Source organism: Dendrobium catenatum, unplaced genomic scaffold, assembly GCF_001605985.2.
Source record: "Dendrobium catenatum unplaced genomic scaffold, ASM160598v2 original_scaffold_71536, whole genome shotgun sequence".
NCBI lineage: Eukaryota > Viridiplantae > Streptophyta > Magnoliopsida > Asparagales > Orchidaceae > Dendrobium > Dendrobium catenatum.
The window spans coordinates 108,491-180,448 of NW_021389983.1; the positions used below are offsets into that span (position 1 = coordinate 108,491).

Here is a 71,958-nt window from a genome sequence, read left to right on the forward strand (position 1 = left end):
TTGTGTTATTATGTAAGATCTCACCACTTAAATCCAAAATTTTCAAATTAGGATCCAAATCACCCTCATTTTATTATGATATTTCTATATCATCTTCATAAAAATATAAACAATAGTATGAATTTTCATAAAATTCCTCTAAATTTTAGACAGAGAAAAATACATAACATCTTCGTGAAAGATAATATCCATCATGATAAACATACATTTAGTAGGGGTATTAAAGCACCAATCTCATTTTTATGAATACTATATCCAAGAAAGATGCATTTCAAGGCTCGGGGTATTAGCTTACTATGTTGGTGTTTTGAACGATGATATAGGCTCATCACATTTGAAGGCCTGAGATATGTTTAGATATATGCAACACTCTTAGAATATAATCAATCATAAGTGTTTACTTTTATAGATAATATATACCTTATAATATAATGTAATTTTTTTAAAGCTCTATTTTCTTAATATATTATAGAATATTATTATTGTCCTTCAAAAGGTATAGTATTTTCTAGTTGGTTCCTCCCTCCCAACCTCCCCACTCCCCTAACCTCTATTATCTCTTATGTTCCTATCTCTGATACTAGAATGACTTGCCTGTGGCTCAATTCTGATAAGCTCTATTTCAGCACCTTCAAGATGCAATTCTACTCTGATTCCTCTTTTGTGAATTGGCATAATTTTATGTGGCACAAAGGCTATGCTTTGTGTTTTTCTGATTTTACTTGGATGACTTTCAAACATGAGTTGAAAACTGCATATGCTTAGATTTTGAGGGGAATTTCTGCTTCTACAAATTGCGGTTTCTGCTTTAATGCTTGGGAACTCACTTGCACTTTTTTTTTTAATGCGACTACACCTTTGCTATTCTAAAGAAACTTTTCCCTCTCATGGAATGTATGCTTTTACACCCCAACCTTTCACAAGCCTTTAACATGATTGAGGAGTGGGATAGTAGTAAACATATGAAAATGTACAATTATGTGCCACTATTTACTATATTTGGAGAGCTATAAATGATATATTATTTTGGCAATGCTTTTGATTGCCATGTTAGCACTGCTACTAAAATCAACAGGGATGTTTATTATAAAACTTCAAAATGGAAAAGCTTTCATCTTTTTCAACATTTGCTTATTTGAGCTTCTTGGGTGGTCTTGAATTCTCTGGATCTACGATTATGATGATAGTTCGACTGGCTAGAGGTTTATTTTAAGATCATTTGGAGTGGTTTTTGGTTGGAGGATTATTTCAAGATCAATTGGGCTGGTTTTTAAACCCTGGATGGTCTCTATTGGCAACCAGAGGAATGGATGTTTTGAAGGATGATGATGAATGCTAGTTAATGTTTTGCTCCCCTTGGACAGTCGGCTCTTGCAACTAGGGGATTTTGATGCCTGGGTGTTCATAATCTGCTATGCATCCCGAGTGCTTTTGTTCTTTGCCAATTTTGTTATTTTCTTTTCTTTTTCATAGCTTTAGTAGGTTTTTATTTTTAGCAACATCTACTGCTTTGATTCTTTCCTTTGCTGCACGTTTTGTTGTGTCTAGCTCTTGAGAATTTACATTTATTTTTTACACAATGTAATTTTACTTTTCTTAATAGATATGGGCTTCGGCCCCAAATTTTCATAGCAAAAATAAATAAACAAAATTTTCAATTATGTAGTTTTATTTTCTTACATGTAGTTTTATTTTTAGGTTTTTATAAGCCAGAAAGATTATCCCTTATAAAAGTTTTGTCATTTGAAAAAATTTCATTGAATAAAAAAATAGATTGCACATGTATTCAATACGTCGAATATAACGGATATAAGTTTGAATTTTCTAAGAAGTTGAGATAAAATTAAAAAATCTTTTCAGATTAAAAAAAGTAAAAAACCATGAAAAATCATGTTTTTTTTTTCATGGTTTAGGTGAGGAAAAAAAAAAATTCGAGAAAGCGGCCCAAAATTGAAGGAGGTTCCGATCCCAGTACCAGCGAGTATACTGTTTCAGCATTGGACCTAAATCCTGACCTCACGGTCTCTTAAAAATAGCAAGCAAAGTAAAATCGGCCAAAACAGAAGAGCGAACCAGAAAAGCTAAACAGAGTAGAGGATCCCTCCAATCCTTCTTCCCCATGGCCGCATGGTCACGGCAGAGCCATAATCTCTCATCCATGGAACCCTCTTCTTGAAGAGAAATTTGGATTCTTCGTACTTGCTCATCTTCCCAACTGCTTTGATAAAAGAATAAGCAGAAGAAGAACAAGAAGACGTGCAGAAGAGTGCAGTAGCATTGAAGAAAGAACAAAAGAAAACGGGAAGACAGGTTTGTGAAGGTACTCCGTATAGGAACCTTTTTAAAATACCTCTTTCTCTTTATTATATTGGTAGCCATGTGAGAAAGAATTCTGATTTCTCTGACTCGCCACTCGGGTTTGGGTAAGCTTTATATTTATGGCTTCCCATGTTTTCTTCCTCTCTGTTCTTCTTTTGGCTTCCATTAGGAGCAGATCAATATGATGGCTTGGCTTCTTGGTAAAAGGAGAAGGAGATCTATTTCGTTGGTAGGTGGTGGTCAATAATAGTATTCGTCTTCTCCTCTTGGTTTATCTTGAGGGTGAGTTTCAAAGCTTTGGCTTGCAGGGAGCTAACAAGATTCTCACAGATTGGGCTTCAGGGCATCACAATCTTTTTTTTTTTTCTTCTCCTCTTGATGTCTACTTGTTTGATATTTATGACAAAAAACCCTTCGTGGATCTGTCCTTCTCTTGTTCTTCAGTCCATCATGAATCATTATGGCGCATTTAGTAAAGCAATAAAGTGCTTTATCATTTAATGCTTTTATCATTTACTGCCTTTGTAATTCTAGATCCATCCATGGCTTCAAGTTTTAAACGAGTTCCCTCATCCCTTCATTTTCTTAGAGGGCAAAGACCAAGTTCATTCATAACCATTTTGTATTAAAAAGCCTCGCATCTCATAACTGGTTTTATTCATTTCGCCATCGAATCCAGGTGCTTTCTCACATTAATGAACGCACTTTCTTCATAGAATCAAGAAGCCCTCTTTTTCATGGTAACCCTAAGCTTGCTTCACCTTTGATAAAATATATCGGCCACTTTCACTGTCTCTGGTGTTCAAAATCCCATTTTGATCTGCTTGATCTGTTGTTCTGAATCTTCCTTCTTATATTTACAGGTGTAATGGCTAAGGACTACCCCGGATCTCCCAAGATCCATCAGTCGGAATCAAGGAAGCTGCGTCTCACTTGGATTTTAGGAGTGAGCGGCCTCTGTGTCATCTTCTATATCCTCGGCGCATGGCAGAACTCATCCGTACTTAAACCAACCCTATCTGATGTCTCCAAAGTAGAATGCGACGACCCCAGCCGCGTTTCCTTGCCGGAAAATAACCGCCATGGCGAGCAAATCTCCTCACCTTCTAATGCCAAACTTGATTTCGAAGCTCACCACCACCTTGACATCAAGAATACTTCGCCGTTAATGGAAAAGTTTCCATCTTGTTCCATGAACTTCAGCGAATACACTCCTTGCCAGGACGCAACCAGAGGGAGGAGATTCCCGAGACAAATGCTTGTTTACAGAGAGCGTCATTGCCCAGCCAACGATGAGCTTGTTCGGTGCTTGATTCCAGCTCCTCCAGGGTATCGAACGCCTTTCAAATGGCCTCAGAGCAGAGACTTTGCTTGGTACCACAATATTCCTCACAAGGAACTGAGCATTGAGAAGGCAGTTCAAAATTGGATTCAGGTTGAGGGAGACCGCTTCCGATTTCCTGGCGGCGGTACAATGTTTCCTCGAGGGGCTGATGCTTATATTGATGATATCAATGAACTCATTCCATTGACTGATGGGAGCATTAGAACTGCTATTGATACTGGTTGTGGAGTAAGTTTGTAAAGATCTGGCCTTTTTGAGTTGTGAGAAAATTCTCTGTGAACGGATTTCTGAATTTCTTCTTCTTTTTTTTTTTGAATTTTTGTAGGTCGCAAGCTGGGGTGCTTATCTCCTGAAGAGGAACATCTTAGCTATGTCATTTGCTCCGAGGGATACACACGAGGCCCAGGTGCAGTTTGCATTAGAACGGGGAGTTCCGGCCATGATCGGTGTAATGGCATCGATGAGGATTCCATATCCTGCAAGATCTTTTGACATGGCTCACTGTTCTCGCTGCTTGATTCCTTGGAAAGCTCTTGGTGAGTAAATCCATTGCCATCTATGTTGAAATAAGTTCAGTTTTATATAGATGATGCTAATGTTTTTTTTTTACAATTTTTTCAAAAGTTTCTGAGGTTGCTGTTTGAATTGCAAGTTTCCTTGCAAATTTACATTTATTATTTGAAAACTTGGAAGAAATGTTTCTTTTTCAATTATTATTTAATATAGATATGCTAGGGTTTCTATATTGTATGGATTCTACTATAATAGAAAGTCCTTGATAGCTAAGCTGAGAATGACATATATGATAATTAAGATGAACATATGACTAAGCCAGTAAGAATAGATTAAACCAGTAAGATCTGTTGAAGATATGGTAGTGAAATATAATTTATTTGTTTTGGAAATATACAGTGAAAGGTAGAAAATGCTCCCATAAATGTCTACATAAACATTACTGTTGAAAAGTAAGGGAAAACGGTAGATTAAGGCTTTGTTTGGGACGTCTTTCTCACTGCTTATCAAAGCAGCTTTCTAGTACAAAAATTTTTGTACTAGAAAGCTGCTTTGAGAAGCATTAAAAAAGCTGTCCCAAATGAAGCCTAAATATAACATGGATATATGTTATGTTGTGGGATTTTACAATTTTTTTTCTTTGCTACAGATGGTCTGTATCTAATTGAGGTAGACAGAGTTCTGCGGCCAGGAGGATACTGGATTCTTTCTGGTCCTCCTATTCATTGGAAGAAGTACTACAAAGGCTGGGAAAGAACTCAAGAAGATCTTAAGCAAGAGCAGGATGCAATCGAGGAGGTTGCAAAGCGTATATGCTGGAAGAAGGTGATTGAGAAAGAAGATCTTTCTGTTTGGCAGAAACCCATTAACCATAATGAATGTATCAAGTCAAGAGAGATTTATAAAACACCCCACATCTGCAAGAATGACAATGCTGATGTTGCCTGGTAAGCAAACTTTTCTTATGCATTTCATGTTTATTTCAAATTGACATGACAAGTAATCTCCTCAACAGGTACAAGAAAATGGAGACATGCATAACTCCATTGCCTGAAGTGAACAATGATGATGGAGTGGCTGGGGGAGAGTTGCGGAAGTGGCCGGATAGGGCATTTGCTGTGCCGCCAAGAGTAAGCAGGGAAACAATCCCTGGTATCACTCCAGAGAAATTTGAGGAGGACAACAAACTGTGGAAGGAGAGGGTGACATATTATAAGAAAATTATCCCAACTCTAAGCCATGGACGATATCGAAATGTGATGGACATGAATGCCAACCTTGGAGGCTTTGCTGCAGCAATGGAGAAGTTCCAAGTTTGGGTGATGAATGTTGTTCCTGTGAATTCTGATCACGATACACTTGGTGTAATCTATGAGCGAGGATTTATCGGCACATATCAGGATTGGTGTGAGGCATTTTCAACATATCCAAGAACTTACGATTTCATCCATGCTGATGGTGTCTTCAGCATATACCAGGACAGGTGAGCTAGGAAATTACATTTTTAACACTTTTATTTTGTATTTGCATCATAGCTACTTAAAAAAAAAAAAAAATCATCTTATAATGTCGTGGTACCATGCACTTCCTTGAAGATGGAGATAGAGAGCAATATTATCAAATCCCGTTAAAAGTACCAAGTGCTTTATACTTTTGTAGAGTTTAGTAAAAATTTGGTCATTCTCTTCGAATCCAAAATTCATTTTCAAATGATACGAACAAGGGAAAACAAGGAAATTCAAGCAATACTTCCTTTGTTGAATATCCTGTAGTGCTCTCCTTCTCATTGCATAATGCAGCATAACAGCTATGTGGTAGCTTAAACATACTGGATTATTAAGAAAGTGCATGAAACATGGCCACAATGTGTGGGAAAATTGAAATATTTATTCAGAGGCCTCTTTTGCTTAATTTCAATAGTTTAATTAACTCGTGTGTCAAGAGAAAATATAGAGTTCGATGAGAGTTTACTTGTTATGAGGAGAGCATATGATTTGATGATTCTAATTACATTATCCTAATACAACTCTTTCCTTACAAGCATCATATCCTAACACTCCCCCTTAAGCTGGATACCCTTGATTGATGACCATGGAGATCATAATTTATAGGGAGTTAACATTAGCGACAGGATAGAAAGTATCAAAATAATTTATCTTATAGGCCTGAGTAAAATCTTTATCAATCAACCGAGCTTTATATCGATTAATGGAGTTATTAGGTCAAATATGATAGTGAAAACCTATGTTCAAGCAATAGGCTTGAACCCAGAGGAAGGGGAAACCAATTCCCGTGTAGGTCAACTAAGAAGAACATTCATCTCTGCATGCATAATCCATTTTGCAAAAGTGTTTTATAGTGCTTCTAAATATGTTCTATCAAAGCTCGATCACATATCTCCAATGAAAATATTTTGATCTGAACACTCAATCTTATAAGAATGCTCAACCAAAGTCGACAATGGCTTAACTATTCTAGAAGGTGATTTTCAAGGCCTTATTGAGTACAGCTATAAAGAAGCAAAGGTAGGGATGACTAAGGGGGAAGAGGAATAGATGGTAGTGAAATAGGATCATGTTAAGAAGGCTCTTTAGAAAAGGTAATGTCTACGGAAGTATACCTAGGTTTGGTAAGAGGACCATTTTGATCACGGGAGTATCCAAGAAAGGAGAATTTATTACGTGCGGAGTTTGGACTATCCGGATTTATGAGGATACACAATAAATACGTTGTTTTATAAAACTATGTATTTGTTGTGTACTCTCACAAAATCCAGACGCATCTTGCATCCAGACTCTGTACGTAATAATCTCTCTCAAGGAAGACACAACAAGTGGCCTACGAAGATAAATTTATTGTGCGTGCGAAAGAAATAAACTTAAAAATTCTTAAGTAAAGTGTTGACAAGATCCAAGTTAAGATGTGAGAGAAATGCACCTATCTCACTTCATACCTGACCTATTGTGATAACTAAGATTTCTTCATAACATCGTGCATCATTGTTTAGGATAAAATTACAGGCATAGCGGGGGTTGATTTATGTAATCTGATTATTTGATCTACATATCAGAGTGGTGTCAACTTAAATTTTATTTATGTTTAACATTCATGAAAGGATTAGTCTCACTTTAAGAACTTGCAGGTGTGATATAACATACATTCTCCTGGAGATGGACAGAATACTAAGGCCAGAAGGCACAGTAGTGTTCAGAGACACTGTGGAGGTCTTGGTGAAGGTACAGGATATCATAAAAGGGATGAGGTGGAACAGTAAGATCATGGATCATGAAACTGGGCCCTTCAATCCTGAGAAGATCCTGATTGCAGTCAAGAGCTACTGGACTGGTGAACCCTCCAAAGACTCGCTGGTAAACAGAAAGAATTTTTAGCTTGTGTGTAGGGGTTAATTGCTTTGTGGCTGTGAAAAATTAATATTTTTGGAGGTTGCTCTATGCTATTCCTTTTTGCAACTCTAGGAGATTTGAGTGCCTTAGTTTGGGACGGCTTTTTCGTTGCTTCTTAAAATAGCCAATAAAGCCTTGACGGCTTTCTCTTTGCTTTCTAAAATAATTTTTTAGTACAAAAATTTAAAAAACTGTTTTAAAAAACGATAAGAAAGTCATCCCAAATGAAGCCTTAGACTGGAAATATGTCTTGTTTGTTTATCCATTCATTTGATTATGGAGCTATTAATGGACAATATTAGAACAGTGGAGTGGCCAAGGTGCTTTTATAATGATCGAGCTTTTAAGAATAAAGCTAGGCTTCTTTAATAGGAGCTTTAAATGGTGAAAGTTCCATGAAAGGATAATGATGTAATCAGAACTGCAGTGGTTGTCTTCATCATTGTCATGGCTATTATGATCAGTACCATTGGAGGTTTAAATAATCATTGTTTGAATTTTGAAAATATTTTAAAATTTTGAATATTGCATTTGGATTGTATATTATTTGTTTTTGGCAGTGTAACAAGCTTTTTTATTTTTATTTTTTTTATTTCAAGTAATAGACATTCACTTTTATATGATTTTCAAATATATTTACATGGTGAAATGTGTACTTGTTTTCTTGTTGTTTCACAGGCCTATTATATTCAAACAATTATTACGTCATCCGACCGGACGTAGAGGAACGTTTGATCGGAGGCCAAATTGCGTCAAAAAATGAGAAATACCGAGCAATACCAAACAATAACGAGGAATACCATCATGTGAAGACCCAATACCGAGTTATACCGAGCTATACCGAGTTATACAAAAGTTGTACCGAGTTTTTCCTAGAAAAAACTCGGTACAACTCGATATTGCTCGGTATAACTCGGTATTGGTCTTCACAGAGTAGTATTCCTCGTTATTATCAAATAATACCTAGCAATACCGAGCAAATACCGAGTTTTTTGGCGGGATTTTGCCTCCGACCGGACGTTCCTCTACGTCCTTACACCGGACCTAATAAAAGTTCATTATATTCAGGCAAATTAGTCTATCTATAGTGAAATTTCATATAGAATTTGGCCTGTAATTATTTATTAGGATTCTCTAATTGCTTTTCATTTAGAACTCAATTTAGGCTTCATTTGAGATGATTTTTGTTTCTGCTTCTTAAAGCGGCTTTGTAATACAAATTTTTTTAAAATTTTGTATTAAAATGTTACTTTAAAAAGGAAAAAGAAAGCCTTTCCAAACGAAGCCTTAGATTTCATTCTGGATAATTTTTTCTATTGTTTTTACTATTATTTTTTATTATAAAGTTGTTTTAGAAAGCATAAAAAAATTGATGTAAATCTTTCACTTCATTTGAGATAATTTTTTTATAGCGTTTTTTTTTTTTTGGGACATTTAGGCCATTTAAGGCAAACTCACACACACAACGCATATACAAAGACTCGAACTATGACCTCTTAGTTGAAAGCATAAACTCTCAACCAACAGACCAAGATGAGCTATGTTTTTATAGCGTTTTAAAGAAGTTTTTTTTGAAAAAGAATTTTTTATATGAAAAAACTGTTTCAGAAAAAGCAGTAGAAAAAAGATCTCATATGAAATCTTAGTCTTCATTGTTATCAATTAAAAATTACAACTTACATCAAAGGTTTAGAAAACCGAGAAATGTGTCCCTCATGCATGTGAAGACCTCTTTTATAGATTATGAACCTCCTTTCCTATTTAAAAGCAGTAAACTGATTGGTTCATTTCTTATAATAGAAAGCGAACTCTGTACCATTATTGCAGATCTGGTTCTGCACAAGTTGCACTAAATCTTGTTAAATATTAATTATATTATTTAACAAAATCCCACTTGACATGATGTGAAATAAACTTGCTTTTTCTATTTACACTTTTTAAACCATGAAAGTACAGGCTTAGGCTTTCTTTAGTATGGCTTTTTTATTTTTTCTTAAAACTAAGTTTTAGTATAAAAATTTTATTGTTTTTTGAATTAATTTTTTAATATTAAAATTAAAATTTTTGTACAAGAAAGTTGCTTGAAAAAATAGTAAAAAAGTCATCCCAAATAAAGCCTTAGATTTTATTTACTGCTTTTTAAAAATGATTTTTGGTATAAAAAAATTTATTTTAAGATATTTTTGAATTAAAAAATTATTTAGAAAGCATTAAGAAAGTTGTCATAAATCAAGCCTTAGGCCTCGTTTACAATAGCTTTCTTATTATTTTTTAAAGGAAATTTTTAGCACAAAATTTTTTTAACTAAAAAATTACTTCAAAAAGTGATAAATAAGTAGTCCAAAATGAAGAAAGCTGCTTTAAAAAGTATTAAAAAATTATTTCAAATGAAACCTTTGCAACTTTATCAAGAGCATTAATGAGAGATCTCTTAGTCAAGAGCATTAATGAGAGATCTCTTAGTACAACTTTTTCCTTCATAGTGAAAATGCATATGCTATTGAATTTTTCTCTTGTTACATATAAAGTCCACTAAACTAAAGGAAATTGATCAAATGTTTCAAGAAAAAAAAAAATCTTGAATTCCTTCCTTCTCTTTGTCCCCTCATCTAAATCCAATAACTCCTTCCCCCAAAAAAGTTATAAAAAGATCACAAATTTTCTCCCCAAAATTTTATTTCTTCTGTTAAAAGATGTTAAGATTATCTTATAAGAGCAATAATTGTGAGCAATGATTGAGCTTTATCATTTTTATTCAATGACATATTTGAACCAAGGTGGTGTGTTTTTTGCTCCATTATGAAACTAGGAAATTTCTTTTGAAAATAAGTTTATCACTTCCAATTTTGGCATTTGATGAGAAGCAGATTTAGATTTTGTTTGGGATAGTTTTTTTCTTACTTTTTGTTTTTCGTTTTTCACTATCACAATCTATATTTAGCTACTGTTTTTTCGATTCTTTCAAAATTTTTTTTACCTAGGAAAGCTATTTTTTACAATAGTTTTAAACAGTTACTTTATCTACAATAACTTTATAAAGTAGTAAGAAAGTCATTCCAAATAAAACCTTAGGGTGGTGTTGTGTTTGTAATCCACGAGTTGGTGCAAAAGTGATGGAAAAAAGGTTCCTTTCAAGTTTTAACAATTTTGATGATTCTTTTTCCCTATTTATTATTATTTTTGCTGGAATTTTTTGGGGGCATTTTGACCAACTAAGACAAACTCACAAACACATTATATACGCAAGATTTGAACTCAAGATTTTTTAGTTGATAGCTAAAGCTCCCAACCATTAGATCAAGGAGGGCTACGTTTTGCTGGACTTTTTTTTTTTACACATCACGAGCTGCCTCTATGAAATTTTCATGCAAAAATATTATCATTTGATAAAAAAATTTTAAAACCATAACTTTATAAAAAATGTCTATTTGCTGACTATAGACTTTGAGATTTTTTAATGATTTATATTCATCAAAATTGATCAAAAAAATGTTTTGCATGCTCTCTTTAATGTGAAGGTTCTTTTTAAAAATTTTAGAATTTTTTTTCTCAAAATACGTTTTTTAAAAAATTTCTAGACTAACTATTGATCAACAATTCTTTAGTGGCATTGTCTTTGTAAAATAATCCATTAAGGGGTCAAAGAGTGGAACAATTATTACGTCCTCCGATCGGACGCAGAGGAACGTCCGGTCAGAGACCAAATCCCTCTAAAAAATGAGTTTTACCGAGCAAATACCGAGCAATACCAAACAATAACGAGGAATACCATCATTTTGAAGACTCAATACCGAGTTATACCGATCTAAATCGAGAAATACCGAGTTATACAAAAGTTGTACCGAGTTTTTCCTAGAAAAACTCGATACAACTCGGTATTTCTCGGTACAGCTCGGTATAACTCGGTATTGGTCTTCAAAGAGCGGTATTTCTCGTTAATATCAAATAATACCTAGTTGTACCAAATCATATCAATCTAATAAAATCTTATAATAATGTACACATTCTATCCAATTATTCTATATCAATATCTTAATTACATGCTCAGTATATCACATGCTTAGTATGTCACATGCTTAGTATTAGTACAATGAATCAATCACAGTAACAGTAATAATGAATCAATAGTAATATAAAACAATATCGATGTCTATGTCTTGAGTAAAACTAATAATAGTAACAATAAATATGTATAGTGATAGTAAATAAATACAATATCAATAAAGCTATACAATAATAATGAATTAAAGCTAGTAAAACAATATATATAGTGGGGGAATCAGTAAATCAATACTGGTCTCGAATCGATAAAATAGTCATCATATTAGCACTATTATCTAGTAAAAAATCATATAAAGTTGTGAAATTAAAGCATCGATAAAAACTATCGGAATCATATCAATCTAATAAAATCTTATAATAATGTACACATTCTATCCAATTATTCTATATCAATATCTTAATTACATGCTCAGTATATCACATGCTTAGTATGTCACATGCTTAGTATTAGTACAATGAATCAATCACAGTAACAGTAATAATGAATCAATAGTAATATAAAACAATATCGATGTCTATGTCTTGAGTAAAACTAATAACAGTAACAATAAATATGTATAGTGATAGTAAATAAATACAATATCAATAAAGCTATACAATAATAATGAATTTATAAGATGTATTTTTGTGATCATACTTAAACAAGTATGAAGTTTTGTCTTAAGCAATGATTTTCATGAGTATCAATAATATGTAGTCGGGAACTGTTGGCTCAGTAAACAGAGTCATCACACTTTGCTCGTTAGCACAATAATAATTCATTATAACTCTCAATCATTGTATTGTTGTATCACATGAAGTAGTAGATGATAACACTCAACCACAATATTTAAAAGAAAGTCCGTCGACCTACTATCCTGTACTGGTCAATCAATCTTGAACCAATGGGTCAACTAGTCTTTACTTATCTTTTACATACATTAAAATAAAAACAATAACAGCTAGCTATTAACCAATCACATATACATTTCTATTCTCAATGTTTGTATTAACATTATACTTAAATAAAATACACAATTTATATACAGTGTAAATCATACAAAATTTAATAACTTTTATTTTATTCGGTGAAATTCATAAATGTTGAATCAATTTTTACATTTCATTTTCCCCTTTTTTAATGTTTATTTTTTTAGATCAAAAGAACGAATACCAAGGGACCTTACAAGCTATTTTTTCATTTAGATTAATTAGTCATTAATGGATACTCAATTATGTACTATTACAAACAATTTGTTCTTTCTTAAGCCAAAAATTTTCAATCATTATTTTGAATGAATCATTTTAATCTGCTTTAACTTTTTAGTCTCTTTAACATTTTTCCTTTATAGAATGTACTGTTAGCTCATTCTTAATTAAACACTCTATCATGATGTCATAGCAAACAATTTAGCAACTTCCCCTTCTTTTACTTCTCGAGTTCTGCCTATCCTGACCTATTTGCACATCTGGCCTCATGAAATTGAGAGATAGTACCATCCCTTCACTTCTCAAAACTTTGATATCAAACATCAAATGTATAGTTAAAATTTAGTTTATCAGAAGAAATTATTCCATATGGAGATCACGAATACTTAAAATTATTAAAGGTTTTCTCAATGGCCACATCAGTTGTTTGACAAAGTAGATCATGAATGTTGAAGGCAAAGTTTCCCCAAATCCTAAGTACAATATGTGATAATCCACATTACTACATCAATTCTACCTTATATTCTTTATCTCAATTTTTCTGAGATGAATAACTATTGAAAAATTCGTACAATTTACAAATTGATCAGAAGTTATCCAACTCAATGATGAACATCTTAATATTTCTATGAAGAATCAAACTATTACACAATACCTCTGCTATATCAAATCCTTAGTTGATAGCATAACTACTATTAGATCCTACATAAATAATATAACTATTATCCTTTACATTCTTGATGGGTTGTCTTTCACCTATCAAGCTATTAAACTACTAGATGCATAGAACTTACCTTAATAAGTCATACAAAACGTACCCAATGATTTGTATTCCTTGCTGTGCAAAAAAAAAGATTAACATAGCAAGTGATCAAGCCAAAGATTTCCTTGTTATTGAATCCCGAAGTTCTTCATTCATAATTGTAGCCAAGGAACTCATTTTGCAAGGGGTATGGTTGAAATGCATCCTCCTACAATCATTAAGGAGGTGCCTCTTTCACTAGAGGAGGTCAAACTTCTTCTTCACATATTATATTGCAAATTCATAGCAAAATCGAATACTTTTCTATCACATGTTAGCATTGTTGTAACGTTAAATTTAGCTCGTTGCAATTCACTACTTCTTCTACTGCATTTTTCACATAGGCACAATGCCACTACAAATTGGTGTGTAGAAATTGAAGCAACTGTCCACTTAATTGGAAATCTTGATCAAGTTCAACATTCAGTGTACCTCATCTTGATTTGTTGATTTGGCATTTTGGCTATCAACCAAGAGATCTTGGGGTTGAAGTTTGCATATGTGATGTGTGTATGTATATGCCTTAATTTGCTTAAAAGTCCAAAAAAGTTCAGCATTCCATCCTTTATCATGGAATATAACAAGTTTTGGTAGGGAATGATGCCTTTCCACCCATAGCTATTAGCAGAATATTCTACCCACTCAAAATTATAAGTTTCTTTTTTCTCATTTTCAACATGTTCCTACTCTCTCCAATAATAAACTTATAGTTTTTAATAATTGTGCTGTATATTTTGATGTCATCAAATCTTGAATCAAGGACAAGCTAACCAATCAAGTTCTTCTCATGAGTGGCAATAATAATAGACTCTACCTACTTTCTTTCAATCGATCTACTTCTCCCCATTGAACTCTTCTTATTCGAACCCTTCAACCTTGCTATAGAACAATCGACTCGAATGTCCTCACAATTCCCATTTTTCTAATCTAGCCAAGTAACATAAATCCTTGTATGCACATCTGATTAGCTAGCCAAACAAGTTGATTAATGGACAACATTATCAAGTATTTTGTTAGTTGACTAAAAATGCTTACTAAACCTATTAATAGATAGCCTATTGAACCTAAAAAATGAGATTTTAATCGAATGAACTACTAAACAAACGAATATTTTAAGTAACAAAAATAAGAAGCTTATTGTCATGAACAAAAAAAATTATAAAATTCTTACATACACACATATTAAATAAATTTATAATCAAATATTGAATGAGCATGCTATTGAACCTTAATCGAGATTATTAACGAGTTTATTTCCAAGCTTTAAATGATATTATTCATATGAACAAATAAAAAAACAAACCATTCAAACTAATTCATTTATCACTCAAATATTATAAATTATTCAAAATTTAAAATTAATTAACTAAACAGTTATAAATAAAATATAATTTAGCTAGTCATGAATAATTTATCAAGCGTCCTAATTCATTTGCAATGCTAACATGTCCAACTAACTATAATTAGAACAATATGAAGCACGGCTGCTGCCCCTTGTTTTTTCTTCTGACCAAGAAAACGAGCTTTTTGCACCATTGTTTTTTTGTTGTTTTTGTTCCGATTTGTTCTTTTCGCGAAATTATTACGTGCGGTCACCGTACATAGTCTAGAGGCCAATCAAGACGCGCCACGTAACTAATACGTTGTGTATTGTTATTATGTACCGCTGTGTATCAGCTGATGTGACGCATTCTGATTGGCCTCTAAACGATCAGATGACCGCAATTATATGATAAATAAAGGAGTCGGATCCAACAAGAACAGCTAGAGAAGCAAACCTAGGACCTAATCCTTTATTTACATCAGAGAAGAGAGAGGATCGACTAATTAAATAGAAAGTGCAAATATGATAAATAAGGCCATCAACTTTGGCCTTTAAAAACCTAGAAAGAAATCAGATGAAGACTTACTCCTACTAAATTAGGCTTCATATAGTAATTCAAACACCATCATATTTGTACTACCACCGTGCAATTCTCATAGCATATTGCAAATGATCTTTTATTTTCTTGATCAATTTGGGGTGATGGAACGCTAAATTTTAGAAAAGAACCGCAAAAATTGGTTAACATCCTAGCGATCCCAAATAAAAACAATAGGGGCTATTTGATTGGCTAAAAACGAATTGCAACGTAAAAGGAATACTTTGAGTTGTTTGAAAGATTGTAAAGTAAATGCAAGTGTTTTTTTTTTTTTTCTTTTTTTTGAGGTAATAAATGCTAAGTAAAAAAATTGGTAGCGGCTTGTGGGGAGATTTGCGGTGGTGGTGATGGTTGGTGGTGAGTGATGATGTCGGGTGGCAGTGGCGGTGACCATCAGAGATGGTGGTCGGCACTAGCCAGGATGGCGACGATTGGAGGCAGACAACAACTGGCAATGGTCAAATAAACTTCATTGCGGTGTAAACCGTTCTAACTCAAAATTGGACAAATTTGATTTACATAAAAAATGAACTAGAATGATTTACACTATATTTATTTACTTTGAATTTCTTTTTTATCCAACCAAACACCAAATTGTTAAAAATCCTTCATTTGAAATACTTTACATCATAAAGTATTCCAACCAAACAGTCCCATAAAAAAAATTAATATCTTAAAAAATATACTTAGGCACATAGTTGTGGATGACCACTGATGATGATGACAAGCAAAGGTAGCGGTTACAACCATTAATGGTGGAGCTAGTAGGACTGCAAATTATCCGAGTGTTTGACTAGTTATTCTTGGCTCGACTCAATAAGAGATAGTTTATGATTATTTGATAAGGTAAATGAGCAAGTTTGAACACAATTGATAAATACTCAATAGCTAAATAAACAAGTTTGAACAACCTAGCATTCAACTCATTTATGTTTATGAACAATATCATTTAGAGCTCGTGAGCATGTTCATTAAGAAACCCAATTATACCTTATTTAATTAAAAATAAAATGTATATCTTTTTGACTAATAAGATAATTAAGTCTCACATTATTTAACTAATCTTAAAAAATACATAAAAATTACTATATTTAAACTCCCAAACCCACTCGCCCCTCTCCTTTATTTCTCTTTTTTATTATCAATATACTTTTTACAGTTTCTATCTATTTTCCTGAAAGTTTAGTGTCTCTCCTTTTTTTTTTTCTGAGACATTTAGGCCATTTAAGGCAAACTCACACACACAACGCATACACATGGACTCGAACCTTGGACCTCTTAGTTGGAAAAGCCTAAGCTCTCAACCAATAGGCCAAGGGGAGTTGTGTGTGTCTCTCCTTTCCTTCGGTTCTTTCAAGTTCATATTTTTTTTGATAAGATAAATAAATAAGTTTGAACACATTTGATAAATACTCGATAGCTAAATAAAAAAGTTTGAACCTAGCATTCGAATAATTTATGTTTACGAACAATATCATTTAGAGCTCGTAAGTCTGCTCATTAAGAAACCCAATTATACCTTATTTAATTAAAAAAAAAATATTTTTTTTAACTAATAAGATAATTAAGTCTCACGTTATCTAACTAATCTTAAAAAATACATATAAAAATTTACTATATTTAAACTCCCAAACCCACTCGCCCCTCTCTCTCTCTCTCCTTTGTTTCTCTTTTTTAATTATCACCCACCTCTCTCTTCTAAATTCCTGGCTATCTCCCTCTCTCTCTCTCATCCGTGGCATCAACAAAAAAAAACTATTGATGATTTAGTTCCACACCACCACCTAGACTAGAGAGATTTTGCTCTACATAAAAAAAAAAAGATGTTATGGGCATTTGCTAAACAACGGGCAGCTAAGTCTTTGGTATATTGATTGGCTTAGTTTATGATTTCATTTTATCTGGACAAGCCGAACCACCAGCTTGTCAACGAGAGGCTCGATGAGGCTTGTTATCAAGCGGCTCGATAAGCATAAATAATTGAGCTCTAAATTGAACACGAGCCAAGCTTGAGCATGAGTTTTTAAACGAGCTCAAACTTGAACAAATGCCATAAAGGCTAGATTTTTAATGAGCCAAGCTCGAACAGGATGCTGTCAAATGAGCTTGAGCTTGAACATGCTAAAAGTTGGCTCAACTCAATTCATTTGTAGTCCTAGTGGCCAGTTGTCATGGCTGGCATGACCATTAGTGAGAGTTATTTCAAAAGATACTCAAAAAAAGCTAAAATTTTAAAAATAACTTAATTTATTTTTAAAAATACAAAACAGCCAAAAATAAATAAATTAAACAAACATATTTAAAATATAAAAAATAATAAAAAAAAACCTTTAATGTTTCTGTACAATAAGAAATCAAAATGAATAAAATATGCCAACAGCAGCATCCTGAACTGAAAAAAACAGGCACATAGTAAGAACAATGCTTCTGCTAAGGGTTTGATAGTAATAAAGGACTCCATTCCTACTCGGATAGCTGAGGAGAATATGAAAAAGCACTATAGTATGTATCAAGTTCAAGCTGTTCTAGGATTTTGGGAACGGTAGACAAATATGAAGAGTGACCATCAATAAGTCCAGTAACATCAACCTGCAATGAGAATCAATCAGTCATAGTAGAAAATGCACAAAGAGAGATAACAAGAGAAAATAAGAGAATTTGCACTTTTAGCATATAATTCAACAAAGTATGATGTAATAAGAAGAATATTGACATTACATTCTCAATTCCAGGAAGATCAACAGCTTGAATGCCAGCCAAACCTTGGGTGAGCAGGCTGCACAATAGAAAATAGGAATCTTCGATAAGCCTCAACACTTTCAGTTTGGAAATAAGTGTTACTTTGGCTTCGTTTGGGATGGCATTCTTATTGCTTCTTAAAGCGGCGTTTTAGTATAAAAGTTTTATTTGTTGTACTAGAAAGCTGCTTTAAGAAGTAGTAAGAAAGTTGTCCCAAACGAAATTTTAGCTGTTCAAAAAATGAAGAATACCTTGCACGAAAAGTCACTCCAAGTATCCAGTCATTTGTGGAATATATATTTATGAATCTCCCAGCAACCATCTACAGGATGATAAAGAAATAAATTGATCGCTCCAATAGATTAAATCAACATCATAACAATATCAAGGGCTTGTTTCTTACATAATAGGTATAAGGTCAAACTTTGGCGCAGTTAATAAGGAATGCTTTGACAAAATTATCATAAAAAACATTAGTTTGATTCTACTTGAATGAGCAATAAAAGTTACAAGTTTCAAGGCACCTTAGAGTATTGGTTGGGAGCTTAGGCTTCCAACTAAGGGGTCTTGGATTCGAGTCTTTGTGTATGCGTTCTATGTGTGAATTTGACTTAAATGGCCTAAATGTCCCAAAAAAAAACTATTAGTGTGCATGGTTGAATTAAGCGAGAAAGGAGAGAGCCTCGAGGCACTCGTTGTGCTTTAGAAAAAGAACAAAGAAACAAATTTATCGGTGGTATCTTTTCCTGCCAGCTGAAAATATAGCTGGACAATACGCTTTTTGCTGATTTTTTAAACTGGGGAAACATGCAAATAAATTTTCTAATCAATTACCTTAAGAGACTTGGGCTTTATTTGGGACAGCTTTTGACTATTATTTTTTGTTGTTTTCAAAAAAAATTTGAACTATAAAATTAAAGAAAAAAAAATATGAAGAAAATTGTCCCAAACAAAACTTTCGTGTTGCTCTAAATCTGAATTTAACAAAGCGTTTGGACAATATGAGCCATATGTTATCATAAGAAAGTTCAGGCAACTGACAAGGCAAAGATTTCAAGCTATGTAATCAATACCAAATTTGAAGAAACTTCAATGCCATCAATTTAGGAATGATAACGAGTCAAGTTAAAGCTGGCTAGTCTCAATTCCAATTAGACCAATTATAATTCAGCTCACTTCAAGTTTTATTCAGATAAAAAATAGTCAATTTTGATTCTAGATTCGAGCTGATTCAAGACAATCCTACAATGTTAAAAAGCATTTTTCTAAATTTCAAATCTATGAGTTTCAAGCTGATTGATCGTTAAATGTCTAAACACCACAATGAATAGCTTATCTCCACTAATTTTCATTAAATAAGTTTATAGTATGAGCAAATTGATTCCAATTTTATGAATTGAGGAATTAAATTAAACATCTGAAAAAAATCTACCTAAAATTGACACAATTAAAAAAAGACTAGGGACCATTTTGATTATTTACACTATTGCAACTAGGTGTAGAATAGGAATTCTTCTCCTTTGTGTCAATTTTTATCAAACTGATGAATACACATTGAGTCAATTTTAATTAAAAATTGACTCAATGTGTATTCATTTATGCATTAATGAATCAATAAAATTGACACACCTTAGAAATTTTTAATTGAATCAAACTGATTTCAAGAAATTTTTATCTGAGAGTCAAAATGATTTCAAGCAAAGCATGTCTTGAGTTGAAGTAAATCAATTTTAATTTTATGTTGACCAATGAGTTTCAAGTTTCAAGCATCATCATCTTCCCTGGTTATCCTACAGAGTGATTTAAAGATAGTCAATTCAAATATTTTCATATCATGTAGTAAATATATCAATTGTTTGTTATTGTCAAAGTATGCTTGGGCAATTGAGTTTAGGTACAAGATGAAAAAGTTGAACAAAAACCTATAGATACCTTTCTAGCAGTAACCCATTCTTCATCTTTTAGTTCGATCGGCGCCCCGAGGAGAACGACTCTTTCTACTAGTCCTTCTGATGTACGCAACAAGCATTTTTATTTTTCACATTTAAAACAACTTGAATGATTGAGATTATGAAATATCAATAATTACCATTGTCTCCAGATTTAGCCAGATGTTGTAAACACTTAAATATAACCCTTGCTCCTAATGAAAAACCAAGGAGAGTCACTGGCCTGAAAGTTACATGCAAGACAGGGAAATTGCTTCAAAGAAAATCACTCATGTATGAAACCTAACCAAATAATAACCGTGTTTTAATTTACCTATTTCCCTGTAGTCCCTTAATCAATGTTTCAGCAAGAAGCTTTCCAGCCTTGTCTGATCTGGGAAAGGGCAGTCAAAATTTGACATTAATTAAGCAGTTTATTTGAGCAAAAATTCAATGTTAACTGGGAGAATGAATCCGCAAATTCAAAGCCCCAAGCATCAGAGGAAAAAAAAAATAAGTACCAAAAGATGTTGCAAACAACTTTACAACAATTTCTGCGCGTTTGGATAGGGTGAGGGATGGGGGCATTTTTAGTTTTCATTTGGGACAGTGATGTAGAACGAAAAGGGCTTTGCTAGGGACAAATCTCCTCTCCGAATTTTGAGAACACTTTCAGCTTTTGTTCCCCAAAACCTGAGAGAATTCAGGTTTCTTTCTTGAAAGAGGAGGGAGAACAAGCACCAACTCCTCTTGTAGAACCTGAAAACAGTTTCAAATTCCAAACATCTCTTGCACTTAGAAGAGACAATAAACTCCACGTCTCTTGACCAAAGTCTGAAAATAGCTTCAAATTTTGGGATCCCAAAATCTAAGAAAATTTCAGATTTTTCTGAAAGAGGGTGGGAATTGGAGGCAGGAAACTTAGTTGATGATTCCTTTTGAAACAGTTAAGAGGGAGAGAGGATCGGAGAGAGGGAGAACTGAGGCAGCGGGATGTAGAGAGGGGTCAAGGAATTATTTCCTTGAATCCGTGAAATGAGTTAAGGAAATAAAATAGGAAATAAAGTCCAGGGTCTGAAAAATTCCAATGGCACTCTCAGATTTTGGGAAAGCAAAGAATGGCGGGCTGAATTGTGGGAACAGAAATTTGAGCTGGGCCTTGGAAATTCCGGTCAAGTGAAGGGGGAAAGAATTGGAATTTTTTCCATTAGAAGAGATGGGTTTTAGGAAACAAATCCAATTCAATTCTTTAGAGGGGAATCTGTGGGATTTTCTATTCCTAAATCACTGAGTTGATTTGGGAATTAGATTAGGAAATAATTTATTGAAACTTGAATTGCTATTGAAGGGGGGGCCGACAGCTTTTAGAAGGGAAATAGAGATTAAATTCCAACGGGGAGAATATGAGTAGGGAAGGAATTAAATGAGGTGGGGACGTGGGGTGTTCAACCAAGCAAGAATTAAGGAGCAACTAATGTGGAGATTTAAGGCTCATTGATTTGAATTAAAGTTAGATTAAAATAAAAACTTTCCCAAAACAGGAGAATTATTTTAGGAAATAATTTTGAAATTCAAATTCAACGAAATTTGAATTTCCGGAATTATCCCTTAATCAATTCATACCCAAAGAGGAGATTTATGAGATGGTAGAGAGCTCAATTAAACTCAATTTGAATTTGAAATTCAAATTGAGTTAATTAAGAAACTTTCCTAAAATAGACTATTTAAATTAGGAAAGATTTTGAAAATTCGCAATGATAAATTTTGAATTTCAAAACTTTCCCACATTCAATTTAATCTAAAATAGGAAATAAAATTGGATGGGGGAAAAGGAGAGGAGTGGTCGGCGGCTAAGAAGATTAGGGGGTCGGCGGTTGTGGTCTTGGCCGGCGGCCAATTGAGGACGGATGGAGGTGGCCGAGGCTATGGGGAATTTTTAGTAGAGCTTGGTGTATGGAGGAAGTTGGGGGAAATTTGGTGGAGTTGGATGTGACGAGGACGAATGATGGAAGGTGGCGAGGGAAGACGGAATAAAGAAAACAAAAACCAAAGATAGAAGATAAAACGAAAGAGAGAAAACAAAAATCGCGAGCCTCGGACTCTTCCGAAGACTAACGGATGATCTGTTGCCCTTCTCCGAGGGACTTCAAATCACGAGCCCGGACCCATCCTGGGCTGGTGACAACTCTGATTCCTCTCATAGAAATCTCACTACGTTCTCTCCAAAGAACAAAAGTGTGGAATACAAAATTTTTAATATCAATCAACCATCCTTATTACAATAGCTTAAGGCCCTATATATAAGCCACATCATGAGAAAAACAAAAATTACAAAAATGCCCCTTGGGCCACCACACTCAAATAAACTAACCTAGGGGTAAAACAGGAAATAACATAAAATAAAAGCTAAACTTCATAAAATAAATCATAAATGACAACGTAAATTAGAGCCGTCGATTTACGACGCCTCCTGTGATAGATGCGCCAAATCTTCGTGCCGATGTCCGCATCAGACAGCTTTCTTATTGCTTCTTAAAGAAGCTTTCTAGTACAAAAATTAAAAAGCTGTCCCAAATTTTTGTACTAGGAAGTTGTTTTAAGAAGAAAAAAAAACCGTCTCAAACGAAGCCTTAGTTTTGATAGAAAAGTAGTTAGTAGCATTACTGCTAAATAATGCCCCCAAATAAAAATGCCAACATAAACAGGGTGGACCAGCAGGGTAGCATAAACAGGGAGTGTCAGCATGCCTACATATTAGAAAATCAAAGCCAAAAGTGCACTCGAATCATAAAGAAGCTGTTATTGCACCTATCAATGGCAATTGTCCATTTGCTGTCTATAAAATCAGTAGCTGAAAGTAATGCAGCTGGCCATGCTAAGGCAATAACAAGAGAATTTAGAACTGTCAACATGGCACCTCCTTTCATCAGCTCCCTTGTCAAGGCTGCACAAGGAGACATAAGGTCAAGGAATGCAAACGGCATTGGAACAAGGCAAGTGAAACAGAACGGAAAAAAAAAAAAAGTGAAACAGAACGGAACTTCTTAAGGCTTCGTTTGAGACAGCTTTTTTATTACTTCTTAAAATTTTTGTATTAAAAAGCTATTTTAAGAAGCATGAAGAAAGCTGTCCCAAACGAAGCCTAAGAAAGAATGTCTGGCAATTTACTTGAAGTAAGCCAATCCTGAATAGCAGTGCTAACAGCAACCAGATTCTTGGACTCCCATTGAAGAGCATACCTGTTGACATCAATGTAGCAAGATTGAAATCAAACCAAACCAAACAGTAACAGAAGCAGAATAATCAACTAGCGTACCATCCTATACGGCATATACATTTAATAAATATTCCCAGCCAGGAAAAGTGAGGTAAAGTGGAAGAATGGAAGGAATGGTCTAAAAATTATTCACAAGCAAACTTCAAGTCTATAAATCCATCACACTCAGTGCATGATCCCATAACTATATAGTCGAGGGAGACGATAATGCATGAAACCTCACCTCTATATACTACTACTGAGAAACCATTTTTTTTTTAATTAAGCCCACAACCTCCACATTATAATGGAGACGATCTAAACATTTCTCCAAGCTGAACCTCAAATCAAATAAAAAATAATGCGCATCGAAATATAAAATAAGCAGTTTTATACAAAATTAGGCGAAAAGAAGAAAATAAAACCATGGATTACGAAAAATATGAAAAAAAATTCCTCTCTTATGCAACTGTTAATCACACAGACCAGCATGGTTAGCCAGCAATAAAAGTGCTTTGTATGGTACTTTTTAACTAATATCAGGTATAACTATCACTGGGGTTTTTGGATAGACTAACTAGAACTCATCACGTATCATACTCAGTCTAAAGCAAAGATTAAGTGATGGCGTTATTGTTATCTTGATAAGCATGCGTCATAATCAGCAGAAAGAGCACACTAATCACAACTGCTTTGACTTTAGCTTTGTGAATCCTTCCTTATCATTCATCCCAAATGTCATACCGCAGTACAAGAGTAAGTTTAAGCCTGGCAAAATGGTGCATGATGCAAGGCATGCTATTTTTATAAAAAAATGAAACTCGTAATGATGGGGACATCAAAGCATGAATCAAGGCGTGGCCGTCGATCTAAGGCCACGATCGAGTCGTTGTATTTTGTTTTAGTCATTTTCATGTATTTGTCGTTTATTATGTTATTTGTCGTTTATTATTTATGTTTTAATTATTTTCCCGTCTTACCCCTTTACTTAAAGGAGGTCGTATGTAAGCCCTAAGGGCATTGTTATCTTCTTATTTTGAGTCCTTTTGTAAGAGGCTATTTATAGCCCTCATGCTGCTCTTCATGAATTAATGAATGAGTATTATGAGAAATTTCTTGTCCTTGTGTTTTGAGAGTGTTTGAGAGTTCTTGGAGAGAACTTTGGAGAAATCCCTAGGAGAGGGGGATCGGATCACCCACCAACCTTGGAGACGGCCGGGTTCGTGGTCTTTCTTTATCTTTTGTCTTTCCTCCTTCCACCACCACCACCGTACATCATTACACCCAAACCCTTCTCCATCTCCAAGCCATCGTCTCCTTCCAACCGAGCTCCAAACATATTCCCCACTTCGCCTTACCGCCGGATTCGCAACTTTACCCGAGCCCCTACTCCCCCACATCATCCCAAGGCCAAGTTCCCACCTGAGCCAGCCGCCGGCTACAGAATCTAACCACGGGCCACAATCCAGCCAACTCCCCTCATACAGTTTCCTAATTTGGTGTACTCACCAACCCTTTCCACCGCCTCAATTCTCTCCTGCCAGCTTTTCTTTCCTATCCCATTACAAAAGCTTATTTGGAACCTCAGGTTACTCCCCAAGTCTCTAATTCCTATGCCTAAGAGTCTGAATCTTCTCATCAGATATTGGAAAACAAAATAACTGGAATTGTTTTCAGATTTTGGGGTTTTGGTCCACTATTCTCTCAAGGTCTTAAGAGAAATTTCTTTCTCTTTGATTGTTTTCACAAGTGTTCCATCAAGTGTGAAGAGTTGATCATCAAGTACTCATGAATGGCGAATCCGACAACTGAATTCGATCTGGAAATAAAATACGACTTCTTCTACGACAAACTTCTTCAACATCCAGGCGATTTGTTTTTTAACTTTGACTAAGGTGAACTCCTCCCCTCTTTTCAATTATTTTCCTAATCCCCTAATTTTGTAGGTGATGACGAATCAAAAGGAGCCGTGCTTCACCTTTGCCTAAGCTTAGTAGACGTAAGATTGAGTGCACTTTTATTTGTTTCTAATCTTATTGTTAGATTAGGGATTTTTGTTGAAAACTATTCTATTGGCATGACTTGATTTCCTATGTTGTTTTGGTAGTCCAAGTGCTTAGTGTACAACTTAGCCTAAACAGAAGTGACCACTCTTATGTTTTATTTGTTCGTTTGACTTTGGTAATAGTCTTAATTTTAATTGCTCTTAACAATAAATCGTGCAAATTCTTATTTCATCCATTTAAGCATTTAGTCCTGCATCACATAAACATAATTAAGAATATTAATTATTGTTCAGAAAAGTGCCCTTAAAATTAAAATAATAATAATAATAATTTCACATAATGCTTTTCAATATGCATGAAAAATGTCATATGAAACATAAAACTCCAAAAAAAAAAAAAAACAAGTAATTTTCAATACAATACCAGTAGAAAAATGAAATAAATGCAAAATAAGCTACCTAAACTTAAATGAAATCCCGTACTCAATGACACATAACAACAAGCGATCTCCACTCTCCAGTATTCTTAGTCAAATTCTCATTTAAATCTAATAAAAAAATATCATTTTTAAAAGATAAAGAAAAGTGAAATTTAATTTAAGCTCTAGAAGTGAGGTAACAAGTACTATCATGCTTTCATGAAAAAAAATGAAGGAAAATTAGCATTTGTTATGTGGACTATTACCATAGGAATTTTACTAGATTAGAAGTTACTAATTATTAATTCTTATGCCATTATTCTTAGTGATTATTATCCCTTTTCCATTCCACCTCTTGTATTTACCTATACACAAGTAACATAATATAGTAAAATAATCAAGTTATTTATAGAACACCTCTCAACATGGTAGCAGAGTGGAGCCACTCAACCCTACCAGCACACCTCCCCTTCTTCCCTCTAGTTCTCAAACTTAGCCATCAATCTCACCCACACCACCTTTTGCTCGAATTTTCTTGTCACTTCCTCACCACTTGCACGCTATGCTTACCACATTCACTGGCCTCCAACTGCACCCGCACACGTGTCTGCATGATGTGATTATCACCCACATAGAATGCTCATATTTTCTTATCACTTCCTCATCGCCTGCTATGCTTAAGACTCAAACTTGCTTCCAACTGCACCCGCACATATGTTATGCCCTCTTCACTTGCGGCACTCACCTGCTATGCTCGATTCCTCATTCGTAGGATGTCCTGCATGTTTAGCTTGGCTATTGCGCTTGATGCTCCCATACGCTGATGATCTTGCATTTGGTCCATCGTCATGTTTCAAATGAACACTCTAGAATAATTTTGAGAATAAGTCGTTCTTATAGCATGCTTCTTAATTAATCATGCCCTCCATCACTCTAAATGGGGGTGCTCCTTTATTCTTTTTTTTTTTATTAACATAAAACTGTTTCCTCCAACTCATATTTTTAGTTGTGCTTATTTTTTCTACTCCATCCTTGATGTAATAAAATGTCTCCTTGGGCCATTAACTTTATTTTCATGGGTTATTTTTGTACTAAAAAAGTTATCATTGTCATGATCCCTCTATCGATCCCCTTTTTGTATCTAATAGACTAATAGTATTACCTTTCATGGAACTTCCCCTTACAATCTTCCGACCTCATTTGCTATACAATTTCTTCCCGATTTTTCATTTCCACCTCATGCTCCAGTACTTGCTCCTCCGCTATAGGTTTATACTCACTAGAACTCCTAATCCACCTCCTAACATTCCATCTACTAAAACTAAGCATCAATATACAGTTGTAACCTCCAATTCCATCTCCCAATTGCACTTTGGAAAGGCATGGAACATTGTATTAACTACCCAATACACTTTACATCCATTGAACACTTATCGACTTTGTTTCATTATTTTTCCTTCGCTCTTTCGGTTGTCTCTATTCCCAAGATTACAAGAAGCACAACTCAATCCTAACCACGCACATAAAATGGATATTGAAAATGGGGGCTCTCAGTCATCACAACTAAGACTTGGTCACCCTCTGCTGATGTAAAATCCATCTCCTGTAGGAGAAGTTTCATGAATAAGTTTCACCCTGATGGAACTATTGATCGTTATAATGCTCGATAGGTGATTGAATGATATTTGATACATATATTTATGAAATTGACTATTTTAAAATTTCCCCCCTAATTGTTTGGCTAAATTTTGCTCGTCCCATTATCTATAAGGCCATAAATACAAGATGGATCTTACTCCAAATAGATATTAACAATGTCTTTCTTTATTAAAACCTTTTTAAAGCAGTTTATATGGAGCAATCTCCTAGATACGTTGCTCAAGAAAATAACAAAATCTGAAAGCTTTGAAAAGCTATATATTGGTTGAAACAAAGTTCTCATGACTCAAAGCTATAAACTCAGCAAAGTCTTTATTGATGTTAGTTTTCGAAGCAATTCAATGGACCACTCATCCTCCATTGGACCTCTGGTAGTAAATCATTATTGTGTATGTTAATAATTTTCTTCTCGCTAGAATTGAGACTTCTTGAATTGAGAGATAAAGTAATACTTCAGAAAGCATTAACTACAATAAATGTGGGACGTCCAAATTACTTTCTTAGCATTGAGGGGTCTTACAAAAAAAAGAGTGTTTCACTTTCTCAAAGTAAATAAGCCATTGACAGACTGGGTTTCTAAGGTTTGCCCTACTAGGTCTCTTATGAATAAGCTACAAAGCACAAACTTCCAATGATAAGAAAAACTTCAAAGATACTATTCGTTATAGTTGATAGGTTGGTAAAATAATTTATTTACTGTCACTCAACCTGATATTTTTTATTGATATTGGTGTGGAATCTCACCATTTGCAAAAAGCAAAGAAGAAATGCTAGAATGTCGTCTTAAAGATCTTAAGGTATATTAAAAAATCTTAGGGAGGATGAATGATTTATTAGATGCACAACCATTTAAAAATAAAAGCTTAATTTGACTATGGTTGTGATGAAGCCATTGAAAATTGGAAGTCTACTTTAGAAATTGTGTTTCTATGGTCGAAAATCTTGTCCTATGAACAGCCAAAAAGCAAACTATTGATGCTAGATCTAGTGGTAAAGCTAAATGCAAGGTTATGCTACATTTTTCCTGTGAAATGATGCGCATTAAAAATCTTTAATAAAACAGATTTTTAGTTGCTCAGCTCATGGTTCATAAGTGTGATTAATCAAGAAGTAATTCAAATTACTAGCAACCTTTTTTCCACAAGAAAATAACCATACTTAAATTGATTGCACTTCATTAGAGATACAGTTCTATCTAATAAGATTATCATTCCACGTCTCCAACAAAGAACATATGATAGATATTTTTACAATGGCACTAAAGCTACTTCATTTCTCCAATCTTTGCAGCAATTGGATTTTTATAATATCTATATGCTTCAATTTAAGAGGAAATGTTATTGCAGGAAATTTATCAAATTGGAAATATGTGATTATTAGTTATTCTATACATCTCTTATCTGAGATATTCTCCCAATCATGTTTTTCAATTATAGCTCTTGCATAAGTATATATAAAAACTAAGACTTATAGCAAAATAATCAAGTTTTATTTCCAAACAATTCTCAACATGCGCTATGTGTAAAACAAAGATTGTGGGCATTGGATTGATCCTACAAATTTGTACATCACTTCACTAAAGGTATAGAAGATGTACCACGCCACATCTTGTGCTATGATGTGCGCTATTGACAAGTCTGATCATTATTAGCCTTGATCTAATAATAAAGGAAAAACATATTGAAGAAAAAGTACATAAAGGATAATATTAAGTATGTTGCTTAATGGTTTATCTCAGGAAAAGTATGATATAATATTCCAAAAACAAAGGATCATGTACCTCTCTAGGTTATCTTCAAATGCCTCCCATGGACTAACAAAATCACTTTCCTTGAACACAAAACCAGACACCACAATACCAACTGCTAAACGCTGTGAAGAAAAGGAACTTGTCGACATTCAAAACTCTCAGAGACAGTTTATAAAGTCAGAGGTATGGAACAGAAAGGATAAACTTATTCAAAATAACCTTCCAAATTTAATAAAAAGTGAATTGTTACTCACACCCTGATTATGGTTTCCTCCAACAGGTATAAACTCAAATTCTTCAATATCTCCTATTCTTCTGGCCATTTTACTTCCCGAAAGTCCAGCTCCAGCAGCTGAATTTGAAAGCGATAAAAACTAATAAAACACAACAATAAATTTTGAATGGTAAAGGTTTAAGAAAATATAACTGGATAATTCCGGACACAGTTTTTTATGCAACATAACACAAACTGCATAGTTTACAAATTAAACCTTATTCATCAACTACAAGCAACCTCCACTTGCAGTCTTTCTTTTTTTTATTTTGTTTATGGGGAGCTGAGGTATCAGAGTTCTTTATTATCAAAAAAGGAAATTCATGTTTTGAAAATAAAAATCTTGATCAATGAAACAACTTCAGTTATATTTTTTAAGGCAAATATACAACAGTAGAACTTGATCCAAGATCACTTTTTGTTCGAGCTATCCGCAGAAAAATAAAGCTTCCCCGAGACCAAACCTTCATTATAAGCACAAATGATGAGGTAATCATTGACTTACTCTTCAAGAAAAATGTAGTTCTGTAGCTAGTTCCTTAAGCATGCATTGTGGTTGTGTGAAATCATTTGATCATCAAGTACAAGTTAAATCAGCAGTAAAATTATCCTTAAACAGCTGATATTTTCCTTTAAAATGTTCATTTAATAACAGTGACTAAGCTGATCAACACCTCACATCTCCGTAGAACACACAGATCAATGCCATCAAGAGTTTCCAAGATAATTTTATTCCACGATTGTGATCCCCATTTCTTTGATACTCCAATCCAGCTATTTGTTGACACCAATCTGGTGAGTTTCGTCAAATCCAACAAATGTAAATTCTAAACAGACAAATAAGATAACACCTCTAGAATGAAAGGTTGCCTATGATGGACGAGCGTAACCAGCACAGTGTAACGCAAATTCTCAAAAAATAAAAAACATTGGTGGGCAAAACACATGTGTTTTTTTTTGCCGCCCCCCAATGTTTTTTATTTTTTGAGAATTGGCATTAATATATATATATATATATGGTAACTTATTGTCAATGAAAAATAATAGAATAACTTCACATTCTCCTAATACTAATGCTAACAAATAATGATCAAATCACCAAAAAGCCTTGACTCGAGGTATAATCTTTGATTTTTAATACTAGCATTGATTCTGAATCATGAGGCTGTGACATGAAGGATTCTTCTTCATATTCCGGTTTAAACTTGTACCTGGCCTTGTAAAAAAAAAAAATTTATAATCATCACTGTTCCAAGTTTATCATTAATAAAATATTCGAGATAGGCTTTTCTTCTTCAAAAAAAATATTCGAGCAAATCCTTATTTTACATTTAATAAGAAAATTTCAACAAAAGAGTCTTCTATATCCACAAACTGAAGTAATAATTTATATATTATCTACTGTCATTCAAAGAAAAAATATGGACTCAAACTACCCCTCACCCAATAAAATAAAAAAGGTTAAAAAAGATCATCGTGTGGAAGACATGCCACATCATGTCAGATATGTGAGAAAATTAGTTCTCTTTTAAGATTGGACACAACGGTCATATCTAACACGTTAGCATCATGTCTAAGGGTACTAAATGTCCTTTTAATTTGAAGTGTCCAAGCAAACTAAGGTTGCTGTTGACCTGCATCTTATATCCAAAAGAAATAAAAAGAAAGAAGCTCAAAATCTTACCTTGACTATCGGATCCAAGAATCCCGCTGGCAGAGTCGCTCCCGCAAATCCCGCTCCGTACCTCGTATCCGTCAAAAAACCTGCCGAAATCCCGCTGATTCGGCGCCGCTCGAGTCGTATCCCACGAATCCTGCTCAAACTCCGCTCGAGGAGGTTCATTCGCGTCGTTAAATAGCCACCCGAGCGAAGCTTTCGGTTGCTCTTCGACTCTCGACTCCCTCCTCACTCTCGCTCTCCCTCCGATCCTCTGCTTCCACGACCGAACTCCACCAGGCCGAAACCCCGCCTCCTTCCTTCTTTCTCTGCAAACCGACCCAGATCTCCTTCCCGAGCCCGTCACCTCCGACCTACTGGTCTCTTTGAGCCGCAGAGAGAGGGAGAGAGAGAGAGAGAGACGGATTTTCCATACCTGCAGCCGTCCGATCCCGTCCAGAGAACCCGACCTCCTCTCTGTGCTGCCGCCGCCTCCTCCCTTGTCGTTCGACTCCACTCCTTCGAAGACTTCTTCCTGTCGAATCGGAAGGAAGTACCGGAGCTAGCTGGCTGTGAAGGTAACTTGATCCCTTTCACACGCAACTTCAGCCAAATCCCGTAACTCCACCGAGCTAAGAGGGTAAAGGGAGGATTTAACTTGATGTGGGGTTGAGTATTTAATAAATCCTACTTAAATCTTTTTAGATTTTTGTTCAATTAATTTGATTATAAATGATTATACTTAATTATATTTAATTATGATTAATACAACACCTCAAGATATTTTGTTAAAAAATAAATAAATAATTGATTTAACAAGAAGTATTCATCAAATTACATAAATTTCTTTTTTTTATTTTAAAAAGACAAATTTGCATTGTTTAACCATTTTTACATTAGATGGAGATAAAGAACTTCTTGGTTTTTCCTCCTTGCAGCATACAAGTTTATTCTAATGCTTCAAAATGCTGATTCAAAGAGTTAAATTGCGTTCTCCTAGCATTTTTTGTCTAACCTTGCCCAAAATTAAATAGGGAAGAATACCCAAAAACTGAGCATATACCAGAGTATCATGTACCTGTAATAAAGCACCTTGCTCCTAGAGAAACAGAGTGCTATTCTTGCATTAAGCAAGATAAAAAGCCACAACTGCACAATTTCATATCAATTTTTGTTTCAATTCATCAGTAAGAGAGTGTAACCGAAAAAGACTTAAGTAAAAATATCATCAAAACTTTTAACAGCTAATGTCCAATGATTCCGTGATTACCATCATAACAAAGATTTCCATGAAAGCTTTGATGTTAACTTCGATATTTTGATGCAACATAGACACTCCAAATGTAACTACAGAAGCCTTTGATCTTTTTAGTTCATTAATTTTCAAGAGTAGATGTTTCTGCTAACAAAAAACACTTAACTTTTGTGTCAGAACTGTTAGTCCTAGCAAGGAAGACCATGCTAATTTTAAAAGTGATCTCATTTATGTAAACCAACTACCACTCCAACAAGCTCAGATCTTCTAAAAATATCAGCTTATAGATGCTAATATGCTAACAATATGAGCATAGACAATAGTAAAGATTAATCTTTCAATAAAGAAAGAGAAAGAGATAAGTGTGGGGGTTGATGTGTTTGCATTAAAATGTTTGCTTGTTTACGTATATCATAAACTTTTGGTATTCTTCTTGCTTCTTCCTAATTCAAATTCAATTATTTATCATGGAAGAGAGCTAGCAGAGTAGCAATAGACCAAATACTATGTCAAGGGTAATTTCAGTAGATATATAATTTTATTTTATTTTATTTTTCTTATCCCATAGACTTCCATTTTTTCTAGTGTTAAGGAAGCAAGAACTTTTACACGTATAAATTGCCACCAAAAACGTGCAAGGGTGGGAAAGACAGTGAAACAAACATGTAAAATATGTGTAGAGTAACAAAGGATTATGCAAGAACATGTCCTGAGTCTTCATAATAGTATTCTTTGAAGTAATTTGAATTTTAAAAAAATTAAACTAACAGGCATGAAGTTGGGCAGCAGAAGTTCACACCTCCAAATGAAGCAGCAACAGCTACAGAACCAGCAACTGATCCTGCAGCACTAGCTACCGCAGCAAAGCCACCTGCTCCAATAACAGGAACCAGAGTTCCTAATGTGGGAGCCAGAGCGCCAAAGCCTGCAGCAATTGCTGGAGCAGCTAAACCTGTTGAATATGAAACAACAAATAAAGATTTATTGCCATCTATTGATAACATCGTCTTAAAAAGTCACTCCAAAACTTGTTTTCTTGCGCTTCAAGGCAAATCTCTCGGAAACAATTTAAGGCTATAGGCTTGAAGCTTATCTTTTTGAATGCTACAATGCAATAGCTTGGTTAAATGGTCTGCAAATAATAATGAAACGTTCACATGCTACTACCGACTTCATCCACAATTAAAACCCCTTGTTATTGTGTAGTTTTTTAAGAATTTTTTTTTCTAAAATACATGCTCCCTATTTGTAAGGACCCAATAAATCATTTAGCTATGTGAGAGGCATTAATAAGAAATCAATGGCTGATCAAAACATTTTAACAGATTATCTCTTACTTGATCTAGTTATCTAATTTGATGTGGCTTAAAAAGGGCAAGTTGCTTAAAAACTAAATAATTAATCAAATGATGTTAAATATAGAAATTTGAGAGAAAATTTATGCAAGAAAGGTTATTCACATGTGTTTATTTTAAAATGCTAAAATATATATTCAGTATGTTATAGATAATACTTACAAAAATTATGAAATATTATACTTATATTAATTTAGAATACATATACACCCGCATAAGTTGGTTAGGGCATCAAGTGGCACAACAAAGAGCAAGTAGGGAGGCAAAGCGAGAGTCGGGGGTGAGCATGAGAGAGCATACAAGCGTCTTCAATGGTGAGCAACAAAGCGTGATCTGACAATTATACAAGGGAGCTAGTAAACGTGTTGCTAGCGGGTAACACGCATGTGAGGATGATGACTGTTTGTCTACAATAAGCGTTTTGAATTGACTAGGGAAAACCAATGAAAGAGAGTAAATTGAGAGGTAATTTGGTGACTTGCAAAGGGTGTGAAGCAGAGAAGTTAACACTGGCTAATTATCAAATCTTTATCTAGAAAAAAATATATTCAAATTATTATTATACTTCACCTTTTTTATGTTGAGCTTTCATTCAAACTTATTTAAAGTTAGCCATGATCTAATATGAGGAAAAAGGTTAAGTTGTCTGAAAACTGGTATTTTAAATCAAGCTGAAGTCCTCAATGCCACATCACTAATGCCACCTCATATTAAGACATCAAAGTCCGAGTCAAAGCTAGCAATGACCAAACCACTTATTGTCGATTTAAGTGTGAAACTTCATCTTCAAGAGCAGCATTCAACTGAATTATTAGTCCTCGAACTTCTAAGATAGAGTTATGAAGGCTATAACTAGTTTAAAAGTGTATTTATTGTAGTTTGATCACCATTTGGTTTCCTTACATTGTTTTGCGTTCTCCTTGTCTAATGCTTATAAATATCATAAATCATGTAGACAATAATCCCTTGATGAAATAGAAATAAGATTGAAAAAGCATTTCTCCCTCCATGGAAAAGCTTGATGGCTATTCCTTTGTTCCACATTTAAGTAACCTAGAACAACCACTCTTTGGTGAGAGAGCTTATGAATGCTGAAAAAATCATGAATTTGTGGCAAATACCTTTCCATTTATAGCAACCAAACAATCGATATGGGTGGAAGCTTTTTATCAATAGCAATACAACAGTGTGAAAACAGCTTTATATTTACAGCTATCAACCAATCTATAGACACCATCTTCTTTGTTTCTCAGCCCGCTTCTTTCTGATCGATTCTCCCTAGTTAGTATTCGTCCGGTCCTTCTTCTATACTTCTAGCAACCTTATTCGTTATTCTCCCTCATCTTCTTCTTTGCAATACAGAACGACCTCATCACAAACATCCGACATTATGGCATCAGAATAAGGAAGCAGTTCAGAAATTCCAAACCTTAATGGCAGTGATTCTTCTCCTATTCTCATCACATGACACAAATTAAATGGTCGTAATTATTTGCAATTGTCACAGTGTGTGTTACTGTTCATTTGTGGTAAGGGAAAGGAATCAAAGGATAAGTATCTTACAGGAGCAGTAGCCATACTAGAGACTATAGATCGAGCTTTCAAAAAATGAAAGACTAAAAATAGTACGATTATGCCATGGCTTATCAATTCCATGAACAATGACATAGGTGAAAATTTCTTGTTGTTTGGGACTACAAAAGAAATATGGGATGCAGCAAAATAGACTTACTCCAACTCTTAAAATACTTCAGAGTAGTTTCAGGTTGAATCAGTACTTCATGACTTCCTTCAAGGAGATCAGTCTGTTACTTAGTACTACTCACATAGAATTGGCAACAACTTGACTTATTTGAAACACACTCATGAACATGCCCAGAAGATGCATTAATGTACAAGTAGATTGTGAAATAAAAAAGGTTGTTCAAATTTTTCTTAAGCCTTAACAGGGAGTTGGATGATGTTAAAGGTTGAATCATGGGAACTAAACCACCGCCAAATCTTAGAGAGGCTTTCTTAGAGGTTAGGCATGAAGAAAGTAGAAATAAAGTGATGATGGGATCTAAAGAACAACTTGCATCAACGTTGGATGCATCTGCCCTTGTTGTTTGATCATCCAACAATAATGGTGGAGATCGTCAGAAACGGGAAAGACCTTGGTGTGATATTGTAAGAAACTAGATCATTACAAGGGGACTTGTTGGAAGCTCCATAGCAAAGCAACTGATTGGAAACCAAAGCTACGGTTTGATTGAGACAACAAAGCACATGTGACATCCAACTCTGAGAGTGCTCTTATTCCAGAGCCTAGCCCATTTAGTAAAGAGCAGATGGATTGCTGCCAAAATTTTCTAGTCAAGTTGGTAGTGGTAGCATTATTGAGATAGGTTTGGTTTCTCAAACAGATTCCCATACTGCCTTCACTACTAACGGAGGAGAAAAAAGGTTATGGATAGTCGACTTGGTGCTTTGGATCACAAGATAGGAGATGCCGCCCTTCTCCAAAATTACAGGCCAACTAGTGGTCAATCATCTGTCCATATTGTCGATGATTCAAATTTTAAAATTGTTGGAATTGTATCCCAACTCTATCCTTTATGTTTCAAACATGGATAGTAATCTTCTATCCATTAGCAAATCGACTCGTGACTGTCAATGTGTTACAAAATTTTATCCAAACTTGCATGTTTTTCAGGAGTTGAAATCAAGGAAGATGGTTGGCAGTGCTAAATAGTGCTTCAGACTCTATCTCCTCTTATATGATAAATCCTCAAACCAAGTTTCTCAAACAAGTTCCACCCAATCTCAGAGTGTTTAGAATCTTTCAATTATGTGTCCAATTCCAATGTTAATAAAGATAGTAAAATTATTTTTAACAATATCTTCTTGGTCATCCTAACTTTGTGTTGCAAAATTGTTTCCCAAATTATTTATCAACAAAAGGCCAACATCTTTTCATTGTGAAACTTATTGCAAAGCATACTCGAACAATATATCCTCAAATTCCATACAAACCTTCAACTATTTTTTCTTTAATCAATAGTGATGTGTAGGGTCCCTCAACTATAAAAAATATTTCTGGCACTCTATGATTTGTGACATTTGTTGATTATAAAAAGGTAACTTGTGTTTTTCTTATGAAAGAAAAGTTTGAATTCGGACAAATTTTTCTTCAAACTTTTTCTACTTTCAATCTTATGGTTCAAAATCAATTTAAGTCTAAAATTCAGGTACTCAAGTGAGACAATGCTAGAGAATACTTCACTCATAGTCTCAATACTTACCTTCAGAACCATGAGATTATCCACATAAGTTTTTTGTATTGACACCCCTTAACAAAATGGGGTGGTTGAACACAAGAATAGAATTCTCTTGGAAGTTGTCCAATGTCTTATGTTTTCCTCTAATGTTCCAAATTATTTGATCAATCATATGCCATTCAAAGTCCTTAATTTTCAATCTTCACATCAACTTCTGGAAAATTTTCCTCACACCCATCCAACTTCATCTCATTTATCACTCAAGGTATTTGGTTGCAAAGCATTTGTTCATGTGTATCCTCAACACCGTAGCAACATTGATCCTAGAGCCAATAATTGTATTTTTCTAGGGTGCTCTCTAACTTAAAAGGGGTACAAATGTTATTCTCCAACCAATAAAAAAATTCACACCACCATGGATGTCTCTTTCTTTGAACACGTGTCTTTCTATCCCAAATATCATGTTCAGAGGAAGAGCATGAATAAACATCAAGTTTGAATGTTCTTTCTTGAGTCTGTGCCCTTTGCCCACTCAGAGTCACCAAGTTCTTCTCAACATGTGTATGTGCACAAAGACCATATATAAGACTTATCCACACATGTGCATGTTCAGTCATCAATCCAACCCACAAATATTTCTTCTCCCATGCTTGCTAAATATGTGGCTCCACAACTTACTAAGTAGAATGTTCAAGTCTACATTAGGAGGAAAAGACAAGAGCTAGTGCATGTATCACAACCAGCATGTGGCTAAGATATTGACTCAATTTCAAGACCATCTAGTGAAAGCATAGGTATGGATAAGGCTGGAGATGTGCCAATTCCCAACACTAATGACTCTATCATGCTGATTACATTGAGAAGGGGTGTTAGAAGATGTACAAGTCATCCAATTCAAAATTATGTTACTTATGAAGGGCTATCATCATCTTACAGAGTATTTGCTACTTTTCTTGATAATATCTAGATCCCTAGCATAATACAAAAGGTATTACAAAATTCAAAATAGAAGAAGGCAATACAAGATGAGATTGATGCACATGAGAAGAGTGGAACATGGACTATTACTGATTTTCTAGCTGGGAAGAGGCTCGTTGGGTGTAAGTGGATTTTCATGAAAAAGTACAAAGCAAATGGATCAGTTCAGAGATTCAAAGCTTGATTGGTAGCTAGAGGATTTACACAATCCTATGGAATAGACTATCAAGAAACTTTTTCTTATATCACAAAGCTTAATACTATCATAATTATTCTCTCCTTGGCTAACAACCAAGATTGATACTTGCAACAACTGGACATAAAAAATGTTTTTTTTCTAAATGGTGACCTCGAAGAAGAAGTCTAAATGGAAATTCCACCTGGTTTTGAAAAAAGTAAGACAATAAAATCATCTTTACAAACTCAAGAAGCCATGTACGGCCTTAAACAATCTTCCCGAGCCTGATTTGATGATATTATTTTATCTGGGAATGATGTAAGGGAATTATAGAATTTGAGTATCTGTCAAAACTTAGAAGAGTTTGAAGTTAAAGATATTAAAAATTTTAAATACTTCCTTGGAATGGAAGTGGCTAGATCAAAAAAGGGCATTGTTGTTTTTTTCCAAGTAAAATCTTAGGAATGTCCTTCTTTATTAGATTTGAACGAGAATTTGACTTTTAATAGGACACAAATAGGACATAATGGAGAAAAGGGATTTGAATAAAAAGGATTCTTAGTGAACTAGGACAAATGAGTTCATCTCCTATTTTGATGATGTGTGATAATCAGGCAGCTATCAGCATAGCTAAGATCCTGTGCTTCATGATAGGGCTAAGCATGTTGAAATTGACAGACACTTCATCACAAAGAAGGTGACTAGTGAGACTATTAAATTGAAATACATCAATACCAAGCAACAAACTGCAGACATCAAAGCTCTACCTAAACCTAACTTTGAAAACTTAATTTGCAAGCTTGGATTATATGATATATATTCTCCAACATGAGGGGGAGTGTTGAATATTTGAAAGTCAAAGTTAGGGAATTTATTTTAAGAAAATATTTTCAGATATAAAAGGAGAGATTGTTTCTAATCTTCTCCTATTATTCTAGTTTTATTTAGAAAAGTCTTTTTTTAGAAATAAAGGATAGATTGATTGTGATCTTCTATGATTCTTTTTTCTAATTTTTAGGAAAGAATTACTCTTCTAAGATTTTGTTTCCTAAATTTTAAAAAAGAATTAAGTTAGTTATTTTCTTTATTAGACATTTTTTAGTATATATTTATACTTATATATTATTATTATTATTATTATTATTTGAACAAGGACGAAGAATAATCAATTAAGAAATTTTTCAAATGTAGATTCCAAATAATATCGTGAAGCTCTCAACCCTTAGTGGAAGAAAGTTGTAAACGAAGAAATCTAGACTTTAGAAAGCGATTGGAAGTTTCTAAACTTCCTATAAGAAAACAAAGGACTTGATACAAATGGATCTTTATAGTCAAATATAAAGATGCGAGCATGGATAAATTTAAAACCCATCTTGTTGCAAAAGTGTACATCAACTATTAAAAACTTTTTTCTTTGATTGCTAAACTCAACACAATTTATGTTTTGTTTTCTCTTGCAGTAAATTTAGACTTGCCTAACTTAACATTAAGAATTAAATGGGAACCTTGACAAGGAAATATACATGGAGATCCCCACTAGATTAAAAAATAAGATAAACAACAATAAGTAGAGTCAAAAAAGCTCTATATGAACTCAAACAATGTCCTTGTGCCTGATTTGGCAGATTCTCCAACTATGTTGTAAAATGAGAATCCAACTATGTTGTAAAATGTGGATAAATTCAATGTTAAATTGATCACATTCTCTTTATCAAATGCTATCTTAAAGAAGAATAAGATGACTCTGATCGTGTATATAGACAATATTATATTAACAAGTGACTTCGAGAAAGAGCTAACTAGATTAAAGGATTTCTTACATGAGAATTTGAAATAAAAGACTTAAAAAATATATATAATACTTTCTTGAGATGCAAGTGACATGACCAGGCAAAATATTATTATTTTCCAAAGGAAGTATATTTTAGATCAATTTAAAAAAAAAATTGAGATCACCAAAAATAACACCCATTGATAAAGGAATATATGAATGCTTTGTGTGCAAAGTCATCTACCTCTCTCACTTGTCCTAATATTAGGTTACCTGTTACTGTTGTAAAACACTACATGAACAATCTTAGAAGAGCACATGAAAGTTATCGACTGCATTCTAAGATATCTCAGAAAGAAATCAATAATAAAAAGCATGTCCTATGAAAAATCAACCAACAAGAAATTAAAATTTTCACATAATTCCTGGCTAGCATAATAGCTGTATGATTTGTCCTACGTTAAGAAAGATAGAGGTAGACCTAAGACTTGGAAAATATTAGAAGTAATCTTCTCTTAATAGATTTAAATGAGAATTTGATCCTAAACAGGACAATGGTGACAAGGGCTCCATGTAGCCAACCCCACGTAGTGGGATAAAGACTTGATGTTTTCGTTGTATATTGATTAAGCTAGAGATGCATCAAAACAAAGATTCTCCATTGGTTATTATACTTATATATAAGCAAACTTGATTATATGGAGATTAAGAAACAATCTATGGTCTTAAGAAGCAAAACTGAAGCAAAATATTTGGCAATGGCAATTGGTTTTTACAAAAGAGTGGTTAAAAATATTGTTAGAAGAATCAAGCTATCAAGAGAAAAAAACTCTAAAAGTGTGCAATGGCAATTAGGCTACTGCACTATAAGTATTGCAAAAAATCTTGTCTGGAACTAAGCTCATTGAGATAGGTTAACATTCCATCTTAAATAAAAATTAAAAAATAAATAAACTCAATTAAATTATGTTCAAATAAACTCTGAAATTGCAAATATTCTAACCAAAGCTTTATGTAGAATGAGTATTGATAAACTCACCAATAAGTTAGATATGATCGACATATAAAACCCAACTTGAGAAATGTTAAAATAATCATGAATTCATATCCAACACCCTTACATCTACAACAACCCAACAATCCATAGACAACAACTATTCATTTTTAGCAATCATTGGACAGCAAGTTTACATTTACAATCATACAATAATCTGTTGATAACAACAATCCATTTCTAATGTGCAGTTTATTCTATATTCCAAAATTAAAGATTGATGTTCAAATTGATTATTTTCCTTGCTGGTTATTTTGTACCTATTTATGTATAATTTCCCATCTTATTTTTTATAGATCACAAAGGAAAAAAATTCAATCATATAATCTCCCATTTTCTACTCTCTTCTCTTATCATTCTAACTTTCAAGTATCCTTAACATTTTAAGTTCATTTTTTATGGTTTCTTCGTGCTAGTTGCTTCCTTACATCTCCTTCAAGTGTTTTGGAGCTTCTATCTTAATTCCAACACTCCATTCCTTTGTTCTCCCTAAGTTTAGGAAGCTAGCTAAAATCTATTTCAATCTAAACACCCTACCTTTTTTAACTCCACAAACCAAAGCCCTAAATAACAATTTCATCCTTCTTCTAAAAGCCTAAATTATCCATAGATTCCCTACATAACCCTCTATTAAGCTCAACACTAAACCACCTAAAATTCAACTACCTTTTCATAAACTTAAGCCAATTTTGGATCTCCACCTTCCAGAAACCTTATAAACCCCAAATCACTTCCATTGGGTTCCCCTACTTCTCTCACATCAAATAAAATTACTTACCTCAATCTTCCACTCCAAAGTCCATCATATACTCTCCATTAGCATGAGAAGGAGGTCAGTTAGGGTGTATCTTCTTCACCCTCTACCTTTCAATATCAAGCAAAGTGATAATCCTTTCAACCTAAATTTTATTGATCTATGACAAATTAAAATCAGTAAAATAATTGTTCCATAGAGAAGTTTCAATTCTGTATACATCACCATGAATGGATTAGAGAAAAATTTACACATTTGCTTAAGAATTATTTTGTGTTGCACATTTCATATGGGCTATGCTAACTTCCTTGATAGGTTAACCTTGAATGTTTTATGAAGACAAGTAGTTTCTTAAGACGTTAATAAAAAATGTTGAGTTGATAACAACTAATGATAGGCTTTTAGTTTGTATTATGTGAATAACAACTCAAATTTATTATTTACATTCATCTAGTCTATTGTCCTTGACAAACTATTTGATCTAAGCTCACGAATATCAAGGTAGTCGGATTTTATAATTGACAAACAATACCTTGAACAATTTATATGGGTGATAGCTTTTTAAAATCTGTGTAATATTCATTTCTTCAAAATCTAGGGCATTCAATTAAACTGTTTATGATTTCAGCTTCTTTATGTGAATACTTATGAAATGGTGTTATCTCTATTAGACTATTATGGTAAAAGGATTTACAATTATTTACTTCTCAATACAATTTGTTCTTTAAATTCCTAGGAATCATATGTGTATGCTTACTTGTTTATATTTCAATTGCATAGGTAGACTATATTGCAGCATAACTTGCTTTACAGAAAAATTTAATGAATGTTGATGTGAATGCAAAATTATAATACATAGAAATAATTGTATGTGCATGCTAATATATATATATATATATATATATATATATATATATAAAATTATAATACATGCAAAATTACTATATATATATATATTTAAAATTAGAATAAATTAAATATTAAGGTTTAGTCGCTCTTTTATACTTTTAATGATGCCTTCAATGGTTAATTCTATCATAAATTATTATATAAAACGCATCTATATATATATATATATATATATCATCAAATTTTGAATGTTCTTACATTGAAAATTTTAAATATTATTTATTATAAGAAAAATGAAAAGATGCTTAATGATTTGTTTCGTAGGGGTCACGTGCTTCACTTTGCCCTTATTCTTTTTTTTTTTTTTTACCTTTCCTGAAGTTATCAACACACATAAAACGTCGACATTTTGATGACCCTCTCAAAAGAGTAGATGTATTATATTTGACCTATGTTAAAAATGTCAAAATAGACCTGAAAAGACTTGGTTATAAAGTATTAAATGAACTTTTTTTTATTAGATTTAAATGAGAATTTGTTTCTTAATATGACACAATTGAGAAAAATGATTCATGTAGCAAACCCCACGTAGTGGGATAAAGACTGATGTTATGGTTGTTTGTGCCAAAGTCATCATCATGGCTATCAATTGCAAGTGCCTTATACCTCCTGTGATGGCCAACAAGGCTCCTCCAGTCAAGGCAGCAGCACCAATGATGCCACCACGCTTCCATTTTGCCCATTTATTTTTTGTTGAATCACTTTCTTGTGACTGCTGTTGTTCTTTATTTGCAGCCATTGCTGAGAAAGCAACAATTATCTCCATAGCTTCCTAAAATACAAAGCAATAAGAACGGTCGCTACTACAAAATGCCTACTCAAACTTACAAAATATAATTAGTAATAATTTTAAGCAAGTATAGAAGCAAAACATGTATCCTTGCAAGTTATGCAATGAAGGAACTTTTTTCCATGATCTAAAATTGCTGCATCCATAAGATGCCAACCTTTTCTAAAGAATTGGCATAAATAATAAAATGCAAGGATCATGTACTCATTTACAAAAAGAAACATCAGAAGTTGAATATGAATTTCATCAGCAGCCTAAAGCAGGTTAAGTACTATAATATTCTAGGGCTAACTTGAATTTAACAAGAAAAATGGGAAAAAATGCAAAACCCTAGTAAGCAATGACAGTTAAGCATGCAAAATATAACTCTGCAAGGTATAATGTTTTCCATGAGAAGTACAATGTTTATGACAAGGTTGAAGGATGAGTGTCATCATAAGTTTCATAATGAAATAGGAAGAGTGTGGTTGTTGATACGGTGATACCTCTTGCAAATAATGATGATCATCACAAGGATTGTTGATGCAACTAAAAACAAACTTTGCTCTATGAATGCAATTAAAAATACACTTCCTTTTTATTCACATAAATCTTAAATAACACAAACAAACACAACAATAAAACGGTACTAACACCACTTACAACTTATAATAGAACAAGACACGAAACAACTTAAAACTTATAAGTTTTAGAGAAGAAAGATACAGGTGGAAGGGGAAACATGGAGAGAAGAATAGATAGAAGTCTGAGACAAATATAAGAAGGAAGTTAGAAGAGGATAGCTCGCAAGCTATGATAAACCCGCAGGTTTTGAATGGTCACATTCCAAAAATTTCTTCAAAGTCATTTTTTCACATAGAAAATTAGCCCCAATTTATAGGAGAAATAAGAGGGAATAGCACTTAATAGATCACATAAATGAGCCCCCAAAATAGCCACTAAAAACCACCAAAACAACCCACATTTAAAGCTTTCTGATTAGGAATCAACAAAGAGAAATCCTGCATAGGAATCAACAAAGAGAAAACCGAGCAGCCACAGCAGGGAAAACGAGCAGCCAACAGTAGGGCAATAGCATGGAGAAAAACAACCAGCAACACTTAAGGAAGACCAAATAACACTTAGGGAAGATCAAACAACACTTAGGGAAAACCAAACAGCAACAAGTATACGAGTAGACAGGAGAGAAAATGAGTGGATATTAGGGAAACTGAGAGATAGCTGGAAAATCGAGGGGCCAACATGGAAAACTAAGGGCTATGTTTCACGGATACTCCTATTTACGAGGCATGATGTATCTGACACATGTCGTATACGGATACGCCTCCAATACGACACAGATATGTGTTGGATACGGCTTTGTCGTGTCCAATTAAAATATTATTTAAATTTGACCAGATACGCGTGTCCTATTAAAAAAACAGAGCCGCAATTTGCCCTATTCATTTTAGCTAAACATTTCGGCGAGCTAGGCTTTTCGTTTCCACACAGGTGTTCGTCTTTTTTGCTATAGTCGAAGGAGCGGCTCGACGACGTGAGCATAGAAGTGGACAAGATCATCCTTCGTCAACGAAGAGGCTTGACGAAGTGAGCATTAAAGCCGACAGGATCATCCTTTGTCGACAGAGCGAGTCGACGACGCGAATAGTGAAGGCGACATGAGCAGTGAAGGTTCGTTTTCTTCGTTCTTCGTTCTTCGTTGACGGAACGACTCGATATTCGGTACCGCTCGGTACTGCTCGATACCGCTCGGTACTGCTCGGTACCACTCGGTACTGGAACTCCATACCGCTCGGTACCGGAACTCCATACCGCTCAATACCGGAACTCGGCACCGCTCAGTACCTCTCTGTAACACTCAGTACCATGCTCAGTATCAAAGCTCGGTACCGCTCGATACAAAGGGGTACCGCTCAACACCAAGCGGCACCGAGAAGGTAGAGAAAGCCTTAAAACAACTTTTATAATAAAAATTTGTTCCCTTTAGGGGTGTCAATTCAGATCAACGGGCCGACTTGAACCCAACCTTAAATGGGTCGACACTAAACCGATCCAGTTTTACAAATGGGTCAGGATTGTCAACCCAGACCCGACCCGTGCGGGTTACTGAGTTGACCCGACACGCGAGGGAGGGATGGCGACATTCTACAGCAGCGGCAGCAGCATCTCGCGGGCATGACGGCAGCAGCAGCGGCAGCGACATCTCGCGTCCAGTGGTGGTCTTCTTCAGTCCGACAACACGCGAGCGTCCAGGCGAGACAGCGCCAGGCCGACAGTAACGATGAGCGTGACGCGACCCTGAGTGACAAGACGTGACTGCAACGCAACCCGCGACCGAATGACCGATTGACGGATGATGCGACCCTGAGTGTTACTTCCGGGTAAATTCGGGTCGACCCGCGGGTTAACGGGTCAACCCGAACCTGACCCATTTTTTCAAATGGGTCAGAAATCTGAACCTGGACCCGACCCTTTTCACAAACGAGTTGACCCAAACCCGAATTTTTTCGGGTCGGGTTTCGGGTCATTTCAACTTTTGACACCCTAGTTCCCCCCAACAGAGGGCAGATCCCCCTTGGATCCCCGGCATAGTCGCAACATATCTATAATTTTACATAAAATTTTTCATATTTCAAATTCATGTAGTTTAATTTGTGTCGATCTTTAGGAATATGAGCTCTAGTGGTGTACGAATTGAGTCTGATGATGGTTCATCAGAGACCAATATTGAAGATAACAAACCTTTGTGGAGTTATGTGACAAAAATAGGTAAAACCTCAGAAGGGGGAGGCAATATTGCATTCAAATGCAATTTTTGTAATGCCACATACAAAGGATCATATTATAAAGTGAAAGTTCATTTGTTAAAGATTAGTGGTCATGGAATTAAAGTATTGTTGACATGTATACCTAAGCAAAAAAAACGTACCTATTTGGACATCTAGCCACGACGCCTTCGCCTTCACACGATGTGCGCCCCTCAACGCACGTCTCGACGCCATTTCACTCGTCATTTCAGCACGACTCACCTCGCGTCGTTAAAAGGTCGAAGAGATGGAACTCCCACGAGCTTCCTTCCCGCACCTCTTCCCCAAGCCCGACCTCTTTCAACCTGCCCTAGCCGCTCCTCAATCCCTCCTTCGACATCGTTCTTCTTTTGGATCGGAAGCATTGACGATAGGAGAAAGCTCTCGGTGAAGTTACAACACTTCGAAAGGAAGCAATGAACAGGAGTTTGTTGGTTGTGAAGTTTACTTTCTCTGGCCCCTTCGTGGCTGTTCGGCTTCACTCCTTCGACTGACGTTCCCTTCCTGTCGGTGCGAAAGTTCCAACATTTTTAATCGGACGAAACGACAGGAGCTCGTATGCCTGTGAAGGTGACTTTCGCCCATTCCACGCGCTTCCTCGGTTCCTCCGACACGGTCCGACTTCGCTCCTAGGACGACATTCCCTTTTAGTTTGATCAGAAGCCATAACGTGAGCTCGTTGCTGTGAGGGTAACTTTCTAACTTTGGTGTGCCCCTTCGGTCCTTCGGTGTTGTTCGACTTCGCTCGTCGAGAGCAATTATTACGTCCTTATTAATTATTACTAATTCATTATAATTTATTAAACTTAATTAATATCAATTAGATATAATTAATTTTAAATTAATTATAACTTATGATTTTAATTAATCATAATAAACTTTAATTAATTATCTTAATTAATTATAATTAATTATAAGTAGTTAATTAAAACAATTTGTTAATTAATTATAGTTAATTAACATTAATTATAATTAATATAAAAAAGGAGAAATGTGCCCCTCCTACCTCGATCTGTGCCCTCCACCGTCGGTCTACCTACGCAAAGGTATAAAGCTTCTAACTTGAAAATCCCTCTCTTACCTCAGTGTGCGTGGCGCGCTGGTTAACCACATATATACGCTTTTCTTAGCGTGGTAGAAGGGAACTCGATGCGACACCTACGACGAGGTAGATGAGCGAACTTTGGACCCAAAATTCTGTGCCCGACGTTCGTGTCAAGCTGGTCAACCACCTATACACGCTTTTCTTAGCGTGGTAGGAGGGAAACCGATGAGACACATGCGACGAGGCAGTTAGGCCTGGCGTACGCTTTTCTTAGCGTGACCGGGACAACTTTAAGTACTCGTACGCTGCTCTGTAGCTGCGGGGAAATAACTGATTTTCTCTTGCAACAGGTACATTTGAAGACCCATACACGCTTTTCTTAGCGTGGTGGAGGACGAAGAAAATACGGTCGCGGTGTCCTCGTCCGAGGACACCTACTATACACGCTTTTTCTTAGCGTGGTGGGAAGGCCCAGTTTCCCGTAGTTTTCCCCTAAACGGGGAGACGCCGAAAGGCTGTCAAAATTTCGGGTAAATGTAAGACTGCATTTAAACCTGGTTTGAACTCAAAAGAACAAGAACTTAGACTCAAATGAATAATGACTTGTGGACTTGAACCTGAACAAAATCTAAATGGCGAATAAAATGTCAAACCCAAATAAAATAAGATCAGACTGAAGCTAAATTCAAATCAATTTGAGCATGCAGTTGAACTTGCCAAGACTTCAGAAGACTCTGAACAAGCATTTGAACTCGAACTGTACAACTTCAAGTGGAACTTGGACTTGAATGTGACATAGTATATACACACTGGACTTGCAAATGAAATTAAAAATGAGAACTTGAACCTCAATAAACCATGTTTTTAATATAAAATTAAACTCAAAATAAATTTGACCAAATGATATTAAACTGGACTCGAATGCAAATAACAAATGACTTGAACTCGGGTCCGATCGTAAGAGACTTTAACAACATGAACTATAAGGAACCCGAATGAAATACACAGGATTGAGCTTTGGATGAATGAACAAGTCAAAGTCTAAATGCATGGTCATCCGAGTGAACAACAAGTTGCAAGTGGAAGATAAAATCTCAATGCATGTGAAAGATGATCAAGGAAGCCCAAGTGATTTAGAATATGCAACCAAAGCAACAAAGCTTCTCGCAAGCATGCACAATACAACACATTTGAAGCACATACGAGTCCCTACGAGGTCAAATGCGCCATAGTTGCAAGAACAACAGATGGTTGCATAATGCATATGCGTGTCCTATATGCGCTATTGAAATCTCCAACATAAGCAACAATGCCTGTAGATTGAGATGGCAAATACTGGCATTTGATAGCGGAAGACCCGTCCCTACAAACAAGTACAATCATCATACCACCTGAGATTGATGAAAGATGGATATGATGCAGGAATAACGGCTCTTCTACGAATACTTCCAAGAGGTCATACTGAATACAACGAGTCCCTATAAATAAACACGAGCCACTTATGGATAACAACAGTGGTTACATCGTAAGTATAACGAACCCTTGCAGACACAAGTACATATATCACCTACAATGGTGTTGATTGAGGTGCTGCGAGTACGTCGAGTATGAAGACAACTCGATGTACGGAGAAGGACACCTCCTAGCAGATGGAAGAGATGTCTAAACAAATTCGAGCTGAACTTCCTGCTGTTCCAAAATTTCTTCTTTGTCTTATACTTAGGAAGAAAACAGTTCCGGTATCCACAAACACCGAAAATAACAAGTCTACTACACTAAAGAGCTTGAAAGGAGCTCTTTTCAAGGCAGCGGTCACTGATTTCAAAGTCTAGAAAGACATCCCGATGAATGAGAAAAGTGTGTCTGTATCAGAATAATGAAATATCTCGTAAGATTCAGGTGACAACGCTATGATTCACCTATATCCAAAAACAGAAGATTCGTTAGTGCACTATGATCCACCTACATAGAGCAATATATAATGCATGATAATCTACCTGTACAAAACAGTAAACAACTCAATCCAGAAGCTGCTACAACACGCCACCAGATCTGCAACATTCATACGAGCAGACAGAAGACGTTTACAAATATTTTAAAGAACCCCCACACATGCACCATAATTTGTATACACATAAGTACACAAAAGGGGTATACAATCAAGTAATGCATAGGTCCTGACGAGCGTGTTATAGGTATACACGTGACGTCTAGGGATGCTACACAGTTCAATAAATTTGAACTCGATCCTCCTAAACTAATAGATAGGAGTCGACAAAGTTCAACAAAATAACTATAAAATGTCCCCAAATACCCGCATGGGCCCCAGCGAGCGTGTCATAGGTATACATGTGACGTCTAGGGATGCTACGCGGGTCAATAAATTTAAACTCGATCCTCCTAAACAAGTAAATAGGAGTCGACAAGTTTCAACAAAACAACTATAAAATGCCCCCATACACCCGTATGAGCCCCAACAAGCATGTTATAAGTACACACGTGACGTCTAGGGATGTTGCGTGGGTCGACAAGTGAATTCAAGTTCGAACCCGATCCTTCTATGCAGATCAATAGGAGTCGACAGGGTTCGAACCATCAAATAAATATACGATTATGGCTATGTTGCACCAATACACCTATTTATGAGGCGTGATGTATCTGATACACCGATACACGGATATGCCTCCGATACTCCACCTATACGTGTCGGATACGCCAAAGTCGTATCCAATTAAAACACTATTTAATTTCAAAAGGACATGCGTATTTGATACGCGTGTCCGTTGAAAAACAAAAATAAATCAGAAAAAAAAAATGTGTCGTGTTTACTTCCGTGATTGCAAGCAATATTCTCTCATTTCTGAGATGGATTTGAGTTTCTTGATTATATGAAAACATTAAAAAAATAATAATCTTTCACTTGATGAGTTTGAATTAGAAGCTATAATATTTATTGAAGATGATATAGAAGTTCAAAGACAAACCAATGAAGAAGATAAATGAAGAAGATAATTATATTATTACTTCTATTGAATAGTTGAAACTTTATGTGCTAGATAATTTATGTTTATGCATTTGTTGTTGTACTAGATATTTAATGCTTACTTATATTTTGATATTATAAGATACAAGGCTACAAATGATGTTGTTGTCATTTTTTTTGTAATTTCAAATATTATGCTTTGATTGTTTTCTTAATTTTTATGTATGATTTATAAATTATAATGTCGTGTCCGTGTCGTACCCGTATCATATATTTTTAAGAATTGATGTGTCCCGTATCCGTATCGTGTCGTATCCGTGTCGCCGTATCCATGTCGGCGTATCCGTATCGGTGCAACATAGGGTTATGGTGACCGATATATTTGTTTTAATACATTCATATTAGGCCTTCAAGACCTATAATCAAGAGAATTCACTAATAAATGTATAAAGCCTATGAAACTCGATCATCTATCGATAACTCGATAGAGTCGACTAGGTTTATCTACAAAATGCAAATATTGTCAAATGGAAATGACCCCAAACACCCCAAAAATATTTTCAAATACCACTCAAATGCCCGAAAATTCAAAATCCTATAGATCATCCAAAATCCAAAAATCCAAAAAATATTTAAAATTTGAAATCCAATCATCAATCACTTAAAGCAGCATTCATCCACCCTCCGCAACAGTTTGTCGGGGTGGACAAATTAAAATTTACTTCAGCTCACATAGAGTTAATGTCTAGTCAAAAATATCACTATGATCTATTCTCAAATAATCTCCTTCAAATAAGGACGTGGTACATGTCCTCTAACCGACAATTTTGCCGCCAAATAACACCGCAGGATAAACGATTATGACCCGGGGCCCTCTGAACCGAGTGGTTTTGTCGCCAAATGGCACTACAGATACTGGTAATGGCCAGAGCCAATACGTTCCTTAGTGACATCAAATCTTTGAGATATGAATCAATAGGATATGATTGATATGACACAAAGCCCTCTGTTGGCTAAGGCGGATTCAAATTTGTCCCCTTAGACAAACATTCACCCCATGTCTACAAGGTACCCTTGGACGAAGCAACCCATGGTTGCCGACAAGGATCCTTCTGTCAGGTTTGGTCGACTACCTCCTCTAACTAAATAGACTAGGGACCGGACCACGATAGCCCGGGATGACGGAACCATGTGATCTTGATCGGGTCCATCATCCATTCCCCCACCATCTGCTTTAAGTGCAAGATGGTGCAATTTTCCATTTTAAATATCAACCTTTTCTAAATACTTATGCCCATGCCGCTACTATATGTCAGATAACACGTATTCCTACATATCTGATTGACCTTAATCAAAAGTTTTCTCTCATTATCGGGAGGGGTAATTAACAATAGGAGCTTACGCCTATAGGAAACAAAAACTCAGATCATAAAGTCCACGCAAAATGAGGGCGAAATCTCTGGATAGTGTCTTATCTACAAACTCATCTGCCTTCCAAAATTTACCCCGGAACTTAATCCGTTAAAACTCCCCATAAGAAAAAAGTAACAGTGGGCGGAGGCTGGGGCAGAATGTTCGGAGCCCACAAGTTTGCCCGAAGATAAGCTCATCACAAATGGCTGAATTACAAAGGAAAATCAGTGAAGCTAAGCAAAGGAGTAAAAAAGAGCTTCCAAAAGGACCAAAACATATTCCACTTCCAAGCACTCATGCTTCATATCCTTCATCTTCTTCAATTAGAAGTGATGATAATACTGTAAACAAAGGGCTTTTTCGGATGGAGGGATTTGAACCAAAAAGAAGATAATACTTTGGAGAAAGCGTTTAATTTACAAATGAGAGAAAAACTAGATGGGAAAATAGCTAGAATGTTTTACTCAACTGGACCTCCTTTTAACCTGGTAAGAAATTCACATTACAAGAATGTCTTTACCTACGCATGTAATAAATAATCTTGCAGGATACGTACCACCAGGATATAATGTCATTAGAACGAAGTTGTTGCAAAAAGAGAGGGATAATATTGAGAAGTTGCTCGAGCTTACTAGAAGAGTTTGAAAGGAAAAAAAAAGAGTTACTTTGGTTTGTGATGGGTGGACAGATCCACAAAGAAGACCACTTATCAACTTCATGGCGGTAACAGAGAACTATCATATGTTTATCAAAGCTTTAAACTGTGAAGGACAGTACAATGATAAGTTCTTCATTTCTAATTTAATCAAAAAAGTTATCATGATGGTAGGGCCTTCAAACATCATTCAAGTCAACACTGATAATGCACCAATTTGTAGAGCTACAGGTCTACTTGTAAAGCAAGTTTATCCTCATATTTTCTGGACACCGTGTGTTGTGCATACGCTTAATCTTATCTTGAAGAACATTTATGCCGCTAAGAATATCGAGTCAAATGAAATCACCTACAATGAATGCCATTGATCACAGTGATTGCTGGAGATACAGTTATAATTAGGAATTTTATTATGAATCACTCCATAAGACTCTATGTTTAATGATTTCTCTAGTTTGAATATGCTTGCAGTTGCTGAAACTCGGTTTGCCTCAGTTATAGTGATGTTAAGAAGATTCAAAAAAATGAAAAATGTTCTTTAAGCTATGGTGATCAGTGGCAAATGATCCTGTTATAGGGAAGATGATGTTAAAAGACTAGGTATGTAAAGGAGAAGCTTTTAGATGATTTATGGTGGGATGAGATTGAATACATCATAAATTTCACATATCCAATTTATGAGATGTTGAGAATAGCTGATACGGATAAGTCTTGTTTACATCTCATTTATAAGATCTGGCATTCAATGCTAGTCAAAGTAAAATAAATTATATATATACATGAGAGGAAGGCACTTCATGAAAACTCAAGCTTCTGGAATATTATTGATGTTATTCTAGAAGACAGGTGGAGCAAAAGTAATACACATTTATATTGCTTGGCTTACTAAATCCTAGGTAAATTTCAACATTTTTTCATTATTTCATTTTAATGTTATTTGAAGATATTCAACTAAAGAATGACTTCAAGAAGATCCTCAAAGAGTTTCTTCACAAAAAATTTTAAAAATTTCAAATATGAGAAAGACATTTTTGAAGCATTATTTTCCAAATGAGGAGAGAAGAAGTGTCAATATTGAGTTTGCTAAATTTTTTTATTATTTAGAGGACTTTGATGACCAAGAGGCATTGTGTGATAGGTGGAGAGTTGATCCGAAAATATGGTGGATTATACATGGAGCTTCAGCACTTCTACTTCAAACAATCGCCATAAAATTGCTTAGCCAAGTTTCTTCCTCATCTTGTTCTGAAAGAAATTGGAGCACATACTCATTCATCCAATCAATGAAGAGAAATAAAATCACTTCATACCGGGCTAAAGATTTAGTTTATGTGCATACAAACCTTTAGCTTCTCTCAAGGAAAACTCCAACTTATATGGAAGAAGACAACAGGATTTGGGATGTTGCTGGAGATGTATTTGAATCTCTTGAGGATATGGGAATATTAGAAATTGCTAATCTTTTAATTGATGAGCTTGAATTGGAAGCTATGATATTTATTGAAGATGATATAGAAATTCAAAGATAGTTAAAATTTCATGTGGACATTTTTTTTTTTTGTTGCACTAGACATTTAAATATTTAATGCTTACTTTTATTTTGATATTACAAGATATAATGCTACAAATAATGTAGCTTTTTTTTTTGTCATTTCAAATATTACACTTTGATTACTTTCTTAATTTTTATATATGATTTATATATTATAATGTCGTATCTGCGTCGTATCTGATCCTGTATTTTTAAGAATTTGCGTGTCCCATATTTGTATCGTGTTGTATATGCGTCATCGTATCCATATCGGTGCAACATAGACGAAGGGTCAATAGAAACAACTAAAAAAGTCACTGGAGAGAAAGCTAGAAACAAAAATGGAAAATAAGGAAAACATAAAATGACAACTCTTGACTGCATCAATTCTCCCCTACTAGAAGAATCGCATCTCCTGATGAGAAAGCTTCAGTAACGCGCTGGTAGATATTAGGACAAAGAATCTGCAACTTCTTAGCTTTCAACCCAAGAATAATCAGACAAAGGATGTCCCCTCCATTTAGCCAACCAAGAATATGCAACTTCACACGACAACCTAAAGCTCTGATATCAAATTGATGCAACCTAAAAATATTCTTGATTCTAGGAATGAAAATAAAAACACACTTCCTTTCTAAATAAAGCAGTATTAACACCACTTATAACTTATTCAAATGAAGATGAAGATTCGAAAGATTGTTTTGCACAAAAGTGTTGATCTTATTACAAATGAAGATAAACCAACTGATGATTCTGTTGAAGATATTGTGGACATTCATACTATCTAGATAAGACAATGTGTGGACCGACAATTCTTGGTTAAATGGAGGGGACATCCTTTGTCTGATTATTTTTGGTTTGAAGCTAACGAGTTATAGATTCTTCATCCTAATATCTACCAGCGCGTTATTGAAGCTTTCTCATCAGGAGATGAGATTCTTCCACTATGGGAGAATTGATGCATTCAAGAGTTGTCATTTTATGTTTTCCTTATTTTCTATTTATGTTTCTACCTTTCTTTCTCCAGTGACTTCTCAGTCTATTATGTTGACCCTTCCTTTTTCCTATTGGCCCCTCGGTTTTCTAGCTATCTCTCAGTTTTCCTGTTATCCACTCATTTTCTCTGTTGTCTTCTCATATATCTGCTGCTATTTGATCTTCCTAAGTGTTGTAAGTATTGTTTGATATTTCCTAAGTGTTGTAAGTATTGTTTGATATTTCCTAAGTGTTGTTTCATCTTCCTTAAGTGATGTTTGGTCTTCCCTAAGGGTTGCTAACTTTCCCTATACTGGCTATTTTTCCCCATGCTGCTATCCTGCTATTGTCTGCTTGTTTTCCTTGCTGTGGCTGTTCGGTTTCCTCTTTGTTGATTTCTTTGCAAGAGGCTTTACATGTGGACTTTTTTTGTGGATTTTATTGGTTGTTTTGGGAGCACAATTATGTGATTTATTAAATGTTATTCTCACTTATTTCTCCTATAAATTGGTGATGATTTTCTTTGTAAAAGAGAGACTTTGAAGAATTTTTTAAATATGATCATTCAAAACATGCGGGTTTGTCATAGCTTGCAAGCTATCTTCTTCTCCCTATCCTCCTTATATTTTGTCTCGGACTTCTATCTATTCTTCTCTCCACGGTTCCCATTCCATATGTATCTTTCTTCTCTAAAACTATTGTAAGTTTTAAGTTGTGTTATGTCTTGTTCTATTATAAATTATAAGTGTTAGAATTGTTTTATTGTTTTGTTTGTTTGTGTTATGTAAGATTTATGCAAATGAAAAAAAAAAGTGTGTTTTTATTTACATTCCTAGAGCAAAGTTTGTTTTTAAGTTGCATTAATTGTGATATGGATCATGATATTAATATGAATAATATGGTCGTTGATTTTTATTATGGGTGTCAAAATCATTATAATAATTATACATATAGTATTTTTATCATAAGATAAACCCACATAAGTGGATGAAAGCATAAATAAATAGGATGACAATATTAAGATGATTTTATAAGACAAATATGTGAGAAAATTAGCTAAAGGGTAGGAGATGGACATTGTGGCTCAAGGTTTTATTGCATTGATCATACATTACTATCTCTTGCAAACTTCCTCTATTTATAAAAAGGATTTTATATGTGATGAAATAACAAAAGAAAAGTAATTTAAGTGCAATCAAATAAACTAGTTCAGAATATTTCATAAAAAATGATTCTGTTATACAAAAATCTCTAGATAAGGAAATATTTCTTATAATTTTATTAGATGAATAATCCTAATATGATAAGTATTAACATGTCCAATAAGACAAGTGACGACTTGTTAGATGGCTGTGTCCTGCATAAAAGAGTGAAAAAGATAAGACTGTCGTATGCTATGTGGGTACATTTGAGGAGCATATAGTAAAAAGTCAAAATATATATCTTATTTAGATCTATGCGTTTGTCATCACTTTTGCATTATTCTTGTATCTTTACAAGATAATTTGAAGATTTTCTTACTTATTTGGCCTCGAGTGATTTGGGGCTTCTTTTTGTCATGAGACTATGGAAGATTGTTATATTGTTCACTATTTATTTTTACAAATGTTATTTCATGATGGAGGATCAATTCCTTTCTCCTCACTATGGATGTAGGAAATTATTTTGGTAGGACCACATAAATCTTAGTGCCTTTTATGGTGCCTAGTCACTTTGTTGTTATTCTTGATAGGCATTTCCTAAGAAAATGGTAAGATTTTTCCTAACATGCATTTGATTTTAAAGAATAAAGTAGTTAATCATCCCTACTTAAAATACAATACTTCTGAAAGCTAACAAAAAGAAAACTTTTTTCTTTTTTGAAGGATGACTAACCTCTTCGGACTAGCTTCATCAATGAACACCCTAAATCCATATGCAGTTGAAAACATACAAAAGATCAAAAGTTATTAAAAAAAGATTGAAACTAGTTGAGTATATAAATAAGTAGATTGGACTAATAGGAGTGATACCTACATGTAAAAAACTATTTATTTTTTACAACACTAAGATTAATTTCAGCAAGTTGCAATATGAGGATAAACACACTTGGGAATATTACCAGTTTAACATTGAATGAAAAGAAGCATCGCTACCTAAAGATGATCAGCCTCATACTTGATAGGAATTGAACCAGATCTTCTATCAATTTTAACCCTTGTATTAGTTGGGCATCTCTCTTTACAAAATCTAAGCTTTCATTTTAGTTACTGCCACAAGTTTTAGACAAGAAAACCATATAGAAGATCATGCTAATATATTATGAGTTCATTAAACAATGTAATATAAATCAAGCATGAAAATAATCAATAAATAACTAGAAAACTACTTTTGACAGCTAATTTTAGAAGCAAATGCAAGATCAACAAATTCTCTCCAAGCAATAAAAAATAATTGGGGAAACTCATAGAGAGTGATGGTTGAGCCCATAACCAGCAAAAGGTTTTCTTAATCATCACCATCATCAAAATATCATCTATCATTCTAAATTATTGAACTTCATAAATACTTTGTTGGACCCAAAGTCATAAAGAAAGCAAGTGATAGACTATAAGAAGGTTGATCAAACATACCATTTTTATCCACTTGATATCAAGCCATGTTGCTAAGAGCCTTAGAGCAATCCGATGCCGGGCATCATATCCCTTCCTCCGCACTGAAGCTTTCTCATAGTCTTGAGGTGAATCAGCCACGCATGCAGACAATAGCTCGAATAAAATTGTAACTTTCCTAGGATAATTAACTGAATTATCAGCCAGCCTAGACCCTCTATCATTGGCATTGTTATACCGTTTGATTGCCTCCTCTCTTATGGCTGATAGCTTAGAGCTAGCAAGTTCTGAAGATTCAAAAGACTCATCAGATCTCACCGTCGTTGTCCTTTCTGAAGGATGAACAGTTTGCAAACTCATTACCATGGCATCAATAGACTTAGCCAAAGCAAGTTCTTGTTCACTCTTCTCCAAAGATCTTCCATTGTCTTCTTCAACCATTATCTTTAGATACTAAACAGCAATGAAGAATTGGTACCTTAATAATGATTTACAAATATTGGTACAATGATAGAACATGAAGTTAGTCAAGTAAAGATTGAATAAACACATTCTGGTTAACCTATCCAATATAAGGACAATAAAGCAAAATGAGATAGGATGATTCTCCAGTTTTACCCTCTCTTCGTGATAACAGCTTACAATAATACGTAGAAACATAGTCTACTACCAAATTTCAATGGACTAAGAGTTGAACTTTCAGGTATATTGAAATCATTAGCAAAAAAAGGAAAATTTTTTAAGTCACGCCTCAAAAAATCAACTAAGCCATAAAGTGATACAAAAGGATAGGTGAATGATAGAGAGCTGGGATAGCTATATTAAAAGAAAAATTAAATAAGAAGTTCTAAGCAAGAGTTTGCAAAACCTTGAGCTCTTAAGAGGATGTACAATAGCTAAAAGGGAACCAACAGGATTCTGTGACTTGCAATTGAGAATTAATAAGATCAATAGACCAATTTCAGAAGCAATACATTAACATAATTTAAGCTTCTTCAAGTCCTTATCAAGTATAATGTTCCCTTTCAGAAAAAATAGACCTTCCTAGCAGAAGAAGTGCTCATTTTGATTCCAATGGCCCAAGTCAAATAGCATGCTTTTAATAGAATTAATTAATGATTAATCAAGACTGCATTTGTCTTACAGCTAAAAAATTATTAGTCTACGCAGAAAAGCACAGTTTTTTTTATTTTTTTTTATTTTTTTTTTGGCCGACAGGAGAAAAGCACAGTTGAATGAGCCCTCCTAACATAAAAGGGTTTCTCACTCAAATTCACTGAAGTTTTAATCACTCCAATTCAGCCAAAGACTGATCACCAATTTCCTCAAAACTATACATCATCGAACGAATTTCTTACTTGGTACATTTCATTGTTAAAAAAATTAACAAAAAGATACGGGATAAAGAGACCACACCGCCCAGAAATGATGCTTTGCATCGGAATACGAAGCGGTCTCCTCCAACCCCGGCCACGCCTTCGAATCGATCTCCAGAAACCTAAAAAAAAAGGACATCAGTAAGTTGGAAGACTAGACGGCGGTAGAATAGATGAGCAAGAGGGAGAAAGAAAGACCTAAACACCGGACGAAGGAGGCCACGGGATGGATGGGTCCAGAGCTGCGGTGAATCGCTGTCGGTGTCACTGCTGCTAAAGTTGCTACTGTTACTTGAACTGCTGGAACGGTCGGGGACGGCGGCATCGGCCTCTTCATCGACGGGAAAGGAGGAGCCGAGGAGATGTGTTTGATGAATCTGCGCTTGGCGGAGGGCAAGGCCGAAGAGCGCGCCCGCTGCATACCTCTGCGTCGGAGTCAGCGTCGAGGTTGTCATGGTCAAGGCCGGCGCGACGGCCCAAGGTGTGGCACTGGCATTTATTTCGTCGAACACGCTTCGATTTGGCGGTTTTCCTATTTCTTCCGCAGGCGTTTGGTTTAAAGGGGCATTAATAGTTGCATTAATAACAAAAAAATATTTATGAATCAAATATTTAACATAAAACTTTTTATATTACCTTATGTTAGACTTGAAATTTTAAATTTATCAAAACTATTTTTAAAATTAAATTATATAAATTAAAATAAACATTTTTATGCATGGAGGAGATTTAGGCTTTGTTTGGGATGACTTTCTTCTTGTTTCTTAAAATAATTTTTAGCATAAAATTTTTTATTTTTTATAAAAAATCTATTTTAAGAAGCATCAAGAAAAGCCGTCCCAAACGGACAAAATTGATATGTACCTAAATATAAAAATTTAGTTCTTTGATATGTAAATAAATAAAAATTTTATGGTATGTATGTAATTATCCCTCTTTAAAAATATATGTATTCTAAAAAAATAATAGTAATTGAACAATTTTCATCTTAAAAATGTCAAAATTATTAAGAAATGTAATTTCATGTGCCTTATAATAATTATATTTGATCAAATACATACGTTAAGTTTTTATTTGGAAAAATAAGATTGAAATTTCATTTCATACGGGAATGCTCTTATTGAAATATGGTGAATGGCTAAGAAAGAAAGCTACTCGAAATTTTCTCTTCCAAAAGACCTTATTTGCCTTCAACGACCCTAAAATGCTTCACTACATATCCTTTTCGACAACTCTTCATCGCAAGAAAAATTATTAGGTCAAGTGACCTGATGTAGCTCTACGTCCGGTAGCTAATAATATGTCGCTACGTGCTCTTATTCTTTACCGCGCGGCCCGACGACCCGACTCGGACCGGAATCCGGGATTACTATGTTCGCGTATTGCTCGGTATTGCTAGGTATTGCTTGGCAATAACGAGAAATACCGCTCTATGAAGACCAATACGGAGCAATACCGAGTAATACCTAAAAGAACTCGGTATTTCTCGGTATTGCTCAGTATTGCTCGGTACTGCTAGATATTGGTCTTCACATAATTGTATTTTTAATTTTTGTCGAGCAAAATCAACAAATACCTAACAATACCTAGCAATACCGAGCAATACGCAAACTCCCGCGTCCGTTCCGGGTTGGGTTGTCGGGCCGCGCGGTAAATAGTGAGAACACTTGGCGCCTGTTTACTGCTCACCGAATGTAGAGCTAAGTTAGGTTACCGGACCAAATAAAAACTCTCATCGCAAGCCCTTTATTAACATTATGTTCAAGGTTAGTGTTAATCTCTTTTTTTCAATGTTTATATAATGATGCATTCACCATCACTTCCAACGTCATTAGTAAGCTAGGTTTTAACCATTCTATGCAAAACTATATTTTAACCGCTTTCGAAAAATAGATTTGAATTAGGCCCAAATAAGATTTGAAAATAGTTCTAATTTGAAATAGGAAGTTCAAATTACATTCAAATCTTATTGAAATATTGTTCAAACTTTAATCAAACATAAAGAAAATTTTGTTTGTATAATGTTTTTTTGGCATCCAAGTATTTGGCATGTAAGTTATTATTAAGTATTAAAATATTATTATATATTATCAATCTTTTATAAGTTGGCATTTTTCCACCCATGACCAATAATTCTTTATTTTAACATATATTAAGCTTGATATTTGCATCAACCATTAAAAATTGAGCATATATCATTCTTGAAATAAGCATATGTTGATACACCTATGTTAACTAGATATGTTAGGAGCTTGAAGAACTGCATACCGGGAAAGCACCACCGTGATGCTAAGCTCTTTGGATTTTTTAAAATAATTCAGCGTAGCGGCGCTAAGGTGGCACTGCGATGCAAGGTCATGGGAGCATTTTGACGTAGGGTCATGAGAGCATTGCGGTGCTGGGCAACGAAAAATATTTTTTAATATAATTTCTCCACTCAGTCATTCCCCTCCCCTTCATTTCTTGCATGGTCAGGTAAGAGAAGGGGAGAGAAAAGCTGCTTCATGCATTTCTATCAATTGCTCCAGTTACAAAAATTCTTTTGATCATGATAGGTAACCCGAATCTAACTACTATTTTTCAATAATTTTGATTTCTTTAATTTTATCTCTCTCAAAAATTATTAAAATGCAATATCTATCATTTTAATAATTTTTTATCACATAACTTTTGATATGTGATAGATACCTCCCTCCTTGAGTATTTTGAATGGTTAATATTAAAAGTTCACCAAATGATTTTGGTTATGTGCTATTTTAATTGAAATTGGTAGTATAATGCTAATTGTGAAATGATCAAAAAGTAGTGTACTGCATTTAGATATGAAATATATGCATCCATTTACCATTCATTGATGTCAACATGTATTTGTTGGCTTAGTCTACAGACATACTGGTGAGTATATTGATTTATGTATTAAGTGTATATCGTAGTTGTTATTATTCTTCATATGATGTGATATGTATGAAAAAGGTTAAGAAAGACTGACTATAAATGGTTGACTGATTCAGGTTGCTTGGAGACATATTATCATGTACAAAAGGGAGGGCCGAAGAGCTTTCCTTAGAATGAAAAGTTTGTGGTGAATCCTAATGGTATAAAAAGGAAGCCATAAGAAGATTGATTGATAATTGGGTAGTTTGCATTGGATAAGATACATGATATGCATACATAATATAGATTTTGTACGACATGCATATGATAATAACATGAGTACATATTACTTAAGCTGGTATATTAACTATCGGAACTAAACTATTTGGTAACTGACATGTATAGAAATGATAGAACCTATTGAGGTGTTTATATTGTTACTCATCACTACTCATGAGATATACAATTATACATATTATTATTTCTCATCTAACCTGATATTGCTCACAGTGACTAATACATGATTTTATAGTTATATATTTATATTAATATTGATTGAATGATTAAATGCATATTGTTTATAATTTTTTTTATTAACTTCTACGATAAGTTCTGATAACCTACTGAGATGTTATCTTACGTACTCTGTCACTGTTATTGATTTCACATTAGGAAAGAGGTTAAGATCCAATAGAGAGAGGCTGATTGGGATTCAGATTTTTTCTTTTATTCATATATTTTGTTAATTTGTTTTATTCTTTTTTGATTAGGATTAGAAAGATAGATATGTTGATGTATTGAAGAAACTCCTGATTATTGTATATAAATTTTGAGGAATGAGCATAGTTTTATATTTTGATATATATGATTGTTGTGTCATGGAGTATTCGCGGCGGTAGAGAAATATATAGTTTAACATCTTAGAGTTGTACGAAGATCCAGCATGTGCACAGATAAAAATGAGAGTGTGCAGCGTTCATAAGAGACACCAGAGTTTTTACGTGGAAACCCCTCAAAAGGGGGAAAAACCATAAGGCCTCGCTCAGTTTGAATGAATCCACTAATATTTGCAGTTGATTACAAATGAGGCCCTTCCTCAGAAGAAGGCCTTGGCTTGATGGTACAAATGTACATCATATATAGCGTATTACATTGTGGGAGTTATAATAATAGACATAAACATGTTTGTTTGGTTGGAAGGGCCATAGTCTGAATGAGACCAAGGTCTGAAAGATTGTGGTAGAAGGACGGTATTCCGGGAGAACTCTAGGCATCAGGTGGTGACTCAATAGAAGTCCGGGCCTTAGGTTATGGTCCAGCAGAAGTCTGGGCCTCAGATGGTTGTCCGATAGAAGTCTGTGCGTCAAGTGGTGATCCGGCAAAAATCTGAGCCTTGGGTGGTGGTCCGGAGGAGCTCAGGGCCTCAGGTGGTGGTCCGACAGAGGTGAGAGCCTCAAGTGGTGGTCCGACGGAGCTCAGGGCCTCAGGTGGTGGTCCGGCGGAGCAACGACGTCAGGCGGTGATTCGACAGAGATGAGGTCCTCAAGTGATGGTCCAATGGAGCTCAGAGCCTCAGGTGGTGGTCCGGCGGAGCAACGACATATGATCAAGTGGTGGTCCGACGAAGGTGAGGGCCTCAAGTGGTGGTTCGGGCGGAATTTCGGTGGTGGTCGAGGAGGAGCTTCTTCCTTCTCTTCCTTCTTCATCTCTTCTTGCTTTGGCCTCCTTTCAAGAGAAATGGGGGTTTATTTATAAATTTTTGGAGTGGCATGGCCCGTAAATAGGTGAGAGATCAAGGGTAAATGGGGAGTGGTTGGATGGACTGTCGATGTTGAATCCCTTGATCATGGACTATTTTGATGGACGTTTGAACATCTTATTGATGTCAAAATTCAGTGATCTTGGGCTTGTTGTGTTCGTCTTGTTGAGCCGCTCGATTTGACTATGAGCACAATACGTTTGGAAATCGTTTGGTACGCAAATTGTGGTTCAAACCTTCCAACAGTGCTTCTAACCCTTGATTTGGACCTGTTTCAGCTTGGATTGGGTTGGATTTGGTGTCGTTGGGTTTGTATTCTTGAGACACTCAGTTTGATTATAAGTTTGCTGAAATCGAAGTTTGGATGCTTCCGATTGTAATTTTGGAAACTTCCAACTTGATTTTGCATCGAGATTCGTGCCTGATCAAGTTAATTTTTTGATGGCATATCAATGATTATTAGTCATGTTCACTGGGCTAACCTATATTGATAGATTATTAGTAGCTCTAATAGTTCAGTTAGAGGTTAAAATAGACAATCATTTTCAATTTGATTTTGGGGCGTGACATCTATGCAGCAAATGTATAAATACTAGTACCAACTTACCTCCACTAAGGTTTAAATGTGGTTAAAACATAATTCAAACAAAGTTTTAATAAGGTGGATCTTGTTCAAACTATGTTTGAACCTTGTTAAAGCTCTATTTAGTTGAACTAGTTTTAATGAGTTTCAAACAAAGTATATATGGTTATGGTTCAAATGAGATTAAACATAGCTGAAATGAGGTTTGAGCAAAGTATGGGTGGCGTGAAGAATGTTTGAACAAGGTTCAAATGATCTATTACAAGTTCAAACCTACTCTTAGATCTAATAGTGGAACCACTAGGTTTGAAATAAATATTTCAATTAGTTTGAATAAATTTTAACATTGAATATTTGGGTTGAAGCTTGGTCATTTTAGAAATTTTGGATTTTTTTTTTCTTGTCTTCTTCAAATTATAACCCAAGATTGCTGGTGTTAAAATGGTCAATGAATGCATTCTAACTTAAATAATGACAAAAACATCAATGACATAATGTTAGCAATGAAATTATGATGAAGGCTTCATTTGGGATAGCTTTAGACCATTGTTGTTTTCTTGTTTTCAAGAAATTTTTTACTAAAAAATAGCTTTACAAATTAGTAGGAAATTTATCCCAAACGAAGGCGAAGATGCATTGGAATGAATAATTTTGAGGTGCATGAAAACCCCTAGAGATAGAAAGGGTCCCTGGAAAACAAAAGATTGTGATGAAAATTTTTTATGTAAGAATAATGCGACGGGGTTGCGACAAACATGCTTCCTTTGGAATAGTTTTCTTATTAGTACATAAATATTAAAAATTATTGTACTAAAAGCTGCTTTAAAAAGCAATAAGAAAGCCAGCTTCGTTTGGGACAACTTTCTTAATGCTTTCAAAAGCAGTTAACTTTCTTGTACAAAAATATTTGGTTCAAAATTTTTTTTACTAAAAATGTTTATATGGACTACATCATTATGTACATATTTCTAATGTTTTTGTCTAATATTTCTTTTTAGTTCAAATGTTTTTTTTTTCCTCTCATATTACAATTTATACAATAATTATTGTTTATGCTTTCATGATTATAAATATATAGTGGTAGTTTAGGATTCGCTTGGGATAGCTTTCTTACCATTTTGTAAAGCAACTTTCTAGTTTAATAAATTTTTGTGCTAGAAAGCTGCTTTAGAAAATGATAAGAAAACTTTCTCAAACGAAGCCTTACTCTCCTAGTTATAAATCAATCATTTTTAAATTTACGCCATGTTTGGGACTGTTTTCTCGCTGCTTTGCTTTTCAGACAGCAATCACTATATTTCAAAAATTCCTGTGATGAAAGCTATTTTTTTCAACCAAAATAACTAAATTATTTTCTCCACAACAACTTCACAACTAAATTTATAAAATACTTCATCTATCCTAAATTGACCCTTAACCATATATATTTTTGATAAAAGGACCAACTTTTGAAAGAGGAAGAATGTTTGAAAACTATATATTAGCATATATTAAGAATCTTGATGCACAAGTAACATGTATTGTAAATTTATATATGATTGGTTGATACATCAAGCATGCAACTTTAGCTTGAAACTAACTACTAATCAAGGAAAATATGATTAAAATCACAAAATTTGGAGAATTATTTTCTTTATGAACTAAAATTTCAATCAACACTCAATATACTTTTCTCATTTGATGAATTTATTAGACATTTTTTAGCCTTCAAAGTAACAAAATACTAAGTTATAATAATTTTTTTCTAATAAACATTCTTTTTTCTTATGTGCATGAGAATTATATTTTTAAAAAATCTACTTATTTTTCTCATTTCTAAGAAGATACACTTTTGCTCCTCAATTATCAACTTGTGATCATATGCTTGAATCTTATTAATTTATAAAGTTTTGCTGATGAAGAATTTATAAAAGGTGCCGATAAAATTTTGGAATTCACATTTAGGTTGATAAATTATATGGGTGGTGAAAAAATTATACAACTTTGTTATTAGTGTATAAATATGAAATCTATTAGTTGAGATGATGTTATAGTTCATTAATATAAAAAGAGATATATGAGAAATTATCATGAATGATAAGACCATAGTGAAAATATACAAAGTAATAAATCATAGGAGAACAAATTACCTATAGATATATGTCAAAACAAATTAAATAGACAATAAAAGCTCTTAGTATTATTTATTAAAAGATATATTAAAGTAAAAAAATGAGAATGCTTAATCTTATAAAGAGAGTGATGATCGATTAGAGTTTCTAATATGTAGTTATCCATTATTAATAACTAAGAAATTACCTTTTTGGATGTGATTAAAATCGTAGTTTATTTTCTTAGAATTGCTAATATTAGTTCATAATGTCCTATAAAAGAAATTGTTGCATTTTTAAGACCATATATGTATTAGTTGAATATTTTATGGGAAAGGGTTTTAGTCACCTTCAACACATCAAAGATATAAAGCTTTTTAATGAGCATAACTTTTATATAGACAATTAGTGATTTCATATCATATGAAATGTTGTATGCTAAGGTGTTGTACATTTGGGAAGGTATGTCATGGAGTCAATTTGAGCAAAATATCAACAACAGAAATCAAGTCAAGGACAACCATAATAGGGGAGATTGACTTGCAAAGGAGAAAGCTAGTTAAAAATATTATTTTGATTGGAGAATGGAAGTAAAAGGATGCCCAAAGCAGGTTCAAAAAATCTCTGACGCCAACAAAGCATCCACCTGCCACATCGGCCAATCACTCAATCAAAGCAACCACCTCCAAACACTGTGTAACTGGGAAATGAACCAACTCTCTCCTTTTGAGAAAATTTGAAATTCAAAGGCTAAAGTACGTATAAAATTTTTTAAATGTATTTTCTATAAGAAAATTTTTAATTAAATTTTGAGTGTTTGGTACCAACAATTTATCTCTTAGAGCTTGGTGGCCAAGAGTTTCTTTAATGAGCAATTTTTTAATTTTGCAACTTATTTTTCTTCCCTAAGTATTAATTAAAATTAACCCTAGCCTTCTCCTAAATCTCTCCTAACATTACATGGTTGAACCTACCATCCCACAATAGAAAAAAAATAGAGATGTGCATGGTTTTCCAAAGTCAAACAATAATAGGTTAAACACACCAAGTCTGAATTTTAGCTTTGTCTAACCAACCAAAAACCATTCAAAAATTCTACCCAACTCTAGATTAATCCATTAAACATTCCCACACTATTTTCAAGTTATTTCAAGTCCCGTCTGTTCCATTTATAAAAAAAATTACTTTTATTTTTTATTTTTGATTTGATCACAAAAATTCACTAAAGATAAAAATATTATAATCTTAGCATCAAACCATCTAAAAATTAAAATTCTCCAAAAAAATCAAGATGGTAAAATTTTGTGATGAAAATCATAGCGAGAAATATACATATATACAAGATCATTCAAAAATATTTGCTTAAATGTTAGAGAAAGATCGGAACTTGGGCGTAGACATCGCATGCCTTAGCCGCTACTCTCACTTTACTATCTTAGATCCAAAATTTTTCAAACGGGTACTGTTAAGCCTCTTTCAAGAGGAATACTAGAGTCCCATTACAATGATTGCTAACCTTGATTGTAGCACCGTTTTGCTTGTATAGGACAATGAAAGACTGTTTTAGAAGGAGCATCGAAGCTTACAAAAACAAAGATTTGTGAGTTCTCTTTTCATAAGTGAAGAGATTATTACATGCAGAGCTCGGATGTGACTGTGAATAGTAAAAAGCGTAGTGGTGAACAGTAATTGCGCTTTTACTGTTCACAGTCACACAACCGAACGGTTCTCCAGATTCGGACTACGCATGTAATTATCTCTCTCTCACAGGAGAGTCTATTTATACTTGAAAAGAAGCATAAAAGTTTGTATAAATTATGGGTCTACACATCAACATTGTGATAGACAGAACTTCGAATAATTTTGAGGGCCTTTATGAATAACCCGAACTGGGCCTGAACTGGGCCGAGCAAGCTCATGTAATTATAAAAAGTCTAAATTGACGGAGCCCAATTTTCATAGTGGGGAGAAAATTCTCCAGATAAAATATCTTGACAAATGCTTTCTCCCAAGAAAGAGAGCCTTTGACTGGTCTATTCTTGAAATTTATCATAATTAATTTTTTTTTCCTAAAATTAATTATTGAAATTTAAAATGATATTTCGCCGTCAATCACGTGATGAGCATGTAATTTATCTTTCTCAATGGGCACGAGAGGGGACGGTGCTTATCCTTTCGTCACCGCACACTTTTAACGGCCGAGCGCGGCTCAAAAAGTCTAATGTGAACCACGTTAGCAGGAAATCTGTGGGGCTGCGAGGGGCCAAAAAACCATGCATTAATAGCGAAGAACAAACACTTGCTACTTCGACTTGATAGCCCTTTGATAAGCTTTACGATTCGTGTGAAAAAATTAATTTTATCCTGATTGAGAGCAAGAGCATCCTGGACGCTAAAGCTACTGTAGTTCTAATTCTTAATAATAAAATGCTCTATGATTTGTTTAAGACTTATCAATAATAGTAATGAGTTTTTTTTTTGTTTTAAATTGCAAATGGAGGTTATTATAATAATAATAATAATAAAATAAATTAATTATAAAGAAACCTAATATAAGGGGAAATAGGCAAAATAATTAGCATATGGGATTTAAATAACTTGTAGTTAAAGTTTATTGATATTTATGATTTTTTTTTTCAAAATTGCTTTGTTTTATATTTGTTATAGCTTTTTTTGCACATTTCATACATTTTATGGAGATAAGCAACTTTCTACAATAAGGTACAACTTCTTTACTGCTTTTTAAACAATTTTTTAGTTCAAAAAATTTTGGTACTAAAAAACTGCTTTAGAAAATAGTAAAGAAGTTGACACAAAAGAAGCCTTATTTGAATTATATCTAAATTGATTTTTATTTGGATAGGTTATTTCAATTGAATTATTGAATCCAAAGTTAGACTATATATTCATTTTCTTTAATAAAATATACGATTAATGCTTAATAATGAATAAGAAAACTTATACATTAATGTTTAGGTCACTATATGATTAATGCTTAAAATTGAGTAAGGAATCCTAATTAATTTAACTATTCTATATTTTACCAAATTAATTAAGGGTGATAGCTACCTAGGGTCTGCAATTCCTAACTGGGTTGGATGGGCTTAAATGTTTAATTAATTATCATAGGTTTTACTACATTTAAGCATTGAAATATAAAGTTGATTAAAATTCAATTGGGCTAACATAATATTAGTCACATAATTTAATTTTGAAGAATTCTTTCTTTTATCTTTTATTATATAATAACCGGAGTATATTACATGCTCAATATGTCAAATGGTCAATATTAGTACAATAAATCAATAACAATAACAGTAACATTGAATTAGCAGTAGTACCAAATAGTATCAATGTCCATATTAGTAATAATATCAGTACATTGTCGCAAGTAAAATCGGTGCATGGTAGCAATAGTAAATATGTATAATGACAATAAATCAATACAGTTTCAATAAAGTCTTATAGTAATAATGAATCTATAACATATATTTTGGTGGTCGCACTTAAATAAATAAGAATCCCTGACTTGATTAGTTTTTTTCATTAATTAGTAATTGCAAGTGGATAATTGTTGGCTAAGTAATATAGTCTTTACTCTTTGCCCATCGATACAACAATAACTCCTTATACATTTCAAGCGTTATATCATTGTATCAGTAGAGGACACCACCCAATAGTAGTATTTAAATGAAAGCCTATCGGCTCACTATCTCGTAAAGGTCAATAAATCTTCAACAAATGGGTCAACTAGTTTATTTATCTTTTACACATATTATAATAAAAGTAATATTGGCCAACTATTATCTAATCACATATAGTTATATATTCATTCTCAATGGTTGTTTTAATAAAATGCTTAAATAAAAATACCCAATTTTTACACAGTGTAAATCATACATAATTCAATAACTTTTGTTATACCCAATAAAATTCATAAATAATGTAGTCAAAATATTTAGGATAATCAGTAAGATAACATACACACAATTATGCGGTAAAAGTTTAATAAAGACGAAAAAATACAGTAAATTAATTTTGAGGAGAAGTCAGTGGTCAAAATGAATATCTTTGAAAATAGATATAGAATTAGAATCATCACCTTGATCTCAACAATTTTTATAAAAGCGACAAAGCGACCCGAAATCCAAAAATTCATATTTCCCTTTCTCTCTCCTCCTTCAGTGAAAAAATTAAATATAATTATATACAAGTACTAAAAATAATAATGCACTTTAGGCATAACACTACAATGCTCAAAGGATTAGCACCATTGCACCCCAATTCAAACATAAATTTAGATTTTTTTTTTTTTTTTTTTTTCAAATTTTAGTTTGTTAAAGTTTACCCATCTTTGAAATATGTCATCCCCGACATTTCACTTAAGGATTCATGCACAAAATTGGTATAAAATAGTCCGTACGATCAAAAGTCAAATTGAATCAAAATCAAATCAAAAGATTGTCGAAGGATCATACAATTATACAGTTTATTCAATCATATATCATTCATTTATATAATTCATTATAGATATAAAATAATGCACATTAATCTACCCAAACTTCCCAACTCATAATTAATTTCTATAGCTTTAATAATAATTCAATAAAATCTTCCAACAACTACTCAGATACTAATTATCTTACTCCAAAATTTATTTTGGAAGAATTCTTTTTTATCTTTTATTATATAACAACCAAAATATTCTAATTTCATCTTATAATAATAAATAATATAAACAAATCCTATAATTCAAGAAATATATATACATATTATTATTATTATTGCTCCAAAAAGCATCATATATAATACTTAGAAATCATATAATCATAATATATCTATCCATTTTTTAGTATTATTGCATCCTGGAATATTCATGGTGGTACAGAAATATGAAGTTTAATGTCTTAGCATTGCACAAAAATCCAGCATGCAATCATACAAGAGAGAGAGTGTAGCATTCATAAGAGACACCAGAGTTTTTACGTGGAAACTCCTGAAAAGGGGGAAAATCACGGTGCCTAGCCTAGTTTGAATGAATCCACTAGTATTTACAGTCGATTACAAATGAGGCCCTCTTTATGGAGAAGGCCTTGGCTTGATGTCACAAATGTACATCATATAGAGTGCATTACATGGTGGGAGTTATAATAATCAACATAGATGTTTGTTTGGTCAGCAGGACCATAGTTGATAGGATAGAAGTCAAAAAGACTGTAGTAGGCAGGAGACCAGGGTCAGAAAGACCATTATCCAGTGATATAGGTTGGAAGGACTGTAGTATACAGGATATTGATGTCAGAAATATCATTATAGTAGTGTGATACTCTAGTAGAACTTTAGGCACAGGTGGTGGCCCAACAGAAGTTTGGGTCTCAAGTGATGGTCCGATAGAAGTTTAGGCCTCAGGTGGTGGTTTGGTAGAAGTTTGGGTGTCATGTGGTAATCTGGTAGAAGTCTGGGCCTCAGTGTGAGACCTCGTTCCTTTGCTGTAGCTGTAGCTGCTGGGAAAAGTGATTTTTTCCCAGGATCGGCCTGGACGATAGTGAGATCGTCCAGGCCGATCTGCACTGTAGAAAATATCGTCCTGAGAATAGTTCTGAGAGTCGTCCAGGACGATCGATTTTGGTCTGATCGTCCCGGGACGATGTGGCGATCGGCCGGGCCGATCCCACTAATGATATAAGAAAATGAGCTCATTTTGAGGAGAGAGAAAAACATTTATAAAAA

At 34.3% G+C, this 71,958-nt stretch overlaps 2 protein-coding genes across 2 annotated transcripts; one reads left to right on the forward strand and one right to left on the reverse strand.

Annotated features, from left to right (window-relative positions):
• The first annotated feature begins 2,001 nt into the window (after nucleotides 1-2,001).
• Nucleotides 2,002-7,662, forward strand: LOC110108944 (probable methyltransferase PMT17). Its single transcript, XM_020839811.2, has 7 exons — nucleotides 2,002-2,310; nucleotides 3,183-3,892; nucleotides 3,990-4,200; nucleotides 4,827-5,124; nucleotides 5,193-5,660; nucleotides 7,320-7,545; nucleotides 7,654-7,662. Exons 2-7 carry the CDS (start codon nucleotides 3,188-3,190, stop codon nucleotides 7,660-7,662), a joined length of 1,917 nt encoding a protein of 638 aa, XP_020695470.1. The 5' UTR covers nucleotides 2,002-2,310; nucleotides 3,183-3,187.
• A 10,191-nt stretch (nucleotides 7,663-17,853) lies between these two features.
• On the reverse strand, nucleotides 17,854-59,469 carry LOC110108954 (transmembrane and coiled-coil domain-containing protein 4). Its single transcript, XM_020839821.2, has 15 exons — nucleotides 59,121-59,469; nucleotides 58,963-59,044; nucleotides 57,568-57,999; nucleotides 43,363-43,528; nucleotides 33,297-33,449; nucleotides 29,566-29,663; nucleotides 29,342-29,433; nucleotides 23,391-23,461; nucleotides 23,031-23,166; nucleotides 20,557-20,616; nucleotides 20,384-20,466; nucleotides 20,227-20,303; nucleotides 18,546-18,616; nucleotides 18,274-18,331; nucleotides 17,854-18,144 (listed from the first exon to the last, which is right to left on the reverse strand). The coding sequence occupies exons 1-15, from the start codon at nucleotides 59,375-59,377 to the stop codon at nucleotides 18,019-18,021; spliced, it is 1,962 nt and encodes a 653-aa protein (XP_020695480.1). The 5' UTR covers nucleotides 59,378-59,469; the 3' UTR covers nucleotides 17,854-18,018.
• Between the last annotated feature and the right edge of the window lie 12,489 nt (nucleotides 59,470-71,958).

Coding starts and splice junctions, on each gene's coding strand:
- LOC110108954 (XM_020839821.2), bottom strand. CDS start 59,377: ATGACAACCTCGACGCTGACTCCGACGCAGAGGTATGCAGCGGGCGCG. Junction 59,045..59,120: donor CTCCTTCGTCCGGTGTTTAG/GTCTTTCTTTCT, acceptor CTTTTTTTTTAG/GTTTCTGGAGATCGATTCGA. Junction 23,462..29,341: donor TTTGAAGATAACCTAGAGAG/GTACATGATCCT, acceptor TGATGTCAACAG/GTATGCTCTTCAATGGGAGT.
- LOC110108944 (XM_020839811.2), top strand. CDS start 3,188: ATGGCTAAGGACTACCCCGGATCTCCCAAGATCCATCAGTCGGAATCA. Junction 3,893..3,989: donor CTATTGATACTGGTTGTGGA/GTAAGTTTGTAA, acceptor GAATTTTTGTAG/GTCGCAAGCTGGGGTGCTTA. Junction 5,661..7,319: donor TTCAGCATATACCAGGACAG/GTGAGCTAGGAA, acceptor AAGAACTTGCAG/GTGTGATATAACATACATTC.